Below are 72089 nucleotides of genomic sequence, written 5' to 3'. Positions count from 1 at the left end.
GCTTAAGATCTAAAGATTCACTTCATCGAAATCAAGAACATAGCCCTTTGTAAGTTCTTGAACTTCACCCATGCTTTTGTCCTTTGAAATCATGTTTCTTTACTGTTTCATTTCATAATGTTTGTATGCTTTATTTTCTTTGTGTTTCGGTTTTAATTTATGCATCATAACAATGTAAATATGTAAATAACATAACCATATAATAAATAAATAAAAAAACAAAAAACAAAAATTAAACAAGAATATTTGATCTAAAAAAATATTTTATTCAAAATCGGCTCATGAATTAGCCATTTGAAAGGTCTTAGATCAAAAACCATAGATCCTAATTTAAATTCGAATCTTCTTAAGGAAAAAGCGATTAATAAGTCTTTTGAATGATATATCTCAAGAAGATTAGGATTTAATGTTAGATCTATAACATATGATTGAAACTTTTCCAAAATCTAACAAAAATATATATATATATATATATATATCTAATCTGCCTTAATTTGATATATTTGATTTTAATTTTCTGTTTTTAAACTCAAGATTTTAATTTATAAAAATGTTAATACATGTATGAGTAATCATTCTGGAAAGTTTCATGTTATTTCGGATCCATTTGGATCACCAATAGTTTTTTTAGCCAAGATCACGTAAAAAAAAAGAAGAAAAGCAATTAGTCAGCTTTAGCGACGCTAAGGACCTCCAGTACCTGAAGCTGACCCTGGATTCAGGACCGAGGACCAGGGATGTACACTAGGACTGACAGAAGGGACTTGGACCCCATCATCCGATTTTTTTATGCTCTTAAGAGTTAGGTTTATTTTTGTTGACATTTTTTTATTTGTTTTAGTTAAATTTTTTGGCTTAGTTGATCTTAAGTTAGAAAAAAATTTAAAATCAAATTCTTAACTAAAAATTGAACCTCACACTAACTTAGACTTATGATTTTTGTTTGATAAGTTCTTTTGAATTAACTTGTTTTTTATATAAAACCAAAAAAATGAAAAAAAAAATTAGTAGAGCCTCTATAATATTTGTTAATTCACTTTAATAAAGTTCTAAAAAATTAATCTAGACTTAGGCCCATTAAATGTTGATCAATAATGTGCTTAGTTTTGATTTTTTTATTAAAACTTTATTTGTGGATTATTTGTCTAGGCTTTTAGGATGTGTCTTTGTCTTTTCTTGCATTCGAAAAGTTAAATGTTAAATGGAAATATCTAATTTGTAAAGCGTAAGAAAGTTAAAATACAGCCAAAATTAACTATTAGAGACCTTAGGGTCATTGTGGGACATAGTAAAAAACTCTTTCTCACACGTAACCAAACGCCAAACTCACTCACTCGTGAGGAAATTAAAATTACAAAATTTAAAGTAGGCATGTGCTATAATTCTCATTAAACTCTCAATCTCTTCTAGATTCGACAGAATCGTGAGTTGTTTATAAAGCCTCGTTACAATTTTTTAAACCTTAAAATTAATTTCACTCTCATTTTCAAAATCAACTTTTAAAGAGAGTCCCAAAATTTTCAAACTCGTCGATCAAAAAAAATTAAATCTCTCTATAAATACCCACAAGTGAGATACATGTAACAAACTAAGTGAGTATTTTGTATAATAACTTGTGTGTTTTCAAACTTATGATCAAAAAGAGATGTTCATACTCTAGGATTTATTTATGTGCATATGCATTGCATTTATGCTACAAATGTAAACCATCATCTCTTCTTATTTTGCCTCAGTTTACGACTAGTAACAGTTGTTACGGCCCAAAGGAAAAGAAACCTGAAAACGGGACACTTCATCCGCCGTGAAATAACTGAAGAAACCTAGTACCTAAATCAGTCTCTATGACTGAATTTAAGAGAATAAAGGCAACTCTCCATTATATGACGGAACAACTCGCGCTAATCACGAGTTCTTTAGCTAATCAACACATGTCATTCACTTCCCAGAACATACCTATTTCTTCCCAATTTTTTATCCATCCCATCCTAGTCATGTTCACCCTTATCAATCTCAATCCTACTGATCCTCAAACTCAAGAGGAAATGTCCTAATATGAAGACTCAGAAGAAGATTTATATCTGACCACGCGGCCCAATATGGGACTCACGAGGATGAACTCAACCCCATGGGACCACATGGAAAACCCATTTCGGTGGCCGATCAACCACTCTCCAACAAATATGAGCATCAATGACTCATGTTCAGTCTATGCAAGTAGAGATGCAAGAACGGATAAATAAAATGGATAAGAGAAAAAGCATTGATGAACATTATGAATGGAAAGTCGCCATGAAATGGCTGAAAGAGTAGTCATTCTAATAGGTATTAAATTACCCACCATATCCAAGTATATTGGCAAAAGTGACCTGTCTATCTTCTTTAAAATGTATACATCTGTAATGACTCTATTGCGACTTGGAGAACCAACAGTCCTCCACTTATTTCCCCAATACCTCGATGATGCCTCTATACGTTGGTATCACAAGCAAAAGGTAACATATTTGCAAACCATCAAGGAATTGGTTGCAGTGTTCATAGAACGCTTTAGGATGCACCTTAATCTCAAACGATCAGAAAAGAGGCTTAAGAATATCAAGCAAGGGAAAATGAGAAATTCTCGGTTTTCATAGAAAGGTGGAAAGTCGTAGCTGAAGAAATTGATTCCCTACTAAGTGAACAACGACAAATTGATATGATTCTAGAAAGTGTGTCAATGACCAATATTCTGTAGGATTCGCAGTCGAAACCTTCTAGAACATGAAAAAGCTATTAAAAAGGACAATAATTTCAATGACGCTATCAAAAAAGAAAGAAAAGAGTGGAAATCAGTTAAATCTTATCAACCTCCAAGTCGATTCCCGAAGAAGGAGAAGACTGAAATACACTAGGTAACAACCGCCTGCAAGAATGTCCCCCTCAAAAGACGGGCCCTTGTAGGCCTCCACAGACCAAGGCAAGTATGCCAACCCCTACCAAACCCACATCTCCCAAGATACCAAGACCACCTAGAGTCTTTGTTGATCTAGGTATTCTTTTAAGCCAAATCATGGAACTTCTTCAAAAAAGGACTTAATCAAACCTTTGACCCCAAGAATAGACAAGCCATTTTTGGAAAAATATGAAAGTTCTTGGTGTGATTATCACCAAATAAAGCATGCTACTAATAGTTGTAGGGCCCTCAAGAATATCTTTCAGGACTTGATCGATCAAAATATTATCGTCAAGTCAGAAATAGAAAAGAATACTTTATCGGATCATCAAGTCAACGGGGTCACAACTGATAAAGTAACACTTGACACTGATGCATTATTGGATCTAATCCACGATGCTGAATTGGAAGTCAATATGATTGACCCTTGGCCTAAGAAGAAATCTAATGCTCATTCCGACAAGGCTTCAAAATGTTGGGTAAAGGACGAGTTGAAAATGACTGCTCAGGTCAATGCCCTAATAAATATTGCGGTAACTTGTGGTGAAACCAATTTTAAACCGAGTTTCATGAAAACTATGACGACTAATGCACCAAAAGCTTATAAACAACCTTCATAGAAAGGGAAGGAGAATGATCCCAAAGCTTTAAATCCCAGCGATAATCTCCTAAGTCAACTCGGAAGGACAAATGTTAATATTTCCATTTAGGAAATTCTTATGAATTCCATTGAACACAGGAAAGTTATCCTCAATGAGTTAAGCAAGGCTAATGTCCCTGTCAACAACACCCCATAAGAGCTAGTAGGAATAATCTTCTCTAGCTCACAATACAACATGATCGTCTTAGAAGACAAGGATCTTCCAATGGCCGAGATGGATCATGTCAATGCCCTCTACATTTTTGTCCAAATGGAAGGAAAAACTATTCCAATGGTCCTTATAGACAATGGTTCAGTTCTGAACATATATCATTGGAGGACTCTTGAGAAAATAGGCGTCTCTAGAGAAAGTCCTGCCGTTTGACTTATGTTTCAAAGGTTTTGATAGCTCACGAAGCGAGATAATGGGATGCCTAAAATGCATCGTCTAAGTGGTTGACATACCCTTCTAATTCGACTTTTGTGTTATCAGTATGCAACATTCCTATAATCTTATTCTAGGAAGGCTATGGCTGCATCAAGCTAAGGCTTTAGTCTCCACGCTTCATTAAAAATTGAGATTCATTACCAACGACCAAGTTATCATGATCAATAGTGAAACTAGCGTTGTTGCGGTCATTGGATCCACTCACATTGATGCCCTAGAGGTTTAATTAAGAGGATTGGAGATATGTCCAATCTTCTGAGAAAGTAAAGAGTCATCTAATGATCCCAACTTTAACACAGTTTGTCTCCCCTCTATAAAAATGATTGCAAAATGGGATATTTCCCTAGCATGGGTCTAGGCCCAAACGCCACCAGCATATCTTTATTCCCTCGGTCAGTCTACAATTTAGACCACATTAGTTTAGGATATGTACCAACAGGATTCAAGGAAATCCACAAAAGAAAAATATCCAAATAGCATATACCCATTCCTCCAACCCTAAATGGACAGTTCATCCGTGAAGGGAAAAGCACCTTAAACTTCGACTTCCTTGAACCCTTTACCAACCCAGATTTTCAGAGACAGTTTCTAGGTCTCGAAATCATTTCAGATTATTCTTATAATCCTAAGGCCCATTTATAACTACTTCTACCAAGTATTTGGGATTCTAACCACTTCATAGTCTTTAGGGAGTCAAAAGTCATGACTTTGGTGCATTTGGTTTACACGTCATGATCTCTTTTTTTGCTTTCTTTTGAACTTCAAACGTTGCATCCCTTCCCTCTTCTTCACGACTAGAAGGTTCTAGAAGAATCTTCATGCTCTCTTATAGTTTGAATTTGAAATTTAAAATATTGAGCGAGTGATAAACTTTGCATTTCTTGCTCATGGTTGGAAGGATCTTCTAAGGCCTTCCACCATCTTCAATGGGTTGATTCTTGAAGTCTTCTTGGCAAACCTTGAATTCCACACACTTTATCAATTGTCTAACAATTTTATTAAACAAAAATGAATGATAAAAGAGAAAACACAATTATGATTATTCCTTTTAAAAAGGAAATAATCATATTTATTCATAATCTAAAGGAATAATTATAATTAAACATTAACAAACTAACTTTTTAATAAGGGATAGACCTAGTCTTATATCCCAAAACTTTTTGAAAAACGATAAACTTAGTCTTATATCCCAAAAAGATTTTATTTAATGGAAACAAAAATTAAATAATTTAATTAATCTAATTAAACAAAATAAATAATTTAACAAAAAGATTTGAAAAAAAGTTTAACATGCATGCATGAAGAAAACTTTTTCATGTTAAAGTTTTTATTTTTTGTTTTATCCTATGTCTAAGGTGATTTAATTAAAAACGCTTTTACATAATAATTTATTTAATCAAAACTTAATTAAACAAAAATATCCAAAATCTCGTTATTAGATGAGAAAAACATTTAAGGTGATATTTCATGATCAAACACCTTAAAATTATTAAGTATGATAAAACCCTTGTGTTTCTATAACTTAGGCTAATTATCACCTTAACTTTATTGAAATTCGAAATCAACATAGGCACTGCGTTTTGAAAATTCCCAATTTTATAATTTATTTTTGGATAAAAATAATAAACCTGGCGAGTCTCTCGGGAGACCCGTGTGGACTTGAGTTCTTCAAAGTTGGTCTACCATCCACTCATTGACAGATTCGCCTTTGTTTCGAACATACATCGCTCTTAATTTATCGATCGTGTAGATCGAGCCCGGTTGTTTTGACTATATTTCTACACACCGCACTTAGCTTTTAGATTGTATGTGAGTACACATCTTGACTTAGTTTACTGATTTTGTTTACTTAGTTTGGAATATGTATTGTTCTTGGTCTGTTGATAGCATGGATCGGTACCTAATTGTTTTGACTATATTTCTTCACATCGAGTGATTTTAAGAACATCCTTCCTCTGTTTAGGGAAATGCATGATTTAAGTATCGCTCCTTTGTTTAGCGAAATACTTGGATATAATTTTATGCATCGCTCCTCTATTTAGCGAAATGTTAGGTTTAAGTAGCGCTCCTCGGTTTAGAGAAATACTTGAATATAAATTAAAGAACATCGCTCCCTTGCTTAGAGAAATGTTTGATTTAAAACAGTTTAGCGAAATGTTCGATTTAAGTATTGCACCTCTATTTAGTGAAATAGTTGGACATAATTTTATGAATATCGCTCCTCTATTTAGTGAAATATTCGGTTTAAGTACCGCTCCTTTATTTAGAAAAATCTTTGGTTTAAGTATCGCTCCACAATTTAGGGAAATAATTGAATATAAATTTAAGAACATCACTCCTCTATTTAGTGAAATGTTTGATTTAAGTATCTCTCTTTAATTTAACGAAATGCTCTGTTAGGATCGGGGACGCCCTTGAGGACCGGGGTGTTTCCGGTTTCGGGAAGGGTGGCCTCTTACAACACACAACACTCTTTGGTGATAGTCCTGTTAGAGACTAAAACCTTTCTCAGCACTACACAACTTGTCACAGACTCTTGAACCGGGTTCAAGGGCGGAAATGTCTGTTTCAGGTTGAAGCAACGTTTGCGACTTTAGATGATGTTTTAGGAGGAGTCGGTTTTATGGATATGAGTGACCGGTTTTAGGAGTACGATTTGTTTGAGGTTTAAGTTAAGTAAGCAAGAAATGAAAGCGAAAGACAGAACACGAGACAAGGATTTGTTTATGGATGTTCGGAGCAAATCCTCCTACGTCACCCCTTCTTCTCAGGTTATGAGAAGGATCTCCACTAACTTTTATAGTTAACAACAGTACCTCCGGTCGAGCCTAACTTCGCTACTCACCGGTTACACCAAACTCACACTTTGATGTAATACAACAACTCAACACAACACACACAGAAAGCTTCCGGTTTTGGACACACCGGTTTTGGAATATAACAGTTTATCTCTCTAGAACTTAATGCTTTTTGTAATCCGTGACTTTACAACTGTGTTCGTAACCCTTGCATTTAATGAGGACGTTTGATCTTCCTTTTATAGCTGAAAGTAGCCAACGGTCACTTTCTTCTCTCTCCTCTGGATTGGTTGATCATTATTACGCCGGTGCAGAGAGGTTGCTTGCACGCTTCACCTTCCTCAACATCTGGCCGTCATGCAGGTAACTCTGAGCGGAAGATGACATAATCGGTTTTCAGATTTGGACACGTGCTGGTCATCCACCTTAGGTTGTCAACTTCGGATCAATAAAGCATCATTGCTTTCCTCGCATGCTTCCGATCGGATCCGATCTTCTTTTATTCCTTCAAGACACGTTTCTTTCGTCATGGTACGTCACTCTTGAAGTTTGAATCTTCCGGTTTTTGTGTCTTGTGCTGTATGATCCGGATGGTATGTAAGTTTTTGTCTTGGCTAACCGGTCGCTTGAGAAAGTGAAAATCGGTTCCTCTGATCTTTAACTTGATCACTTGAAACTGGTTTCTTTGAAGTATAGCAGCAACTGATTTTGATACCCCAACCGGTTCATACGGTTTTGATCTGTACCTACACATGAAAGTTAACAACTGTTTAGTTCGTCTGGCCGGTTCCAAAAATTAACTTACTTAATTTTTCTATCAATTTCTCCTTTTTTGATTATTTAGAATAAATATTCAAAAATCGTAATGTGTGGCCAGTTTAAAATTAATCTACTTAATTTTTCTATCAATTTCTCCCTTTTTGATTATTTAGAATAAATATTCAAAACTTGTAATGAGTGGCCGGTTTTGAAAAATTTGCTTACTGGCCGGTTAGAAAAATTAACTTTCTTAATTTTTCTATCAATTTCTCCATTTTTGATTATTTAGAATTAATATTCAAAACTTGTAATGAGTGGCCGGTTTTGATAAGCTTGTTTAGCGTTTTAATTGTTTTCTGTTGAAAGAAAATGTTTTAAAAGCATGTGTTTGATTTTTCAAAAATATATGTTGAAACTACCATAAAAATAACATAACCAAGTTTCGAGTCATAATTAAACATAAATTGTTTTGACGGAAATAGAGAGAGATTAGGGCTTGGATGGTCCCCCCTTGTGAAGCTCTTTTTCCAGTTCTTTCTCACGCTGTCTTCTTTCTTCTTCTCTTGCATTCCACTCCCTGTCGTGTCTTGCAGCGTCAATCAGCATTCCGGCCCATACACTTGAGTGGCTTGGAGTCTTTTTGCTGAACCCAAAATTGGTGCAAACTGGTTTTGGTGGAGGAGGCGGTGGAGCAATAATTGGTCTGAGGTTTGGAGTTGCGGTTAAGCCTTCGGTTGCCCTTCTCTTCCGCTGGTTAAGTTCCTCAGCATCTTCTTCTTCTTCGTCAAGCGGTTGTACGTTTACCACGACTGGTACAACTTCTCTTTGTTCTGCCCGCTTCATTACGTTTTTAACTGCGCTCCGTTTCTTCTTATTCCTTGTGTTCATTGAATGGGACGGTTGAGCCGGTTGAGATTCCTGGATGCCTGCCTGTTCTTCCTCATTGCACTTTTGGGCAAGCTCGTAGTCTTTGTCTTCAATCTCCTTCTACACCCGTTCCCTTTCTATTTCTTCCTCTTGCAACCTCTTTGCGGTTTCAGCATCCGTTTCGATTTGAGTTTGAGTTGTGCTGACTTGGACTTTGGACATCTCCCCAATTTGGATGGCCATTGCCTGCAGCATGTCTAATAATGGAGCGGTTGCGGTTTGGATGGACTCGGCGATCAAAGTTTTGACTGAGGTCTGCATAGCTGTATCTATCATGGACTTTATAGTATTGGACAAATTAACTTCAGCCGTTGCAATCCTCTCATCGGTTGCGGTTTTATAGCTTCCAAGGCATGAATCAATTTTCTCAATTACCGCTTGCTCTACTTGATCGATTTCAGGAGCCTTAGCCGTTTGAGAAAATTCTTGTTCCAGGTTTTATGTTGTTCCGGATGTCTCACCGACCGCATAGAATGACTTACTTTGATAAAAGTCGGCATTATTGAGTTGGCTTTGGCAACCTTTCCTCCACTGCATATCAAAGTGATCGAGATTTTGTACAAGCTGTTCTCGCACCGCGAGAAACCGTTCAGCCATTCTCATTTCAATCGGAGTTAGTGTCGATCATTTAGTTTCTTGAAAGGCATTCTCCACAGCTTGCAACCGAGCGTTTTCAAGAATTAATGCGGTTTTGTTAAATGCAGGTTGGATGAGGTTGGTGTTAGCTAACTGAAGAGCCCTCTCTTCCAGCCTGATGAGCTTGTCCCAATATTTGTTCCCGCTCAAACCTGGAGCCATGTCGGATATCTTTGTTTCACATCGGAGCTTCACCCACAGGATATATGGAGCTATCGCTTCACTGACACCCTTGTTCATGTCCCTGATAAGTTCCTCGAAGACTTCATCTTCTTCCTCTACGGTAAAGGTAACCTCATCCCCGGTTACAACTTCTTGTTGAGGACCGATTTGCAGCATACATTTTCCTGTTACGGTTGAATCTTCGATAAGAACTCCTTTGCCTTTGTTGACCTGAACAGAAGCTTCAGGTATTGTGGCTGATTGGTTTTCTGGAGCTGTCTTGCCTCCTGCGGAACCGGAAGGTTCCTGTTCTTCAAAATTTCCCTCCAGAGCCGGAGGTGTAATCTCTGCTGTATTGGCCGCTTCTTCGACCGGTTGTGCTTCACTCTGATCAGGTATCTCAACCTGATCAACTGGCTTCCGACGACTTGAAACATCGTCCTCTTCGGTTTCCTTTGCAATATCTTGAACTTCGTTCTCAATTGCTTCAGAGGTATTTAAGCCTACGTCGACTAATACCTCTTCAATTCGTTTACTTGGTGACTTGGAGGTTTCAGAGTGAATGCTTACCTCTGCTTCCTCCTTCGAAACTGACTTGTTTTCTTGGCTCCCCGAAGATTCGGTTTGCCTTGGAGAATTGGATGGGACAGGAACGGGAATAACGGTGTTGATGGGAATGGGTTGAAAAATGTCTGCGGTTCTTTCTGGTGGATTATCCGAGGAGAGCGTTTTCTCAGAGTCCGCCGGTTTCCTTGAACTCTTCCTTGCAGCAGCCTTCTTCCTCCTCTTTGGTTCTGGTGGGGCTTCGGTTTCAACCGCTTTTCTTGCCGGTTTCTTCTGTCTGGTTTCTTCTTCAGCCGGAGCTGAGGAGCTTGTCCCTTTGGACGATTTCGTTCTTGAGGACTTGGGTTTGATCGTCTTCTCCGGTTTTTCGATCATTGACTCTGAGTCAAGAATAGTGGAGATTGGAAGCGGTTTACCTTCACCTAGTTCCACATTAAGGAACTCAAGGATTTTGACGATCTGCATTGCAAAGGCCTGCACCCGGCCATCTTTCTTTATCACCATCTGGCAGAATTCTTCGTAAATGACGTATCCCCAATCCACTTTGTCACCGCGGACAATGGCCAACAGCATTCTGAGTTTGAGTTTCGTCAGGTTGTCAAAAATACATCCTCTTCCCTAGATTGATCGGGCGATGACAGTCAACAGCCATCTGTATTCCGGTTTTAGCTTATTCCTCCGGCTAGAGTGGATCACCAGATCCTGACTTGAGAATGAAACCACCAACCGGGCAGCATTTGATTCTGCATCGGTTAGATCGGTCTTTAGGTCCAGACCGGTGTTGGGCAGACCGAGAACTTCAGCGAATAACTCCTCGGTGATAAGAATGGCTTTCCCATTGACTGTGGCTGAGACCTTCCTCTTCGAGAGTGTCGCCGTCGCCAGGAATTCCGTCACCGCCGCCGGATAAATGGTGAACGGACCAGACAGAAACTTTTCAAGCCCAGAATCTCTTAGAAGTTGAAGAACAGCCTTGTTTTTGTCATCAGCATATTCATCAATATCTGCGAAATCCACTTGCAACATCCATTGGAAAGGAGCTTTGCTTAGATCCATGATAATTTTGAGAAGAAGATATGAAGAACGATGAAGATCGGAGAGAAGAAAGCTTTTGAAGATCTGGAAATTTGTAGAGAGAGAAAGCACAAGTGTTGAATGCGAGGTTGTGAACTTATATACATGGCGGTTCCGAGCGGTTGGAAGATGAACCGTCGATTGATGTTTTTGGCGCCAATTTTCCCTCCAAAAGTTACTGCAGTAACTTTAGGCGGTAAATGCGGAAATTCAGTGGGCGGTAAATTTTGGGAGGTAAAACCGTGGGCGGTTAATGTTTTCAAATTTTTCATTTTTGCTCGATGTTCCGGTTTTACTTGAGGACTTGCTTAACCGGAAGTTGTTAGGTTAACTTTAAGTTTTTGTATGAGTTTTAGAAAACCGGAAGGAAGAATATGAATGAAAACCGGAGACTTTGAAGATTAAAATATTTCATAAATAAAGGAAGTGGTGAACATTTGAGCGGTTTTGGTCGTACAACAAAATGACCAGAAACCGGAAAAAAGAAAAAAAAGAATTTAGTCTTCTGTGAACCATCCCCCTTCCATCCTCCTTTCATACCACTTTTCCACGGTGTTTTCAGGTGATCGTTCCTCAATTCTTGTTATCCACCTGTGTATCATGAGTATGGTGATAGTGTTGGATGGTCCAACCGGAACACCGGTTCCAAGGTTGCGACGCTTGGACATCAGGAACCGGGTGATTTGAGGGGCGTAACTGGTCCTTCCCCTTGCAGCGGTCATGAGCTGCTTAAGTTTGTTGTAGAGGTAGGTTGCCCAGTTGATGGAGGAGTTGCGAATAATGGCTATCATAATGTCGAATGCCTCCCGGCTGTAGTTCTGGTTCGGCATTCGGCCTATGATAGACCTTTGGACCAAGTCATGCAGGACTTGGTAGTGAGGAGCGAGGGTCTCTTTCTTTCCAAAGTCCTTGATCGGAGTATCGGAAGAAGAGAAAATCTGGAAGAAGTCTTCCTTAGCCGGTAGGAACGGCGTTGGGAAGTCCGAAAAACCTTCGGTCGGAAGATGAAAGAAGTTGGCGAATTCCTCCTCGGTAAACTGGAGGAATTGGCCGTCGACGATGGTGCGGATGCTGCCATCATCTAGAATATGACCATTGTTGAAGAATTCACACACTTCCTCCACGAGGATGGTGTCTGAACCTTTAAGAAAGCCCTGGAGTCCTGAATCTATGATATGCTGAAAAATACATTCATAGAATGCACTATCTTTGATATCCTCAAAATCGATGATAAGGGTATTTCTGAGTTCGGCAGACATGATGATGAAGAGAGTGTTGGAAGGATTTTTCTTAACTTTCAAGTTTTAGAGAGACGGAGAACAAAGGGCGTGTTTTGAAAGTGAAGGAGTGAGCCTCCTTTTATAGCTTGGAACGATTGAGAGCATTTAATGGGAATATTTGAAAAATCTAGCCGTTTATGTCTAGTCATTAATGACTTTGTGATTTTTCCAAGAGAATACAAGCATGTCTTGTCTAATCACGTCAGGCATGCTTTTTGATAATGAGACTTTCTGTTTCCAAGAGATTTGATTTTTGATACGGCACATTGAATATTTGATCATTTATGATTTTTAAGTTTTAACTTAAAAGAGGAAAGAAATCTGATTCATTGATTGATGTACAAAACCGGTAGTACAGCAAAATTACCGGTTTTGGAAAGAAAATAAAGTTTGGACAAAGGAAAGTGTAGGCTAGACGTTGGATGATTCAGCCGCTTGATTTCTTCTAGCTTTCACCGCTTCCCACTGGTCGATCATCTCTTGTACTCTTTCCTTGGTGAGCACATGCCTTGGATGAAGAGTTACGAATGGTCCAGAGTGGATGTCCAGACTTGCACAGAAACTGCTCAGCTGAGGAGCGTAGCCGGTTTTGTTGGAGAGGAGCATCTTCTTCAGGTTACTGAAGATGATCCAGGACCAGTTAACTGGTGTCCCAACCGTTACAGCGATCATCATCTCGAAGATCCTTTGGGTGTAATAGTAACTTTTCTCTCTGCCCAAAACGGACTTTCCCAGAATCTCGCAGAGAAGCTGGTACTTATGAGAAAGTTGGCTTTTAGCACCCCCAGGGTTTAACCGGGATGTCAGATCCTGAGAACCGGCGACACATCTCTTCCATGGTCACCGGGGAGTATGTTAAGTCGGTTACCCCTTCATTGGGCAAACCGCAGTATACAGCGAAATCTGTCTCGTTGAATAAGAACTTTTGACCGTAGACTTGTGCAACGATGATATCTCGATGCACTTCCTTTTCGGTTTGGAAGAATTCTTCGACTACTAGGTAGTCAAGAATAAATCTGTTCTCTAGGAAACTTCTTAGCCCGCTTCTTTCTACGGCTAAGAACATTTCTTTGACTTCATGATCTTCATATTGGTAGATTGAATCAAACTCTGCCAATAGAATTTTCTTTGCTAAGGAGTTGGTGTTCATGTTCTTGAGAGAGAGGATTTATCTCAAGAATGATATTTATGAATAGTGATCTTGTGAAGTTTTGTGAAGGATTATAGTTGGTTTATATAGCCCGGGGTTCGGCTGGTTTTAATGAGTTTAAGCATGCTTGATGATGTCATCAGCTACTTAATAGACTTTAACTTGTTGAAGTAACTAAAGTTTATTTCCAAGGTAAAATCTAATTATTACCAAGATAATAATGATGACAAATATCTATTGACAGGATGTGAGTCTCCCTCTCTTGATGATGGACACATGTCGTCATCTTGATTGTGGTAGACTATTTTTATTGATTATAGGCTGCATTTTTCAAAATATGCATGAAAACTCAGTCAGTCATCCCAGGTTAACCGGAGAAGTTAAATCTATCAAACCAGAATGCATTTGTACTCAGCGGTTTTCCACGACCGGTTTTAGTAGGATATTTTATTCCGATTGTGAAGAAATGTTGATTTATGTCAACATTTGTTCAACTTTGGATTTATTATGTCCACTTTAACCTGGTTATTTCAACCGTATAGTAAATATACATGTGATTTGAAATTATGAAGTAATCGGGCATAACCGGAGACTTCCTCCCGGTTAGCATTTTTGATTTATCAATGGCCTATTTGAATATGGTTTGAGAAGCGATAGCTTCTCCCTGAACACATATCCCGCTTTCTTACATGCATGCATAATCATGATATCAATTGATTAAGATTAGTAAGTCCCAAAATATTTCGAAAGTGAGAAAACTTAGCTTCCTGTAGCGGCTTTGTGAATATATCCGCTACTTGTTGCTCGGTCGAGACATATTCCAGCCGGATGTGTTTCTCCTGAACATACTCCCGGATGAAATAGTGTCGAATGTCGATATGCTTTGTTCTTGAGTGCAACACCGGATTGTATGTAATCGCTATGGCGCTGGTGTTGTCACAGAAGATTGGAGATTCATTGGCTTCTATTCCAAAATCCCTTAGTTGCTGTTGGATCCAGAGAAGTTGTGCACAGCAGCTTCCAGCCGCTATGTACTCTGCCTCTGCGGTTGATGTTGCAACGGATGTTTGTTTCTTGCTGCTCCAAGTGACTAACCGGTCACCTAGGAACTGACAGGTTCCACTTGTGCTTTTTCTGTCGATTTTGCATCCTGCGTAATCGGCATCTGAGTAGCTTATAAGATTGAAACTTGAGTCTTTTGGGTACCAAAGTCCCACTTCTTGAGTTCCCTTTAGATATTTTAGAATTCTTTTGGCCGCCGTATAATGAGATTGCTTTGGATTTGCTTGGAACCTTCCGCACACTCCAACCGCAAACAAGATGTCAGGTCGACTGGCTGTTAGATATAGCAGTGATCCGATCATTCCTCGATAGGCTGTGATGTCAACGGCTTGACCATCATCATCTTTGTCCAGCTTTACTGAAGGACTCATTGGCGTAGCCGCTTCGGCACATGTATCCATTCCAATCTTTTTCAACAGTTCGGCTGTGTACTTCGTTTGACTTATGAAGGTTCCGGCTTCAATCTGCTTAACCTGAAGTCCTAGAAAGAAACTCAATTCTCCCATCATACTCATTTGAAATCTATCAGTCATCATTTTCGAAAACTTGTCACATAATTTTGGATCGGTTGATCCGAATATGATATCATCAACATAAATCTGAACACGTAAGATTTGTTCCTTCCTTTCAAACTTGAAAAGTGTTTTGTCTACCGATCCTATTGTAAATTTGTGATCAAATTGGAATTGTGTCAAAGTGTCATACCAAGCTCTTGGAGCTTGTTTCAAACCGTAAAGGGCTTTATTCAGCCGGTAAACATGGTTTTCGTGTTCTGGATTTTTAAAACCTAGAGGTTGGTTAACGTACACCTCTTCATTTACTTTGCCGTTTAGAAAAGCACTCTTAACATCCATTTGAAAAACTTTGAAATTTTTAAAAGCTGCATATGCTAAGAATATTCTGATGGCCTCAAGTCTAGCTACAGGGGCAAATGATTCTTCAAAATCAACGCCTTCTTCCTGTTTATAGCCTTGAGCCACTAACCGGGCTTTGTTCCTCGTAACTAAACCGTCTTCATTGAGTTTATTTCTGAATACCCATCGTGTTCCTATAACCGGTTTGTTTTTCGGTTTGGGAACTAAGTACCAGACTTTATTTCTCTCAAACTCGTTTAATTCCTCTTGCATTGCTAAGATCCAATCTGGATCTGACAATGTTTCATCCACCTTTTTCGGCTCAATTTGTGATATGAAAGCAGAGTTTTCATAGTGATCCAAATTTTGTTGCCTAGTTCGGACGGGTGAGGATATGTTACCTATTACTAGTTCAAGAGGATGATTCTTGTTCCTTATAAGGTTAATCCGAGACGTGTCTATCAAACTTTCGGTTGGCTGATCAAGGTTAGACTGATCGGTAGGTTGAACAGAGTCAGACCGACCGATTTCTTCAGTAGAAACCGAAGCGTCAACTTTCTGCGGTAAAGCAGCTTGATCAGGCTGAATTTCAGCATCAACCGCTTGGTCCTTCACAAAGCGTCTAAAAACCGAACCTCGTCTTCATCATCAGAATAGATATTAAAATTTTCCATTCTGTTGTGAAGGTCGAAGGGTAATGCAGTATTTCGTTCAACCGATTCATCGAAAACAACGTGTGCGGTTTCTTCAACTGTTAAAGTCCTAGTATTGTATATTCTGTAGGCTTTACTCACAGCTGAATATCCCAACATTATTCCCTCATCGGATTTAGCATCAAAAGCGGTCAAGTAATTCTTGCCGTTATTGTGAACAAAACATTTGCTACCAAAAATTCGAAAATACCGTACGCTTGGAATTTGATCAAAGTAAATTTCAAAAGGAGTTTTAGAAAACCGTTTAGTTACTAAAGATCGATTTTGTGTATAACACGCGGTGTTGATAGCTTCAGCCCAGAACTTCTGAGCGATACCCGAATCAGCTATCATTGACCTTGCGGCTTCCTTGAGAGTTCGGTTTCTTCTCTCAGCCAGGCCATTTTGTTGAGGAGTTCTGGCACTAGACAACTCGTGTCTAATACCGGAATCATCAAGAAAAGTAGTTAAGTTACTGTTTATAAACTCAGTTCCTCTATCACTTCTGATTTTATTCACTCGAATGGATTTTTCATTTTGTATTCTCAAAATCAATTTAATCAGGTTTGGTGTTGCTTGGTTCTTAGAATCTAGAAAAGTAACCCAAGTAAATTTGGAATAATCATCAATAACTACCATAGTATAATGCATGCCTCCTAAACTAGTTACTTTAACCAGACCAAACAGATCCATATGCAAGAGTTCTAAGCATCGTTCAGATTGATAATTTCCTTTACTTTTGAAAGATGATTTTACTTGTTTTCCCATTTGACATGCAGCACATATTTTATCTTTTGAAAACTTAACGTTTGGAAAACCGTGAACTAGTTCCTTGGAACAGATGAAGTTAATCGTTTTGAAATTCAAGTGGTTTAACCGTTTATGCCAAAGCCAGTTTGGATCATTTCCGGCTATCATACACACAGGTTTTTCAAAATCAATTTTGCAATCAACTTTGTAAATGTTTCCTATTCGGTTACCGGTTAACAAAATGTCATTATCCTGGTTTTTAACTAAACATGAGTTTTTATGAAATTTAACTTTATAGCCCACATCACACATTTGGCTTATGCTTAACAGGTTAAAACGCAATTCTTCTACTAAGAGTACATTACTTATAGACAGATTACCATGGACAATCTTACCCTTGCCCACGGTTTTACCTTTCGAGTTGTCTCCGAATGTGATGATTGCTCCGGTTTCATACTTGATATCGGTTAGTAGTTCTTTGTTTCCGGTCATATGCCTTGAGCATCCGCTGTCCAGGTACCATTCTGAATTCTTTAGCCGGTTGCTCCTTCTGACCTGCAACAAACAATTATTTACACCTTTTTGGTACCCACATTCAGTTGGGTCCATGGTTGATTAGTCACTTTGGGATCCAGACTTGAATGAGTCGGATCACTTTCCCGGTATCTGTTTTTATAGTCTTTGGCTTAACTTCTTGGTTGTTGCTCAAGAATGCCTTATGTTGTGATGAGTTTTTTTGATGTCGAGTTTTATTCGGTTTACTTGGTTTCCGGTTGACTTTCCTTCTCTCATGATGAAGCCATTTTTCAGATTCGTTAGGACTAACATACTTAAGCGTTTCTTCCGGTTTTAGGTCATTTTCGGTTTGTGAACTCTTGACAAATTTTATAAACGGAAGATTATTTTTCGTGAGTTTTATTCCGTTAGGTTGTTTTGATTCGTTTTGTTTATTTGGTTCATACCGATACCATACCTACACTTAGGGTGTCTTTTATAGTTACACATTTGTTTCACTGCTTGACGTGATCTCTCCCACGCAGCCGTGACGTACATTGCTCGTTCATCGGTTTCGGTTACCGGTTGAACTGTCTTCTCATTATCGGAGAATAGTTCATCCGGTTCATACATTTCGATTTCACATGTTTTATCATATACATTATTTATCTGTTCGGTTTGAGTTTCTACAGGGATCGGTATGTACGCAGATATGTTTCTGAACTCAGCAACCATTTGGTTGAGTGCAGAAACTAGATCTTCTTTGGTAAACTCGTCAGAGGAGAAATCAAATACCTCTTCGTCATTTGCCATGAAGCAGGTTACTTTCTCTTCACCATCTTCATTATCGGAGTATGCCCACTCGCTTCCGCCGTCGGATGCAATGAGTGCCTTTTGAATCTCCTTTCCTTCGTCAGCATGTTGATCATTGTTTCTCCGGTAGTCGTTTCGTTGGTTGTTGTTTCCCCGGTAGTTGTTCCCTTGGTAGTTGTTTCCCTGGTACCGGTTGCTTTGATAGTTGTTTCCCTGATAGTTGTTTCCTTGATAGTTTCCTTCCAGTTTTCTATCGTCTCTCCTTGGTTTTCTACACTCTGACCTGAAATGTCCAAAACTGTTACAGTTATAACATCTCTTGTTTGATTTATCTACATAGTTATAATTAAAATCATTATTAGATGGTGGCTGGCTCTTCTTCATGAATTTCCCGAATTTCTGAGCTAGCATCGCCATCACATCTTCAGTAATTTGATCGGGGTTTTTGACTGGAGCCGAAACGGTTGATACTTGGACCGCCGGTTCCACCGATGTAACCAAAGCTCTGGTTGCGGATGATGTGGATGCTTCGTCTTCGATCCGAGACTTGATCTCGAATTCGTAGGCTTTTAGATCCTCGAACACATCATGCAACTTCATCTGCCCAAGGGTGCTCGACTCCCTCATCACCATGGTCTTGATATCCCACGTGCTTGGCAAAGATCTTAGGGCTTTAATGATTACTTCTCGGTTGTCATACTTCTTTCCGAGTGTTTGAAGTTCGTTGATTACACTGGTGAACCGGTTGCTAAATTCTTTCATGTTTTCCCCCGGTTTCATCCTGATATTTTCATACTTCTGTGTAGCCACCAAGATTTAGTTCTCCTTAGTTCTTTCGTTTCCCTCGTGGATCTGAATGATCGTTTTCCAGGCTTCCTTTACATTTTCACACTCTGATATTTTGTTCAAAGTGTTATCATCTATAGCCTTGTAGATGTGCCTCATGCAATGGTTGTCCAGGTTACTCCGTCTTTGATCTTCACTCGTCCATAGTTCTGCCTCCTTGTTGATCTTGATCGGTCCCTCTTTCAGGACTCGGCTCATCTCATCATCTAACGTTATCAGATGTAGATACATCTGCTTCTTCCAACTGCTAAACGCTTCGCTGTTTAGCATTGGCGGCTTGTCGCTGTGGGTCATGCTTCCCATCTTCTTTGGTTGCTTGAATGCTGAGAACCTCGCTCTGATACCACTTGTTAGGATCGGGGACGCCCTTGGAGGACCGGGGTGTTTCCGGTTTCGGGAAGGGTGGCCTCTTACAACACACAACACTCTTTGGTGATAGTCCGATTAGAGACTAAAACCTTTCTCAGCACTACACAACCTGTCACAGACTCTTGAACCGGGTTCAAGGGCGGAAATGTCTGTTTCAGGTTGAAGCAACGTTTGCGACTTTAGATGATGTTTTAGGAGGAGTCGGTTTTATGGATATGAGTGACCGGTTTTAGGAGTACGATTTGTTTGAGGTTTAAGTTAAGTAAGCAAGAAATGAAAGCGAAAGATAGAACACGAGACAAGGATTTGTTTATGGATGTTCGGAGCAAACCCTCCTACGTCACCCCTTCTTCTCAGGTTATGAGAAGGATCTCCACTAACTTTTATAGTTAACAACAGTACCTCCGGTCGAGCCCAACTTCGCTACTCGCCGATTACACCAAACTCACACTTTGATGTAATACAACAACTCAACACAATACACACAGAAAGCTTCCAGTTTTGGACACACCGGTTTTGGAATATAATAGTTTATCTCTCTAGAACTTAATGCTTTTCGTAATCCGTGACTTTACAACTGTGTTCGTAACCCTTGCATTTAATGAGGACGTTTGATCTTCCTTTTATAGCTGAAAGTAGCCAACGGTCACTTTCTTCTCTCTCTTCTGGATTGGTTGATCATTATCACGCCGGTGCAGAGAGGTTGCTTGCACGCTTCACCTTCCTCAACACCTGGCCGTCATGCAGGTAACTCTGAGCGGAAGATGACATAATCGGTTTTCAGATTTGGACACGTGCTGGTCATCCACCTTAGGTTGTCAACTTCGGATCAATAAAGCATCATTGCTTTCCTCGCATGCTTCCGATCGGATCCGATCTTCTTTTATTCCTTCAAGACACGTTTCTTTCGTCATGGTACGTCACTCTTGAAGTTTGAATCTTCCGGTTTTTGTGTCTTGTGCTGTATGATCCGGCTGGTATGTAAGTTTTTGTCTTGGCTAACCGGTCGCTTGAGAAAGTGAAAACTGGTTCCTCTGATCTTTAACTTGATCACTTGAAACTGGTTTCTTTGAAGTATAGCAGCAACCGGTTTTGATACCCCAACCGGTTCATACGGTTTTGATCTGTACCTGCACATGAAAGTTAACAACTGTTTAGTTCGTCTGGCCGGTTCCAAAAATTAACTTACTTAATTTTTCTATCAATTTCTCCCTTTTTGATTATTTAGAATAAATATTCAAAAATCGTAATGTGTGGCCAGTTTAAAATTAATCTACTTAATTTTTCTATCAATTTCTCCCTTTTTGATTATTTAGAATAAATATTCAAAACTTGTAATGAGTGGCCGGTTTTGAAAAATTTGCTTACTGGCCGGTTAGAAAAATTAACTTTCTTAATTTTTCTATCATGCTCCATTTAAGTATCCCTCCTCAGTTTAACGAAATACGTGGATATAAATTTAAGAACATCGCTCATCTATTTAGCGAAATACTCGATTTAAGTATTGATCCTCAGTTTAGCAAAATACTTGGATATTAATTTAAGAAAATCCCTCCTCTATTTAGTAAAATATTCGATTTAAATATCGCTCCTTAGTTTAGCAAAATACTTTTGATTTGAATAATAAATTATTTTTAATTCCAGAGTTTAAACCATTTTAACCATTATAGTGTGACTACTTTTCATCTCTTTTCCGACGTTTCGTCACATTGAAGCATCTTTAGAAATTAGTTTCGTACATTCTTCCTTAGGGTATGTTGAGAGGAGACTGCATGCAACTGGCGTTCTTTAAGGTTGACGACATCGCTTGAGAGACTTGTCTTTCATCGAGACGTTTTACCTAAAGTTTTTCGAGGGATTTACTGGCTCAAACTTCATTAGACGTTTATTTTATGCTTAATCTTTCAACCATGCACCAAGAGGTGTAGTCTCGCTTCTCAGACCTAGAGGTCATGTGTTTTAGATTCTAAGGCCTTTGGGCTCTTTTCTATACTCAAGGTATATCTGATGAAATCGAAACTTTCTTGTTCTTTCTTAGCAATTTAGACGAGAGTCTAGATGAACAACAAATGGTGATTTCAAAATCTCAACCTTTGTGAGTATTCCCTCTTTTGATGATGACCTAGGTGTATCCAATAGATTCAAATACTTTGTTCTTGATTGGAAAGTTAGAAAAGAGTCTAGATGAACAATAATATTATGTTTTGTAACTCACCCAACATAGTGTCGTTTGATCGTTTTTTTCTGAGGTCATAGACTTTTGTGCTTGACCTTTTTTGAGGCGAAACATCACATCCGTTGACAACATGGTTCTAAGTTTAGAAATTCGTCTTTTACGAGCTCCCTCTTAAAAGTCTGGATTTTAAGATTTTATCTTAGTTCGAGGTAGATCTGTTTGCGAAGCTGTTGGTCAAATTATTTTGACTAAAGGTCAAACTATTTTGACTAACGATATTTTGATGATGAACTTGTGTAAAACTTAAATAATAATGAAACTAAGTCGTCTAATTGTTTTTGTGCAGGTGCATCAAAACGTGCTAAGTTAGACTTAGCTTGAATCAGGTTCATTAGACGTGTGTTGGTTATTAGACGTACGTTGTTAGACATGTAGTCTAACAGACGTAGTTAGACGTGCAGTCTAACAGATACGTAGTTAGACGTGCAGTCTAACAGATACGTAGTTAGACGTGCAGTCTAACAGATACGTAGTTAGACGTGCAGTCTAACAGATACGTAGTTAGACGTGCAGTCTAACAGATACATAGTTAGACGTGTAGTCTAACAGATACGTAGTTAGACGTGTAGTCTAACAGATACGTAGTTAGACGTGCAGTCTAATAGATGAAAGTTAGATACAGGGAGTGTAACTCCTTCAGATTAGTCTGAAGGGACACATAGTTAAACGTGTCAGCTAACTACATTAGACTTGGTGGTCTAATAGATCCTAATATTAAACGGGGGCGTCTAACTTCATTAGACTTGGCAGTCTAATGGAGAACGTCTAATGCCTCGCTTCAACAGTTGCTTTAGGTTAGCATCCGTCTACCCACGATCAACTAGTTGTACGCTACTCCTGCTCCACTAATCCATGTAGATAAGTACGACAGCCAGTTGAATCCAATGAATGAATGTCACGTAAGCAAATATTCTTCCCACTACTTGTTTCTTGCAGGACAATCCTAAAAGAATATTCGGCGCACTACCAGATTGGTGCGGCCACGATCTTTGTACACAGTGTCTGCTATACCTGTGTACTTTGGAGGCTTTCCAATGAGTGCTTGCTACGTGTCAATATAGAATATTCGATCGTTGGTACATGTTCTCTATTTATAGATCCTCAAAGACAACGGACGACGAAGGAATCAACAAGCCAGCCTGCCGAACTTACAATCGATCTCACGAATTGCTCACTTGTTTACTTACTGTATTTTGTACATCAAGAGAGAGTTAGAATCAAAGTATTGTCTAGCTGAGTGTTATTCTTCAACATTCTGTAAGTTGAACAGAGTCTGTTCTGTTCAACAGTGAGCTAGCTTTGAAACTGTATTTGATTTTAAGAAAAGTATAGTGAATCCTTCCGGTGGTTGGAAGAAGGGCGACGTAGGAGAGTTTTTCTCCAAACATCCATAAACAACTCTCTGCATCTTTTAAATTTTGTCCTTCATTCTTTCATTCGTACTTAGCTTCAAACCCAATAAAACGTTTCCGCACTTGAATCCTTTCAAGAGTTTGCAAAAGTATGTGAAGAATAGAAAGTGATATTAATCCTAACAGGATTTCTATCAAATCGTTTTCCAAAAGTTGTCATCAATAGTTAGACCCCTGTCTCTATTGGTGCCACCGATCCATTCAATTGGTATCAGAGCCCTATTTCTATTCTCAAGTTTTAAAGAACCTGAATCATGTCTATCATCAATGAGATCCCTCTTCTTTCGAAAGAAAACTACGATTATTGGATGATGAGAATGCAAGTGCACTTGGTTGCTCTCGATTGCAATATGTAGAGTGTCATTACTGATGGTCCCATAAAGATTGCGAAGCCAAGATGTGATTGGATAAATGAAGATAAGATGACCAACAATCTAGACAACGTTGCCAAAGATATCTTGTATCAATCGATCAACATGAACATATTTTACGAGATCAAATCATGCTCCTCTACTAAAGATATTTAGGAGAAGCTGATTCAGATCTATGGCCGTAACGTTCAAACTAAGAAGAACCAAAAAGATCAGAAAGTTTTTATGTGTGCTGAAAATAAGTCCAAATGGGTCGATAACGATTCAGAGGACTCTCCTATTGAAAAGGATACACAAGTCGTCACAAGCTTGATGGAAGATGATCAATCCAAGGTAAATGATCATGATCTTTCCCCACCAGAATTTACCAACGAGGAGTTAATTACTACACTCAATGATATGGTCATTGAGTACAAGAAGTTTTCAGATTCCTTTTATGAAATGAAAGCAAAGTATGAAACCAATATTCCTTCTTCACATAAAATTTCTAAATCAAATGTTTTTGAAAAGAAAGTGGTCGAGATCTCATCTGAGAATGAGATACTCAAGGAACAGATTCAAATTCTTTCTTCTGAAAACAAGAGATTAAACTATGTGGTTAGTGCGTGGACAAGGTCTGGAGAAGCTGTTAAATATTAGATTAGTCTGTTGAAGACTGCTGGATCTAAATATTGTTTAGGATTTGATAGCGATGACCCAAACCAATCCCGCAAAAAGTTAAAATCAGTAATTGACAAGTTGAAGCCAATAAGTTTTGTCAAAGGAAGTTTAACTGACAATGAACCTGATCCAATTCATGCAGAGTTATCTTTGAAGAATAAAATAACTTATGTTTCTCCAACTATTAGCTAGCTGAAAAATAAGTTAGATGCAGCCAGTAAGTCTGGAAATCTAAAACTTGACAAGAAGTCAAGTATTTTTAAAAGAAAATCATCTTCAAACGCTAAGGGATCAGAGGCTAGCAGGAAGGCGTCTGCTATGTCAAAATCATACGCATTAATCACAACTCAAAATGATAAATCCATCAAAATAACTCAAATATGGATTCCTAAGGGACTGATTGACCGATGACCCAAGTGAATGTGGGTACCAAACGATTGTAAATATTATTTTGTGTAGGTACATGAAAGTGATTGCTTGGAGGATTGTGTCTGGTATCTGGACAGTGGTTGTTCCAGACATATGACAGGAAACATACGACTTCTTACTGATATAGCAGATTGCTCAGGTCCTAAGATCACATTTGGTGACAACAAAAAGGGTAAGACCATGGGTAAGTGTAAGATTATCCATGGTAATCTAACCATTAATGACGTGTTACTTGTTGACAATCTGTGCTACAACTTGATTAGTATTAGTCAACTATGTGATAACGTTTTGTCTGTTGATTTTCAAACTCATACATGCCTAGTTAAGGATCAACATGGTAATACTTTATTAACTGGAAGCAGAGTACCTTGCTACAGGTAGTTGTTGTTCTCAGCTTTTGTGGGTTCAACAACAGCTAAGGGACTATGGGATTGAGGCAGAAGAATCTCCAATTTTCTGCGACAACACAAGTGTTATCGCAATCACCTACAATCCAGTTTTGCACTCTCGGACAAAGCACATCAAAATCAGACATCATTTCATCCGAGAGCATGTCAATCTAGAGCAAATCCACCTTGAATACATCCTAACTGATCAACAAACTGCAGACATCTTCACGAAGCCTCTACCCGAAACTAAGTTTTCTCACTTTAAAAATATTTTAGGACTTGTTGATCTTGACTAATTTTATTATATGCATGAACTGAGGGGAAACCTATTATTCAAATGTAGTCGGACAGACAAGTAGACAGAGGTCTTAATACGTCCAATGGATCAGTAATTTAAGAACCATAACTACTTGGACGCATGTCTGCTCAAGCGGTTTTTATCTTCTCTTGGATATATATCTTGGTTAATAACCTGTGCGGTTAGACGTTGATGTCTAATAGACGGTTAGACATGTATAAGACGAGCAATTGGAAACTCACGTCTAACCGAACACACGTCTAGCACGTGGTGTTTATGCGTAATTAGACGTTCTAAGTCTAATAGACTTGTGACCGTCTACAAGACAAGCGTGATTAGACGTTGACGTCTAATAAACGCATTTCCAAATTAAAAGTAAAGAATGTGGAAAGTAAATTAGACGTCTAACTACTTGTGTACTTAGACTTTTCATCTTTTAGCTATTGGGACAGCTGTCCTCTGTCACTATATCTGTCCATGTACTTTTCCGCCAAAAATAAACTAGTCACTTCTCAAATAGATTGAAGACAAGTGTCTTTCAATGTTTAAAAGAGTTACTAAAATTTTTGATAACTTTCAACTTTACATCTAATATTAATTGTACTCTTTCATGATTAATATTAAATGATAGTTGTGTCTCTTGGGAATAAGTTTATGAAATTTTTAACGGTTCATATAATCATGAAGTTAATAGTCACACGTTAGCTTTCCTATATTTAGTAAACGGTCATACTCAATGGGTTGAGTATCTCCTAATCCTCGTTTCTCTCTCTAGAATTCGAATCGCCAAGATCATGTGCTCATCTTGCTAAAATGTCTTTTCTCTCTCCAAAATCTCTGCAAATAGACTTTAAGACTGTTTCCACTTTAGTGATTCCAAAAATGGTTTCAATGTTTGAATCTCTAAAAGCCTCTGGGCTCAAGAAATTTTTGCGTACCCACTGCATTTTTCACGAACAGGCGGTTCGTGAATTCTTCAAAACTGTTGGTTTTCATCACAACAAGTATATTCGTGCGAATGTACTTAGCAAGAATATATGCTTCTCTAAAGAAACGTTTGGCATGTTCTTCAGACTTCCAACTGAAGGGATTTATGAGTTTTCCGCTTCCTCCAATGAAGTCCTGTCTGAATGATGTTCATTTTCTTAGATCAATACTTTGAAGGGCAACTGCTTTTGGTCGAATCTCACGGAAAGAGTATATATATATGAAGGTTGAGTATACCCTACTCAACGACATCATCTCCAAATCCATTCTTGCGAAGAACTCTTCCTACATCTACTATACGAAAGTCTTTGAAATAATGGTGGCAATCACAAGAGGTGTAGCCATCAACTGGTCAAAATTCCTCTTCAATAATCTGGTAAAAATGATTTTCTCTCGAAAGAAGATCTTCGGATACGATGCTCCCCTTAGCGCACTCCTTTGTTGTCTCTTTGTTGAACCTGGTCATGGGTTTCAGTTCAATCCATCTAAAGTCTTGAACAGCCCGAAGGTTCTCGACTATGTTCTTAGGGTGGGTAGGCTCAGGTCAAAGAAACGAAACAGGGATGCCTCTAATTCGGCTTTAAGTTTAGCCTTAGACATGGCCGTAGACTCCATTTCCGAATGATGTTAAAAAGGGGGAAAGAAAGGGAAAAGATTAGCCTTAGATTTAGGAGGAAGGAAATCTTTTGATGTTTTTGAAGGTTCTTGAATGTATAGCCTTAGACTTGGCTTTATGTTGTCCTTGTTTATCATTCTTTTGATGATGCTTATTTTTGAAAAATAATCCTGTTATTTCGAATCAAACTATCATTTTCTATGAAATATGAACAGTTTGTTGCTATTTACTACATTGTTGAATAATCTTATTCTATTCTAATCTTTTATTTAAGTTTTAACATCATCAAAAAGGGGGAAATTGTTGGGTTAAATTATTTTAACTAAAGGTCAAACTATTTTGACTAACGATATTTTGATGATGAACTTGTGTAAAACTTAAATAATAATGAAACTAAGTCGTCTAATTATTTTTGTGCAGGTGCATCAAAACGTGCTAAGTTAGACTTAGCTTGAATCAGGTTCATTAGACGTGTTAGTTATTAGACATACGTTGTTAGACATGCAGTCTAATAGATACGCAGTTAGATGTGCAGTCTAATAGACGTAGTTAGACGTGCAGTCTAACAGATACGTAGTTAGACGTGCAGTCTAAGAGATACGTAGTTATATGTGTAGTTTAACAGACATAGTTAGACGTGCAGTCTAACAGATACGTAATTATACGTACAGTCTAACTGATACGTAGTTAGACGTGTAGTCTTACAGATACGTAGTTAAACGTGCAGTCTAACAAATACATAGATAGACGTGTAGTCTAACAGATACGTTGTTAGATGTGTAGTCTAACAAATATGTAGTTAGACGTGCAGTCTAACAAATACGTAGTTAGACGTGCAGTCTAACAGATACGTAGTTAGACGTGCAGTCTAACAGATACGTAGTTAGACGTGCAGTCTAACAGATACGTAGTTAGACGTGCAGTCTAACAGATACATAGTTAGACGTGTAGTCTAATAGCTACGTAGTTAGACGTGTAGTCTAACAAACGTAGTTAGACGTGCAGTCTAACAGGCGTAGTTAGACGTGCAGTCTAACAGATACGTAGTTAGACGTGTAGTCTAACAAATGAAAGTTAGACACAAGGAGTCTAACTCCTTCAGATTAATCTAAAGGGATACGTAGTTAGACGACGTCTAACTCCATTAGACTTGGTGGTCTAATGGATCGTGATATTAGACGGGGGCGTCTAACTTCATTATAATTGGAAGTCTAAGGGAGCATGTCTAATGCCTCGCTTCAGCAGTTGCTTGAAGTTAGCATCCGTCTACCCACGATCAACTAGTTGTACGTTACTCCTGCTCCACTAATCCGTGCAGATCAGTACGACAGCCAGTTGCATCCAATGAATGAATGTCACGTAAGTAAATATTCTTCTCACTACTTGTTTCTTGTAGGACAATCCTAGAAGAATATTCGGCGCACTACCAGATTGGTATGGCCACGATCTTTGTACACAGTGTCTGATGTACCTTTGTACTATGAAGGTTGTCCAATGAGTGCTTGCTACGTGTTAATATAGAAGATTTGACAGTTGGTACCTGTTCTCTATTTATAGATCCTCAAGGACAACAGACGACGAAGAAATCAACAAGTCAGCCTGCCGAACTTACAATCGATCTCACGAATTGCTCACTTGTTTACTTACTGTGTTTTGTACATCAAGAGAGATATAGAATCAAAGTATTGTCTAGCTGAGTGATATTCTTCAACATTCTATAAGTTGAATAGAGTCTGTTTTGTTCAACAGTGAGCTAGATTTGAAACTGTATTTGATTCTAAAAAAAGTATAGTGAATCCTTCCGGTGATTGGAAGAAGGGGTGATGTATGAGAGTTTTGCTTCGAACATCCATAAACAACTCTCTATATCTTTTACATTCTGTCCTTCATTCTTTCATTCGTTCTTAGCTTTAAACTCAAACAAACGTTTCCGCACTTGAATCCCTTTAAGAGTTTGCAAAAGTTTGTGAAGAATAGAAAGTGATATTAATCCTTAACAGGATTTCTATCAAACCGTTTTCTAGAAGTTGTCATCAATAGTTAGACCCATGTCTCTATTTGTGCCACCGATCCTTTCAGAAGCGCCTTACTCGAATTCCACCATTCACATCGGCTCGACAAGAGACATTCTTTGGGGGAATGTCATTTCCCGCATCCCTACTTATTTCTTATGCTTGTTCATCTCTTTGCATGGCACTCGAAAGGTTCAAAGGTCCGAATCATTTTATCTTCCAAAAATTCCTCTAGTATCGATATAGAGGTTTAATTGTTTTGGATATATTTGTAATTCCATGTTCTAGTTGGCTTGAAGTCTGTGGGGATGTCTTTTATCCCAGCCCAAGAATTGACTTGCTAGGGATTGTACTTTGTTTTTTTTAATCATTTTTATTTTAATAAAAATACCCCTAGTACTGACATAAGGGTTTTGTATTTTTATTTGGACTGGGCTCGTGACAAGCTGCCTACGTATTCTCATAAAAGGAGAAATCAGGTCTGAACGTAGTTCGAAATTGTATCAAAGATAGATTGTGATTCTAAGTTTTTATGTGGATTGTCTCTTAAGTTTCTACTGGAATGACAATTGACTTAAGTTATGAAAATTTCTTAAGTTTCTACTAGAATGACAATTGACTTAAGGCTAGGTATGTGATGATTTATTTTTCATCTTTTAAAATACCCCCAGTGTTAACATAGGAGTTTGGTTATTTTGAATTAATTAGGATCGAGCTCATGATAAGATGCCTACGTATTCTCATAAAAGGATAAATCAAGTTCGAACGTAGTTTCAAAATTGTACACAGATAGATCGTGATTCCATGTTGGATGCTGTACGATTTGGACTCTCGTATTGTGGAGTCACGTTTATTATTGTGTTAGGGACTAGCAAGTGTGTTTGTTGGGGTTTACTAGATGTTCAGTCCCTTTTGTGAACCGCTAGGGAATGTTTATTTTTATTTATTTGTCAAATTTTGGATTATATTGTTATTGGGACTGCACCTATGACAGTCTGCCTACGTACTCTTATCACAAGAAGAGATCAAGTCTGAACGTGGTTCAGTTCATGTTAGTCTAAACTAAAGTTTGAGGATGTGTTTTAAATTAAGTTTTAAGTTTGAATTTTATTGGGACCAAATTCGTGACAGGCTGCCTACGTACTCTCATAACAAGGAGAGATCAAATCTGAACGTATTTTAGTCCACGTTAGTTTGAACTAAAATTTTGAGGATGAGTTTTAAATTGAGTTTTAAATGGAATTTTATTGGGACTGAACCCGTGACATGGTGCCTACGTACTCTCATAACAAGGAGAGATTATGTCCAAACGTAGTTCAGTCCACGTTAGTCTGAACTGATTGGGGGTTTCATGAATGGATTTCATCATGCATGCTCTAGACAAAGTATCTTTTGAGCATATCAACGTTGAAGGGTGTTGCTAATTCTTCTTCATCTATAGTGGTCAATCGGGTGGTGCCATCTAAGATTACCTTCTTGACAATGTAGGGTCCTTCCCATGGGGTTTAGAATTTACTTCTAGGGTCTGGTATCTGTATATTCTTCTTTAAGACTAGATCGTCGTCTTGGATGTTCTAAGGCTTGACCTTTTTGTTGAATGCTCTGGACATTCATCTTTGATGTGCTTGCGTGTGGCATAACATGTCTAGCCTCTTATCTTCCATAAGGGCTAGTTCATTGTACCATGACTTACATCAATCTTCCACCACTTGTGTCTCGAGGATAACTCTTAAAGTAGGGGTATCGATTTTGATTTGTTGCATTGTGTTGGGTCAAATTATTTTGACTAAGTGTCAAAATATTTTGACTATTGAAATTTTATAATGAGTGTGTATAAAACATAATTTAAGCCGTCTAATCGCTTTTGGTGCAGGTGTATCGAAAACGGGTTATATTAGACTAAGTCTTAATGAGGTTCACTAGACTGATTGGCCATTAGATGTTTTGAGTTAGACGTGCAGTCTAACAGACGTAGTTAGACGTGCAGTTTAACAGATACGTAGTTAGACGTGCAGTCTAACGGATACGTAGTTAGACGTGCAGTCTAACAGACGTAGTTAGACGTGCAGTCTAACAGATACGTAGTTACACGTGCAGTCTAATAGACGTAGTTAGACGTGTAGTCTAACAGATACGTAATTAGACGTGCAGTCTAACGGATACGTAGTTAGACGTGTAGTCTAATAGACGTAGTTAGACGTGCAGTCTAACAGACGTAGTTAGACGTGTAGTCTAACGGATACATAGTTAGACGTGCATTATAACGGAGATAGACGTGCAGTCTAACGGAGATAGACGTGTAGTCTAACGGATACGTAGATAGACGTGCATTCTAACGGATATGTAGTTAGACGTGCAATCTAACGGATACGTAGTTAGACGTGCAGTCTAACGTATAAGAGTTATACGTGCTGTCTAACTCCTTCAGATTAGTCTGAAGAGATACGTAGTTAGACGTGCAGTCTAACGGATACGTAGTTAGACGTGCAGTCTAACAGATACGTAGTTAGACGTGCAGTCTAATAGATACGTAGTTAGACGTGCAGTCTAATAGACGTAGTTAGACGTATAGTCTAACAGATACGTAGTTAGACGTGTAGTCTAACGAATACGTAGTTAGACGTGTAGTCTAATGGATACGTCTAACAAACGTAGTTAGATGTGCAGTCTAACGGATACGTAGTTAGACGTGCAGTCTAACAGACGTAGTTAGACGTGTAGTCTAACGGATACGTAGTTAGACGTGCAGTCTAACGGATATGTAGTTAGACATGCAGTCTAATGTATGAGAGTTAGACGTGCAGTCTAACTCCTTCAGATTAGTCTGAAGGGATGCATAGTTAGAAGAGCTATCTAACAAATGAGAGTTAGACGTGCAGTCTAACTCCTTCAGATTAGTTTGTAGAGAACTATAATTAGACGTGTCGTCTAATCCCATTAGACCAGGTGGTCTAATGGATCCTGCTATTAGACGTGGGCATCTAATTTCATTAGACGAGCTCGTCTAAGTGAAATACGTCTAATTCCATGTTTAAAGAAGTTGCTTGCAGCTAGCATACGTCTACCCACGATCAACTAGTTGTACGCTACTCCTGCTACACTTTCCAGTGAAGATCAGTACGACAGCGAGTTACAACCAATTGATTAATGACACGTAAGCAAATATTCTTCCCACTACTTGTCTTTGTAGGAATATCCTAGAAAAATATTTCGCGCACTACCAGATTGGTACGGCCAAGATCCTGGTGCTCAGAGTCTACTATGTACAATGGAGGCATTCCAATGGAAGCTCGTCACGTGTCATTATATAAGATTCGACTGTTGGTACCTGCTCCTTATTTAAAGATCTTCAAGGACAATGGCAGAATTTCCACAACCATTGACGAAATACTACTACTGAACATTGAGAAATACGCATATGAGAGATCTATTGTATTTACAATCTTAAGAGTTTCTTTCTTGCTTTACTGTGTGTTTTATGAAGAGAGAGTTAGAATCAAAGCTCTATTTTAGCTGAGTGATATACTTCATCATATTGTAAGTTGAACAGAGTCTGTTTTGTTCAACAGTGAGCTAATCGTGCTACTGAATTTGATTCTAAGAATCTTATAGTGAATACTTCCGGTGGTTGGAAGAAGGGGTGACGTAGGAGAGTTTGCTCTGAACATCCATGAACAAACTATTGTGTTATTCTAATTCTGTCATCTTCTCAATCTTAGTTCTTAGCTTCAAACTTGAGCAAACGTTTCCGCACTTGAATCGTTCAAGAGTTTGCAAAGGTTTGTGCAGAATAGAAAGTGATTTAAATCCTTAACAGTATTTATATCAAACTGTTTTTCTTAAGTCGTCATCAATAGTCAGACCCCAGTATCTATTGATTACGCTGATCCTATCAATTGGTATCAGAGCTCTGTTTCTATTCTCAAGCATCATGAACGTGAATTATGTCTATCATCAACGAGATCCCCATTCTGTCAAGGGAAAACTGCGAATATTGGATGATGAGAATGCAAGCTCACTTGATTGCTCTTGATTGTGATATGTGGAGCGTCATTACCGATGGCCCCATAAAGATTGCAAAGCCAAGATGTGAGTGGACTACTGAAGATAAGATTACCAACAATCTGGACAATGTGGTCAAGAATATTATATATCAATCAATCAACATGAACATATTCTACGAGATCAAGTCATGTTCCTCTGCTAAAGAAATATGGGAGAAGTTGACTCAAATTTATGGTCGAAATGTTCAAGCAAAGAAGAATCGGAAGGATTAGAAAGTTTTCATGTGTGTTGAAAACAAATCCAAATGGGCCGACAGCGATTTAGAGGATTCTCCTGCAGAAAAAGAGACTGAAACTGTAGCATGTTTGATGGCAGACGATCAATCCAAGGTAAATGATGTTTCTACACCAGAATTTACCAACGAAGAGTTAACTAAATGGCCATTGAGTACAAGAAGTTATCAGATTCATTTTATGAAATGAAAGTAAAATATGAGGCCAACATTTCTTCTTCACATAAAACTTCTGAAACAAATGTTTTTGAAAAGAAAGTAGTAGAGATTTCATTTGAGAATGAGATGCTCAAAGAACAGATTCAACCTCTTTCTTCTGAAAACAAAAGACTAAACTATGTTGTTAGTGCTTGGACAAGGTTTGGAGAAGTTGTCAAACATTATATTAATCTATTGAAACCTTCTGGATCTAGATCCAGTTTAGGATTTGATGGCAATAATCCAAACCAGTCCTGCAAAGAGTCAAACTTAGCAAATGACAAGCTTAAGCCTATAAACTTTGTCAAAGGGAGTTTAACTGATAGTGAATCTGATCCAGCTCATGAAGAAGTTGCTTTGAAGAATGAAATAACTTATGTTCCGCCGACTGTTAGCTGACTGAAAAATAAGTTAGAAGCAGCTAGCAAGTCTGGCAATCTAAAACTTGGCAAGAAGTAAATAATTTCTAAAAGAAAATCATCTTCAAAGATTAAGGGATCAGTGGCTAGCAGGAAGGCATCTATGTCGATAATCATACGCATTAATTACTGCACAAAATGAAAAATCTATCAGAATAACTCAAATATGGATTCTTAAGGGACTAATTGAACGAGGACCCAATTAAATGTGGGTACCAAAAGATTGTATATATTGTTTTGTGTAGGTACAAGTGAATGATGGTCTCGAGGAATCTGTGTGGTATCTAGATAGCGGCTGTTCCAGGCATATGATAGGAAACAGACGGCTTCTCACTGATATAGCAGATTGTTCTGGACCTAAGATTACTTTTGGTGACAACAAGAAGGGTAAGACCATGGGTAAGGGTAATATTATCTATGGTAATCTAACCATTAATGATATGCTACTTGTTGACAATCTGTACTATAACCTGATTAGTATTAGTCAGTTATGTGATAATGGTCTATCAGTTGATTTTCAAACTCATGCATGCCTAGTTAAGGATCAACATGGTAATACGTTATTAACCGGTAGTAGATTAGGAAACTCATATAAAATGAATTGGCAAAAAGAATCTTCTGATCCTATGTGCATGATAGCCAAGAACGACCAGAAATAGTTATGGCATAAAAGGTTAAACCATCTGAATTTTAAAACTAACTTCAACATTTGTTCAAACAATTTAGTTATTGGTTTACCTAAACTTCAGTTTTCTAAGGACAATGTATGTTCTGCTTGCCAGTTAGGGAAACATGGCAGATCATCGTTCAAAAGTAAAAGGAAATCTCAATTTAGAATTGTTACATATAGATCTGTTTCCAATTCCTGTAAAGAGCCTAGGAGGAATGAGATTTTCCCTAACTGTTATTGATGATTTTTCGCGATTTACATGGGTATCATTTTTACCATCAAAGGATAAAACTACTGAAAACTTGATTAGAATATTTAAAAGAATTCAGAATTAGAAATATTTGAATATTGCTTGCATTAGAAGTGACCAGGGAACTGAGTTCACTAACAGATATCTCACATCTTATCTCGAGGAGTCTGGGATTGGGCACGAGTTGTCTAGTGTCAGAACTCCACAGCAGAATGCATTGCTGATAGAAGAGTGAGGACTCTGAAGGAAGCAGCGATATCCATGCTAGCTGAATCAGATGTACCTTAGAGGTTCTAGGAAGAAGCCATAAACACAGCTTGTTATACACAAAATCGATCAATAATTAACAAACGTTTTGATAAAACTCCCTATGAACTGTATTACGGGAGAATTCTCACAGTTTCATACTTCAAAGTATTTGGGTGTAAATATTTTATTCATAATAATGGAAAGGTTTATTTGACCGGTTTTGATGTTAAAGCAGATGCTGAATTCATGCTAGGATATTCCTCAGTAAGCAAGGCTTATAGAGTATACAACAATAGAACACAAACTGTTGAGGAATCCCTCCATATAGTCTTTGATGAGCCTGTTGACAGCAAATCCATTAATCCTATTGACCTTGCTAACAGACTAGAAGCAACGAGTCTTGAGTCTGTCAATGAGGAAGAAGCTCTGGATAAACGGATTTCGTTGACTGACCCTGTGGCTGATCCAGTTGAAATTCAACTAGACGTACAAACTCCTGTTCAACAAACTGTTGAGAGTTCGGACGTTGCGAAGTCACCTATTTAGATGACCAATCCCTTTGGATCCAACTTTAGATGGAACAAGATTCATCCACCAGAATTGATCATCGGAAATCCTTTCTCTCCTCGAGGGACAAGACGTCATTTGATGGATGAAATGGTCAATTCTGCCTTTATTTCTCAAATTGAACCTAAAAAAATTGGTGAAGCCGAGGTTGATCTAGATTGGATCAATGCCATGCAGGATGAGTTAAACCAATTTGTGAGAAATAAAGTGTGGCATCTAACTCCTAGACCGACTGACCAGTCAGTCATAGGAATAAGATGGGTCTTTAGAAACAAGCTTAGTGAAGATGGCTTAGTTATTAGAAATAAAGCTCGTTTAGTCGCTCAAGGATTAAGACAGGAGGAAGGTATCGATTTTGATGAGTCTTTTGCACCTGTAGAAAGACTTGAGACAATTAGAATCTTCCTGGCGTAGGCATCATTTAAGAGTTTTAAAGTCTTTCAAATGGATGTGAAAAGTGCATTTTTAAATGGTAAATTAAACGAAGATGTCTATGTTAAGCAACCCCCTGGTTTTGTAGATCATACTTTACTAAATCATGTTTATAAACTTGACAAAGCTTTGTATGGTCTGAAACAAGCTCTTAGTGCTTGGTATGACACTTTGACTGAATTTCTGTTTGATCATGACTTTGTTATTGGAACTGTGGATAAAACATTGTTTAGATTCACTAAAGACTCTCACATTCTGCTTGTTCAAATATATGTTAATGATATTATATTTGGATCAACTAACCCCAAGTTATGTGAGAAATTTGCCAAGCTGATGCAGGACAGATTTGAAATGAGCATGTTGAGTTTGAGGGGAGAAATGATTGTGTCTTTAAAAATGATTTAGATCAATAATTCCTATTGTGGAAGATTTGATTTATATCTCAAGTGTTTTTGACATTGATAAGGATTTTATTGATATTAAGGATAATGTTCAAAAATCAAGAGTAATAAGACAATATAATCAAACTCATCAAGTACAAACTCAACAACCTCAAAATCAAGTGTCTTTATGACAATCCAATTTCATTGAATTACTCTTTAAGAACAATTTATGGTACCCGTTATATATTTTGATATGGAGCTTCACCATAGTAGATGTTAAGGGGTTTTTTCAATAGAGACATTAAAAAATAATTTGGTGCAATGAGAATACTTTATGTCGAGAGACCAAATTAATATGGTTTGCAAATTAAAGAAATTCATCTATAGACTTAAGAAGCGTCTCGTTAGTGATGCCATAAATTTCACAAAGTAACAATTCTATCTTTTGGTTTTAGGTGAATTTAATTGATTATTTATGTATCACAAGTTTAGTGGGAGTAAACGTCTATTTATGGTTTTATATATGGGTGACATTTTGTTGGTCACTAATTTTGTTTGACATTAAGTAGCCAATACTTACGAGATATTTGAAAAGAACTAAGAATTAAATGCTCACATATAAAAAGTCGGAAAGTCTTGAGATCATTGAGTATTCTAACTCCAATCTTATGGGATGCCAAAACAGTATGAAATCTACTTTGGGTTATATTTTCGCTAGATGTTTTTGTCGTTTCTTGAAGAAGTGTCAAATAAACACTTAAGGCATCATCCACTATTGTAGCGGAGTTTGTGACATGTTACTAGGCATCAAATTAAGTAATATTGATATCAAGTTTCTTGTTATGAAAGAAATGATACAAAGTTGATAGATTTTTATAAATTATATATGTACAAACTCTATGGTTATAAACCTACTAGTAATAGGTTTATCATCTAATGTTTTTCATGAGGATATTGCTCGTATGAGTATTGTAGAGATCAACGATCTCTAACTTCAGTGGGAGTTTGTAATTTTGACATCTTCCAGTTTAATTATTTTATAGATATTTATAAAGTTTTTAAGTATTATTCAGTTCATTACACTTTGTATAATTATGTTTAAAGTTTGATCTCACTAAAGTCAAGTAGGACCAGTTGAAAATTGACATGAAAAGATCACCTTGCATGAAATTTTCATTCCTCGCATTCATGATATGACTTGTCAATTAATTGTATTGATTTATGTGATCATTGTTGGGTCTAGTTGTGCTTAAATATAACGACGAGCTCTTTGGTCCTATATTGATATAATTAATTGATAAAATTGTTTATACAACATATGATTTAGATGACATAAAACTTCTGGCGCATTATGGTTGATACATTTATTCTTTGTACATACGTGACCCAGTGGGAGATTGTTGGAATTTATAGGGTCACTAGTATAATAAATAATTGTACAAATGTCATATTTAATATAAACCAAAATAATGTGATCTAATGTGAAATTAAGTTTATGATTTGAAAATTGACATGAAAAGATCACCTTGCATGAAATTTTCATTCCTCGCATTCATGATATGATTTGTCAATTAATTGTATTGATTTATGTAATCATTGTTGGGTTTAGTTGTGCTTAAATACAACGACGAGCTCTTTGGTCCTATATTGATATAATTAATTGATAAAATTGTTTATACAACATATGATTGAGATGACATAAAACTTCTGGCGCATTATGGTTGATACATTTTATTCTTTGTACATGCGTGACCCAGTGGGAGATTGTTGGAATTTATAGGGTCACTAGTATAATAAATAATTGTACAAATGTCATATTTAATATAAACCAAAATAATGTGATCTAATGTGAAATTAAGTTTATGACTTATGGTTGTATTTGTCATGAATATAGAGTGAGGATACCTAAGTGGGATTTCTAATTTTATAAAGGGGTTAAATTATAAATTACCTAAATATAATAACTAACTTAATGTTGGTTATATGTAACGGTAATGGTCCCCATTTGAAGTATGTCAATTCTCTTTTGTGTCCCCATCTACAGAGAGAGAAACCTATTGACTTACTCATCAAATGGAAGAACCATTCTATAAAGAAAGTCTAAAGAAAGAGAGATTAAAGACTTTTTCTATTACAAAGAAAGAGAAGATTCATGTGATTAATTAAGGTACGCTTCCGCCGCATTCAGATTTTAATTTCTCACACATGAAATTAAGATCTAATTAGGATAATTCTAACACTTCAACACCCAACGAGATAGGACAATTAGAGTTTGACTCGACAATCTACGAATTACACAACTTCAACACCCAAAGAGAGAGGACGTTTGAAGATTGAGTCGATAATATACAGATTACACAACTTTAACAACCAAAGAGAAATCACGTTTGGAGTTTGAGTCGATAATCTACTCATTACGTATCTTCAACACCCAAATAGAGGACGTTTAGAGTTTGAGTCGACAATCTACAGATTATACAAATTCAACACCCAAAGATAAATAACGTATGGAATTTGAGAGACAATCTACATATTACGCAACTTTAACATTCAATGAGAGATGTTGTTTGGAGTTCAAGAAGACAATCTATGGATTCCGCAATTTCAACACCCAAACAGAGAGAACGTTGTGAGTTTGAGTCTACAATCTACAAATTATGCAACTACAATACCAAAAGGGAGAGGACATTTGGAGTTTGAGTCACAATCTACGAAAAATGAAATATTTTTTACGTCCAACTATCTCTTTAAAGATGACTAGTTACTTCCTAGAGGACTTAAATGATTGGTTTTGTACTTAAGACAAGGCCTCTATCAAACGTGCTACATCCCTTTCAGTTGGTCAACGGTCTCAAGCTTTCAGTTGGTCAACGGTCTCAAGAATCTCTACCCAGTTTTTCACATGGTTATTAACTCTAACGATATAAAAAGGTTCTTTCCATTTTTTATTTAAATTGTATTAGTAAAGCGCTCGCGCCTCTATAGAGTTAGACTCTTTCGCTATCAATAAAACCGAAAGAAAGACAAAAAAAACTAGTGTGTTTTTATAGATTGATACTTATAGCTCTTTACGCATTACACACTAGGAATAATTGCAAGAAATTTTTTGTTCTTCCTATTTATCAATGATATCTGACAATCAAGGCAATTCTTTACTCAAAGAGTGGGCGTTTGGAGTTTCAGTCAACAATCTATATAATCTATATATTACGTAACTTCAACACCCAAAGTGAGAGGATGTTTGGAGCTTAAGTCGATAATCTACGGATTACGCAACCTCAACACCCAAAAAGAGAGGACATTTAGAGTTTGAGTAGAAAATCTAAGGATTACGCAACTTCAATACCTAAAGAGAAGGATGTTTGGAGTTTGACTCGATAATCTACATATTACGCAACTTTAACACCCAAATAGAGAAAACGTTTTGAATTTACTTGACAATCTATGGACTAGGTAACTTCAATACCCAAAGAGAAAGAACGTTTTAGAGTATGAGTCGACTATCTTCGGATTACACAACTCCAGATAATAGTATCGCATAAAGTGAAAGGAATATCTTGTACAATATATTTGACACCTCTAACAATTGCAACGTAAGGGTCTAAAAAGAAACGTCGTTGATTATAGAAATCATTAGATTTTATATCTATATCTTTTTACCGTTTTTATAAATAAATAATAATATGTCTCATTAAAATTATAATTGGGGATTAAAATGAAGTGTTTATTTATCAAGTTTGAAATACAATTTTCAAAACTCAAATGTTATTTCAAACTTGTCTATAATGAACATTTTGTATATACTCATTTTTACACCCTACACGTAATTAAACTAAGTAATTAGTTTTGAAACAATGTCATATCAATCAAATTTCAAAATAATTAATTTCCCGACTATTTCAAATAAAATTTAAAATATAAGATAAATAGATAAATAAATTAATGGGTTGAACAAGAATTAGATCTATGATTAACCTTGTTAGGTTTATTTTGTAGGAATTTAAAAAAATATTGATGAAAAGTGGTCAACGACAACGAATGCGACCACCGTAGAGAACCCCTTCCTGTTCTACCCAACTTCCATGTTCATTTTCCCAATATACCCCCACTTTCATTCAATCTTCCCACAATACCCCAATTCTCTCTTTAACTTATTAAAATATTAATTTTATAATATATTATATATATATATATATAATTATAATTATAATTATAATTTCTAAAATAAATAATAAAAATTAAATATATATATATTTATATAATTAAAATTATATATTCTAAATTAAATAATAAAAATTAACTTAAATATTATATATTAAAATAAAATACATTATATAGATATTAAAATAATATATATTACATAAACATTAAAAAAATACATTTAATAGAAAATAAAATAAATAAGTAGACATTAAATATTAATGACGACCATGTTCAGGGCATCGCGAACTGCGTCTGGTATGTCATTCTTGTCTGTATCGTCCACAAACTATCACTTTTCTAGGATTATCTATTTCAGTTTGAATACGACGCGAGCTTTGACCTTTCTCACCACGTTTTTTTGTTTTCTCATGTTTTCACCAGCAATGAGAACACTACATGTCTCACAATTATTTGCTAGTGAAAATGTCCAACATGCTTGATTAGGAATTGGGTTAAGCTTAAACTTCCACATTTCACAAAGCGTTGATAAATTGTGACATGATTCAGTATATTGCTTCCAATCTAGATTGCATGTCAAACAACCTGCCACAATATGTGAACATGGAAAATGATATCAATTCTATTTTCTATAAGAGCAAAACCTCTACATAAATCCACATTTTGTTTGTTATCACCTTTCCAGTACTCTCTTTTGGTTCGGTATTGTGCGGTAATGACTTTGAAGACTCTCCTATGTTCATTATATGGAATAACATTGTGTGACCGGTAGAAATTGAGCCGAACGTAAGATTCTGTTGAAACTTTTAACCATGTTTGTTGTCGCTTGGCCATAACGATAACCTCCGTCATGAGAATCTTTCACAACCATTTTTCTGCATCATAATTAAACTCCTAAACTTGCGTCATTGTTGCTTCAAATTTTCGTAGCTGAGAAGTATTTTTCGGCCACCTTACAAAGCATCTTCAAATGTGTGCCTGGAAAAGCTGAACAAAAATTATATTGTAAATGCAACAAACAAATCGATGTTTACCCCACTCACCGCTGAAGCCACTTTCTATCATTTTCATGGTTTCAATAATTCCAGCATGTCGGTCATAAATAATGCACACACTTTTCTATCTTGACAAATGTATAGTCAAAGATGGTATAAAAACCAAGACCAATTGATAGTTCTTTCTTCATGAACTAAGGCGTATGCAATAGGATACTGTTAATTATTTGAATCAAAACCCATTGCAATCAATACTTTTCCATTGTATTTTCCTTTCAAAATTGTATCGTCGATGTTAATAACAGGTCGGAATGCTTCCATCCATCAATCATTGGCTTAAACGCCCACCAAATACGTTTGCACACAATTGTGTTAGGTTTTATACCATGAACTTCAGCATCAATGAAAGCAATTGTACATGGATTAAAATGCATCAAAGCGCTGAGAAATGTAGGAAGTTTAGTATAAGAAATCATCCAATCGCCATAAACATCTGAAATTGAATTTTTGCTTTCCGATCCATGCTTTCTTATAACTAACATGATAGTTGTACATAGTAGTAACATGAGTCTGGATGCTATTCACTTTCAAATAAGTACTCTCTTTAACCTGATTGATATAAACATAGAAAAATAATTAATAATACCACATCAAATGAACACGAATATAAGTAATATAAATTATTTACTATACTTATTTGTTGTTGTATTACGTTTGCAATCATTCTAGATGTGAGTTTCTTGTGATCTCGTTGTAATGTCCTAAAAAACAATTATGTTCATTAGGTAGTTTATTTGTTACAAATAACCCAGTTTTCTTTTATTTCATAACCCGCACTCTCCATGGACAATCTTTCACAACACATGTTGGCACGTATCGTGTTGTATCACTTTTCATAACATGAAAATTTCTACAACTTTTTATGTGATATGCTTTATAGCGCTTAATACAGATTGCTTATCTACAAAAGATTGACCTTCAAATAATTTATGATCAAGTGGCCGATGTTTGAACAATTACCTGAATAATATCAATCTCTTCAGTTTCAAACCAAGGGATGGTTGGAATATGTTTATCATCGTTGTCGGTGTTATGATCTGAGTCATCTTGCTCGACATTGTATTTAGATTCTTCAGTTTTAACTCATGGTCAAAATTTGGATCATCATCGACACCACTTAAGTTATATATTGCATTTAATCTTGCAATTTCGTTGAGAATAAAAGAATTATCCGCCATCTGTTACATATAAAAATAATTATTAATGATATATTGTAAAATACATAAAACTCATACCAACAAAACATAAAAAAAAAAATCTAACTTGATGAGTTTGTTTGAACTCTCAATTCTATAGGAAATTATTTATTGAAAAATTATTTGATTTGACAATACACTAACAAGATGATATTAAAGATTGAATTGACAATAAACTATAAATTTAATATTAAAGATTTGAAATGACAATAATTGTAAGAAAAAAATAATATCAAAGATTTGAATTTATAATACACTGAAAAGTTGATATTAAGTATTTGACTTTAGAATACACTGAAAAAGTTGATATATAGTTTAACCAATGGTCATTTTCTATATATTTTATTATATTTTTTTTATTAAATGTATATATTTTAATATTTATATAATATATAATATTTAAGTTAAATTTTATTTTATTTTAATTATTTAATTTAGAATGTTTAATTTTAATTATATAATATATTAATTTTAATTATATAAATATATATATATATATATTTAATTTTAATTATATATATATATATAAGGAAAAAAGCTCACTTTGACGTATGTACTTTTACAACTAGCTCACTTAGATGTATGTACTAATAAGAGATCATTTAAACGTATGTACTATCAAAAATTGGCTCAGATAGTCTCTTTTAGTAAATCATGATTAATTTTTATTGTTTAATTTATATATTTAATAATTAAATATTAATATATTTTCTCTCTCATTCTTTTTCATTTATTACTAATGAATGAACCTTCTATTTTTTTTTTTTTTTATTATTTTTATATGAGCATTTATTATTGATTATTTTAATTTTATTATATATATATAAGTATTCATTATTACTTATTTTAATTTTATATTTTTTCTTCTTTCTTATATTTTTTTCTTATATTCACATAAATTATTAATTATTTTAAAATTGTTTGGTCTTAATGATTGAATATAACAATGAAAATCCTTTCAATAATGAAAATTCTTTCAATAATAAAAATTTTTTAACACAAAAATAAATTAATTAAGAATTAAAAATTGAATAATAATAAAAACTCATTCATCAAACCCAAAAGAATAATAATCAAATATTAGACAAAACAATGCACTTACTACTATAAGTCGTGAATAAAATTAAACAAAAAATTATTAATTTCATTTTTGTTTATATTAAATTAAATAAGAAAAAATTATTCAATAAAATATTACAGTAAAATATAAAATTTATAAATAAGTTGTTAAATATTTTTCAAAAATGAGAATTTAAGCGAGATGAGAAATAAAAACTAATAAAAAATGGAAGATAACATATAAAAGAGAAATAATATTAAAATAAAAAAAAAATTAAGAATAAAATAAATTACCTGGTTTAATTAATAAAAAAGAAGGAGAGAGAAAATATATTAATATTTAATTAATAAATATATAAATTTAAAAATAAAAGTTAACCATGGTTAGTAAAAGAGACTAATTGAGCTAATTTTTCATAGTACATATATTTAAATAATTTTTTATTAGTACATACGTCTAAATCTAAATGAGCTAGTTGTATAAGTACATACGTGAGCTTTTTTTTCCTATATATAATATATTATAATATATATATATATATAATATAATATATTTTAATAAGTTAGAGAAGGTAGAGTACTGTGGGAAGATTAAATGAAAGTGAGGTATATTGGAGAAATGAACATGGGGTAGAACCGGAAGGGTTCCCACTGTAGATGGGTTCGGTAAGTCACTAAAACCCAGCCCAAGCAGACACCGAACCGAAGGTCCAACCCCATGCGGAAGGCTGAGCCAAAGGCCCATCCCAAAGTCTAGGCCAGAATGTTGAGATTTATCGCCTACATCCACTGCACGTTTGTGACCTAGCGAACGCCCTACAACCTAACTTCCTACCATCATTTCATATTTATTTTTTACTAATTCACTCATTTCTTATTGTGTACATGTATAATCATTACTCATTCATATAAATTTTAATAAATTATAAAATTCAAACAATTAAATAACTTAAAAGGATTAATGTATATTTATAAATTTGTTATATATATATATATATATATATATATATATATATATATATATATATATATATATATATATATATAATGATGCTTAATTTTTAAAGTGTCCGGATTGCCGGGTCGAGAGCTGTGGTTAGTTTGGATATATATGAGAGTAAATGGATACTTGTGTCGGATTGTGGGTTGACCCGCCCATAAACTTAAAACGATTAAAAATAAAATTAAAAATGCTATAGGTATGGTTCAAACTTGCAACCTAACAAAATAAATACAACCTTTTAACCAACTAGGCTAATAACACTTTATATTTTAAATTAAACCCAAATTTTGATAAACGCGTGATATTTTAACAATATAAGTTCAACTTTTTAACTAACTAATCTATATATATATAATGATGCTTAATTTTTAAAGTGTCCGGATTGTCGGGTCGAGAACTGTGGTTTATTTGGATATATGTGAGAGTAAATGGATACTTGGGTCGGATTGTGAGTTGACCCACCCATAAAAATTTTACCGTAATATTTTTTTCACGATTTTTTATATTATTACTCGTGCAAATGCATAAGATACATGCTACTATTAACTAATATGATTAGTAAACTGACCCTTAATATTATTAACTAATATGATTAGTAAACTGACCCTTAATATTATTAACTAATATGATTAGTAAACTGACCCTTTATATTAAGTGAAGTTATTCACATACATTTATACTCACATAAAACATCAAAATTAATAAGAATGTGCACAACTAATAGCTAACAATATATAATAAATACATCAAAATTAATAAGAATGTGCACAACTAATAGCTAACAATATATAATAAATTAGAACATAAAATCAAATATGTATAAATAATTAAAAAAAAAAATTTACAAAAATAGGTACACAATTCCTAAATTTTCTAAAATGATCCAAAATGTGGGATGTCATAATATATATTTAGAATTTCTTCATAGCTCTCTCAGTCACATCTGAGATCCAGATCCAACTATTATATATATCTTCAAATGGACCCATTAACAAATAATTAGCTTTTTCTGTCAAAAACTTAAGGGATTACAATTGTATTAAGTAAGCCATTAACAGGAACACTACTTTCTCTAACCACTGGAGGTTGTAGGCTTGTAGCGGAGGCAAGCGCAGAGACAGAGAAAATGGGGAAGGAAGTTTCAGAGTCTTGTGTAGAGAGTCTTCTGACAGAGATCGTCTCTTCGTATTGCAATTGCTTATATGTTAATAAGCCTGATCTTGCCGCTCGAAGGATCGAGGCAATTGGTTATCAGGTCGGCCACCAGCTCTCCGAGAGGTAAAGTCAAATAAATATCCGTATAGGTAATTACGAATCTTCCCGTTTTTTTATATCAGAAAATGTAACTAGTTTTCCCTAGCTGTTTTGATCAGAAAATGTGTAATTTGGTGAACTCTAGCAGATTCTCTTTCTCGGTCAGTCAATCACTTCAATTCATGTTGTGGAATTTTGTCATTTTAGACAAAATCGTTTTAGGAATGAGAATATCTTGTATGATTAGTTCTCATAGTAGGGCCATAGTTCTGGCACTTTGTGTTGTTTTCCATATCTAGGGTTGCAGTTTTAAGAATTAATCAAGATGAGTTTCATGAATCAACTCCTATAAAAAGAACCTGTTACACTTCCTTAGGTTTAGGATAGTTGTTTAATAGAGAACAGATAGATTCAATGAATGAGATGAGAGATGAATGGCCTAATACCTTATATGAGAGAACCATGAAGAACCTCCTTAGCTAAGAAGAGTTTACTCTCTATTCATGATGATAATAAAGATATCATCCTTCAGCTAGATCACCCTGTTTGTAATCATAGGGTGCCACCTATTCATACAAACTAACAACCCTCTAACGAAATCGGATCAAATTAATTAACATTTCTAAGAGCTTCTTTACTATTTATTGCCCTAACTAATAACCCTAACCTTTCTAATATGTTACATAAACCTGCTAGATGAGTTCCATGAATCAGAAAAACGCACAAAATGGACATGTACGATAATTCATTTTCTTATTTTATGATTCTTGGCTGTGTTATCTAGTTTGCTTGAACGATCTAAGTGTCAATAATAATCCAAGTTCTAAATGGATACACTACCTTAATTCTACTGTCATGAATTTGTATCTCAGATTGTTACCATATATTGTTATTGAATTTAGTTGTTCTTTGTGATCTGGAGTTGTTATTTTTTTCTTAGATACACAATGGAACGTCCACGATTCAATGACCATCTAGAAGCTATAAAGTTTATTTGCAAGGATTTCTGGCCTGAGATCTTTAAGAAGCAGATAGATAATTTAAAGACAAATCACAGGGTATCTCTGGCTCCTTACTGTTTAAAAAAATTGCTGGAATAATATGCTGGGAATTAAGTTTTGCAGTTTTTCTTATTTCCATAATAGGGTACCTTTGTTTTACAAGACAATAAGTTTAGAATGCTTACACGTATGTCCATCAATCAACCGACTGGAATTGTTGGTTCAGCTCAAGATCCTTCTACAATGGCTGAGAATAAGTCAACTCAGATGACCGGAATGTTTCTTTACTTTCCATGTGGAATCATTCGGGGCGCGCTTTCAAATTTGGGAATCCAATGTGCGGTTTCTACAGATATTTCCAATCTTCCTGCATGTAAGTTCCCTCTCTTTTTTTTCCTACCTTTAGATTCTCTATCATGGAAGATTCTTAGACCTTGTTTGATGAAGGGTTGTTTGGATAACGGTTAATCTAAATAACCTCTTATTCTAGCATCAGTCACTTCATCATTGAAATCCTTGACTAAACACAATCTTATTTATTCATAATATTAAATGCAAAGGATATTTTAGTCATTTATTCCATTTTCTCATCAAACAATTTTTATTCTTCCAAAAAATCGGATTATTTTAACACCAAACAAGCTCTTAGTGTGTTTGTGTGAACAAAACAAAATTGAAAGAGAAAGAAAATTGGAAAAAGAAGAAGAAATTACATTTCATATATTTGTGTGCATTGTACATCTACCTCATTATGCTTTTATAGTGAAGCAAGGATCATTATAGAATGTAAATGTAATTGCATAATATAAAATAAAATTATTCCATATTGCTAGCATATTCTAATAATCTAACAAACTCTTGGGACCACATGTAGAAGCTTCCATGTCATGTGTCACATCATTTAACAAGTAATCTGCTATATATTTCTACAAAGAAAAAAAGCAACTTATTTTAATTCACGAGTAAAAATGTGCTATAAAATTTCCTGAGAACATAAAATAGCTAGGTTCACATCCATTAATATTTGGTTGAAACATTCTTCTGTTAGTGAACTTGTCAAATATTTGAATCACTCCCCATTCTTGTGATACAAGGAAGAGAATCTTAGGGTTGAGAAGATAAAAGGATCCTTGAGATGAGAGAGAGGAATCCACTTACCCAAATCAATCAGTTATACTAATCTTCAACTAGATATACTAATGTTATCTAACTAATCTTCTTATTATTCTATTAGGCTTGGATCAATTATATTGTACTTGTACCCACAATTATAGCTCATTTATTATTAAAGAAACCCTACATGTACTTTATACAAAATTTCATCTGTTTTTCTCATATGGGTGTGGATCGGTATGATATTCCCTTTGGAAACATATGTGTTTGAACTTAGTTCGGCCCAGATTCAAATTCATTTCTAGATACGCCTAAGATAGGTGTTGGCAGTAGAATTCTCTTCCAGTCGGAGGCAGTGTTCAATGGTGAGGACTCAAAAATATTGTTTTGGGAGATCTACAAACTGTACAAAATTTCATGGTAGTCAATGATTAGATCACGGAAAGCGTTTGAAAGGTTGTGCGATTTCTAGTGTATCCCAACAAGTTACACCTTTTATACTAAATCTATCTGCATCTATATATAAATATTTTATGAGCGAGATTCCAATATGGATTTTTATTCAGAAATTAATTGTTGATTTCTTAGCGAGATTCTTCGGATACAAAAGTGTTTTCTATGAAGACATTGCTCATGGGGGTCAACTCCTAGGAGAGTTTGAAATAATATTTTTCATTAATGGTCTTGGTCTTGGGTGCCCTCTTTACTAGGTGGCACATATTAACATTTCTCTTTGTTATAATTAAAACTAGTAACACAAACCAAGAAGGTGATGGGATAAAAGAGTAATAGAAGGAGACAGGATAATAACATATTTAGGTAAGAATATATTGAAAAGGCTCGAAAACATAGATTTTGTCTTGTGGCTACAATCATCATTCATCGTAACATGCTCAAATTTCCTAAGGGTATCGACTCTTTCCCGAGAGCAACATTGTGTCGATCTTTTCAAGTGGAGGTTCGACTAAAGGTCTAGTGTCCTTGTCTTCTTCAATTTTGGATTTTAAATTCCGATTCACATAAGGCACCAACAATGAATCTATCGGGCTCATTTTTTCATGGAATTTGCTACTTCTTCTATCAAAACTCTGTGTCCTTCTTATTGATTGATTCTGCTCTTCTTCTTGATTCTGGCTACCTTCCGATATAAATATAACAAAACTTTGTAGACTTTTTCATAGGAGTTTGGTTGAAATATTTCATCAATGCGGATGTAAATTCCTCCCATGTCAACCCCAAGTCTATATTCCGGCAAGAAATGAACGATGTAAACCACTCATTTGCATATCTAACCATTTCTTGATAACTTGAATTTACATTTAAGTGGTGTCTTATTCTTTCGAAATATCCGCTCAACAGAACAAATCCAACCTCAACATCCTTACCATCAAATGTTGAAATTCTTGTAAATGTATCCAAATAGATATAGGGAAACATGGTAGCTCTATTTCAATCAAGCCTATCCGACAAATAAACCCAACCACTCAACAATCAAGCCTCTGTCAATTTTCCAATGAAATCCCTTTCAGCAAGCTCAACAAACAACGTAATTAGTTTTTCACTGTTAATCGATTTCAAACAATCCCAATCCACTAAGCCTTCTACAGTATATGTAAAGCAACTATCCCTGTCAATTTCTTAATTAATAGTAAGTACGAGTGAAATACAAAGCAGATTTAAGAGTGAAATACGAAAAGAGTGATAGAAGGAGATGTGATATAGCAGATTTAGGTGAGAATAGATTGAAATGGGTGGGAAACATGAGTGTGCTTTGCAACTACAAATCATCAATTCATCTAACATAACCTATCCCTAATTACCTTTTATATACTATTCTCAGTGGGCCAAAACCATTACATAAAATGACTCATAAGCTTTAAGGAAAAATAACACATTACACTCCTCAATATGAATCATCCTTCTTATCTGCCATTACCATTAATACGAAACTCATAGGAAATGTGCATGGAATCCTCTGAAATGGAAGTTTACAATCTTCTTTCATCTCTCAGAATCCTCTATTAGTTCAACATAATCCCTAATTCAATGATTCTAACTATTTATATCTAGTCTCTATATTATTTACAAGAACATCATTTTAGTATATGTACAAGAAACTCCAACCCTACTATTTGCAACTGTTATTGCTGATATGATGTCATGTTTTAGCTTCCCCACGTATTTTTCATATGAATCTATGAGTTGTGAAAAGTCAGTGCATTATTAATGAATCATGACCATGTTGCTAAAAGTTTGCTATCGAATAATTCAAACAGGTTCGTTTGTTATACGTATTAAGGCCTGAAAAAGGTTCAACTGAAGAAGCCAGAACGAATTACAGATATACAGAATTTGTTCTACTGCTACTAATTACTGCTTTCTATGTATTGTAATGGACAACACAATATATACCTTTAGCTTTACTCCTTTCGTTAGGCTATATTGAGCATTTTATAAAAGCTATATTATTAAAAAATGTCAAATAAAATGTGAGTAATTTTATTTGTATTTAGTGTGAATATTGTGATAAAAAAAATTCAGTAAAAAGTTGTAAAACAAAATTGAATTAGATTTTGACATCAAGTGTGTAACAAAAAGTTGGTATGATAGCAGGGACATCGGCAGTTTGGTACTCGAAGGAACTGATAGGTTTGGATATTTATTTTGCATTTTGATTCTGGGTTATTTCGCTTCGGAACTAATCGGTTCCGGGTATCGAAAGAAGATTCGAGACCCAAACCGTGACTCGGTCAATAGATAATAAGAGAGGTTTATATAGAAAGATGAGATTCAATCTTTGGAAACACAAATTAAAGTTTAAGTTTCTCCAAATATAATTAAGATGTACTCAAAATTTTAAATTTTATAATTAAGTGAAATCATATTAATTTTTTTAAATATTTTTCTTAATTCTAGACATAAGTTAGTTACTAATTATTTTTTATTATGTTATAAAAAATAATAAAATTTTAATATTCTAAACATAACTCTTTCTATTTTAAATATTTTTATAATTTTAATTTAATTTTTTTAATAATAATAAATAATTGTCATTTATTAAAAATAACTATTTATCCAATCATTATTAAACTGATAAAAAAGATTAATAAATACAAAAATTATATATATATATATATATATATATATATATAACATGTTCTTTATATAAATTAGTTTCAAATTTATAAAATGAGAATTAATTTTTTGTAAGCACACGATCTTCTTATTATAATATATTGATTCAGGTTACTAAATACCCAAATCTGTCGTGCCTAAAAAAATAAATAAAAATGTTTAATATCACTTTGTATGTTTTGTTTTTATTCTTTAAGTGTGTAAATAACTTCGGTCCCGGTCAAAACCACGGGCCGAGGCAAGTCTGTGTCCATGTCGAGGCAAATTTGTGTTCGGGCCGAGGCAAGTCTGTGTTTGGACCGAGGCAAATCTGGGTCGGGGCCGAGGGAAAATCTATGTCACGACCGAGAAGGTCTGACCGAGGGGGTTCGACCGAGGGAGTTCGACCGAGGGAGTCCGACCGTGGGGGTCCGACTGAATATAGTTTCCAACCCATATTTATTCCACCTCATTCTTAGCCACCTCATTCTTAGTCACCTCATGCTTTAAACTCATACTTATTATACTTATTTAACAAGCGGGTTGGCACCCTTCTATCAATATATTTATCAAAGAATTGGAGTTGAAAATGGATAGATTTGAGATTTGTATAACAAATTAACAACTACAGTAAACATGTAAACAAATTTAAATTATATGTACAAACAAATGTCCACTAAATTGATTAGTATTATATTATCAGTTTTATTGTAAATAGTAATGCATTCAAATACTTTTAGTTAATGTTAATATCTGAAAATGACTAGCTTTTATTATCATGTAATTTTGATATGAGTATTTGTAAATATATTTGTTTTGTTACGAAGTAACAAAAAGAATAACACATTTTGTATATTTAAAAAAAATAATTTTTAAATAATTAACATTGTAATATATTTACCCTACAACTTAAAATTTAAACTCCATTTTATATAAATTACCTGAGTATAAATTTTAGATAACTATGCTGCATAGTTATTATAAGGAAATTCGATAAAAGACCCTCAAGATCAGTTTAGTTGATTTTTTGGTGTCCATAAAATAAATGCGCTAGTGACACTTTTTTTTTACAAAAATAATCCCGTTGCGAGACGCAACCGGATGCCGTGTGATTTTTTTTTGTCTCACGAATGCCGGTTGCGTCTTGCGATTGAGTACGTCTCGCGGCAGGGGTAAAAAAATAAAAAAAAAAAAAGTCTTGAAAGTCATTTTTTCAAATTTCCCATTATTATATGTGTTTCAAAATTTGGCAATTTTGGAAAATAATTGTGGTTGAGAAGGAGGCAGCCATGAAAAGAGAGAGAGAGGCTACATGTTGTCTATTTTGCTTCACGCTCTCAATAATAATTTGACTACATTTGAATGGCCTTTGCTGCCAACTATACCGTAGTGACATCTCCGTCGTTGGTTCGCCCCACTCCGGCCAGTTTCCGTGTGGTGTGTGGATTGCGGCGGCAAGTCTTAGAACAAGTCGATGCGGAGCTTGTGAAGGGGGATGACAGAGCCGCACTCTCTCTCATCAGGGATTTACTGGGGAAGCCCGACGGTCTCCGTTGCTTCGGCGCCGCTAGGCAGGTTCATTCATTGCCGCCTTTTCTTTTCCTTTCCTTTTAAATCTTATCAATATCTAAGATAAAAGCTTCTTTCTTTGTTTTGAAAAGCTTTAGATGTTTACTGTGCCATAATCCTCACAAGGGATTTCTGAAATTAACTTTGCATAATCAATATTTCATTAGAGTTTGCTTGCCAATATTGGACCAGTAATTCATGCTCACACCAAACATATTGAATTCATTTTCATTTATGATACATACAATTAGATCATATTTCGAAATAGTGTATCTAGAAAAGATAGTGTTGACTATAGAATTACTCTTCCGGTTGGAGCGATGCCTGATGGAGCTCGGCGAAGGAGGAAAAGGAAAACCGTCTTGAAGAGATATACAAAATGTCCAAATTTCATGATAATCGAAATTATGCCATTGAGGGAAGTCATTTGAAGGTGGGGTGAGAGTGAGATCCAACTAGCTACACCTTTTCATACCAAACTTATCTAGATCTGTATCCATAAATTCATTGGTAATTTATTAACTAGATCTGGATTAGATCAAAGTTCTTAAGCAAAAGTGTTTTCAAATAAGGCCAATAAATATCTACACACGACCCAATTGTTGATATCCTCACTAGTGTCATCTCAGTGGTTTGCACTTCTAATTGAGCTTATTGTGTGCGTGCCTTACTGTTTCGTTTGCGAAAAAATAATATAGGACTACAAGTTATCTAGATGTAATCTTGAGGTTACAATAAATAATTGTATTGTCAAATGAATCAAATTTAGGTTTGTTCACTTTCTGTCATTCAATTCGAAATGAAATTGAAGATAAAAAAAATAGTCTTCAATAATAATTCGGAGCTTCATAAACAGGTACCCCAGAGGCTTTACACATTGGACGAGTTGAAACTGAATGGTATTGAGACATCCTCTCTTCTTTCACCAGTGGATACAACCTTGGGCTCCATTCAGAGAAACCTGCAACTTGCAGCTCTTTTAGGAGGAATTTCCACCTGGAATCTCATTGGATTTAGTCCGCAACAACTCTTCTACTTGTCCGTATGCCTACTATTTCTGTTGACATTGGACGCGGTAAGGATGATAATAACTACTTTCAATTGAAACAATTTTTTTAACACACTCATTTCATCCAATCTAATGCTTTTTTTAGAGAGATCTAGCTCATTTTGCTTACTGAACTTGCATATAAACTCGTTTTGCTTGAACTTTCAAGAACTCAAATTACATCTCACCACCATTTCTTAGTTAACTCCATTGTATTCTTTCTATGCACGTTAGAAAGAGAATAATATCTTAGTAAGGATGGGGGTTAAGGAGCTTCAATAATTGTGTAGGGCTAGGGAGGGTTTAATAACTTAGCAGAGTTAACAAAAAATGGCGGCATAAAGTAATTTTAGACTTATTAATGTCTAGGATGCAAAACGAGCCCTTGATGCAAGTTCAGGAAACAAAAGGAGTTTCTTCTTCTTTTTTTATTTCCGTGCATTCCAAACATGAAGTGCATTCCAAACATGAAGCTAAGAGATGGATGCAATCAAATTACATTTCTTCTTCTTTATTGATTGCTTCTCAACAATACATATGGTGCTGTTGTGTACAAATGAATTTGCACTAATTGTGTTCATGTTTTTCTTGCTAGATCTCTTTCAATGGAGGATTCAGCAACTTGTTTCTTGATACAATTGGCCACACCTTCAGTCAGAAGTACCACAATAGGGTTACTCAAGTAAGACACCTCTTCTTCATTATCATAATGCAAACAATGTGTATACCATGTCTTAAACACTTGAACCTCGTTTATTGAACAATTAAATCATCAAGTCACGTTCAATTGATATAAACGAGCTTAAACATTTTCTATTGTACACATGATTCATTCTAGCTTAGGTGTCTTTCTGTTAGATACTTTGAAGTTAAAACTGATGGTTGAAGAGTATCATTGTATGCATGTGGACTCTAAGTTATAAGCATAATCGTTGACCTTCCAAATTCTACGCCTAGTCTAAACATGTGTGCACTAGGGCAGAGAAGGAACAATGAGGCTCCACTGGCCTTTGCATGTTTTCTACCCTCTCAGGTAAATAAAAAGTATAGTCCAATGTTTAAGCCTCAAATAAGAACTTTGGTTACCCTAAAAATGCACGTGTCTAAAGGATATTTATTTGTTTAGAATTCGTAGAAAATTAAATTTGTCCACAACTTCATTTTGAGTTGGGAAGAATAAATAAAATGTTTATTACAGCATGAAGCCGGCCATTTCTTGATAGCCTACTTGATGGGAATACTTCCAAAGGGGTATACACTTACGAGCTTAGATGCTTTTCAAAAGGAAGGATCACTCAATGTCCAGGCTGGAACTGCTTTTGTGGACTTTGAGTTTCTTGAAGAGGTATGTTCAAATTTCATAGGTAGCTTGTGATCTTTACTTTCCTTGTCTATATTTTCTCATCAATACTATATTATCATTATCTTCTAGTTTTAGTTCAAGGTTGATAACATAATAATTTTAAATTATTAATAATTAAATATATATCACAATAATTATGTTATTTCTAATAAAAAATATATATATAATAAATTAATGCATATTTTTCTCTTTTAAATTCTGATTTTATTCTTGAACAATAAATCTTAAAATTTAAAAATACCATGTCAAATATAGTTAGGTTTGAGGGTTAATTTGTGAGAAGTGTGAATTTAAGTATTGACTTGTGTGACTGTGTCAATTAATTAATGGGTTCAGGCATTGTCTGTATTGGTAGGATCAAACGAACTGTTTATCAAAAAGGTCAAGAATGTTGCACACTGAGTGAATATGTCAATTAATGTGAAACATTAATGAATGAGCTTTTCAATCTTCTAATTGGCCTTTCCTTATCATTGAAAGATCTTTTGACAATAAGTTGAATAACTTTCAAGTGAAACTGATACTTTTCCGAATCTCAATAACGCAATGAGAATGATTAACTGCCTTTGTGACCATCCATATTTATCAATCCAATATCTTTAATGCATATGAATGAAATAATGTTCTTATTCCAATATTATTTCTCATTCTTCTAAGAGGAACCTCCCTCGGCAACTAATGGCCACCCAGGTTCTTCCTTTTCCACCAATAGCTCATCCTTGGATTATTCTCCCATCACGTTTTCAGCCAGCAACATTTATTCACAAATATTTGCAACTTGCTTAAGCATCAAAACAATGTAAGACATTGAGTGCAAGCAAGGAGAATCAATTCCAAAGAGGAGATAGATGATTTTACACTCCCTTTCAAGTTGAGTAGTAGATATTGAGAGTGCTCAATTTGCTATAGTTCTTTTAAATTTTATTTGAGAAATATTTTGTTAAATATGTCAGCCAACTGATTGAGCGGCACAACGTTGAGTGAAATAAACCATTTATTGACATTCTCATAAATGAAGTGACAATCAATTTTGATGTGTTTAGTTCTATCATGGTGAATCATACTGATTGATGCATTATTGTCACATATCATTGAATGAGTCCATCATGGGGCAATCTTAACTCTTCAAGGATGCGGCGTATCCACATTTCTTCACAAATTTCGAATGCAAGATAATGATACTCGACTTCTGCACTACTTTGAGCAACAACAAATTGTTTCTTGCTTCTCCATGCGACGAGGTTGCCCCATACAAACGCTCAATATCCGGAGGTAGATTTTTTGTTGTTTTTGTCCCTAGCCCGATCGGTATTGATGAATTTGTGTATTTACTTGTGAATATAAAACCTTTTCCCGGAGAACTTTTTGGATTCCTCATAATCCTAAAAATGGCGTTCGTATGATCTTTTGAGGGACAATTTTATGAATTGGTTATTGCAAAGCCAATGTTCGGATGAGTATGAGACAAGTAGAGTCGCCCCACCAGTCATTGGTATCTACCTTTGTCAGTTGAAGTATTGTCTTTATCGTTCACAATGTTCCATGGTGTGTCGGCGGACTTACATCGAAGCATGTTGGTTTCGTTTATAAGGTCCGTCTTACATCGAAGCATATTGGTTTCCTTTATAAGGTCCATAGTGTATTTTCTTTGGGAGAAAGAGAACCCCTTCTTTGATGGAGCAAGTTCAATTCTTAGAAATTCTTATAAATAACTTGATGGGTCCGAGTTCTTTGGTGTCAAACCGGCTTATAATGAATTCTTTCAAATTTTCGAATCTTTTCTTGATCGTAAATGGTTAGCCAATTCATGAATTATCTCTTAGAGCCGTTTTCAGGATCTTGAAATATTTAAAATGTTCTCCAGGAAAAAATCTCCTATTCACAAGTGAAGACGACAAATCCATCATTGTGTTAACCCATGCTGATTGGGCCGAGGATCGACAAAAAATCTACCTTTAGATATTTTATGTTTTTATGAAATGGCAAGTTAGGCACTTTCAATATCCACCTAACTTGAGGGAGAGTGTAAAATTATCTCTCTATTCTTTTTGGAATTGATGCACCTTGTTTGCACCCATTGTCTTACATTGTTTACACTCAACATATTGAGTGTTGTCATTGCATTACTTTCATTACACTTAATGTACTTTATATATTACACATTTCTCGTATAAATCACAAATTTATTTGTTATAATATTATAATCTAAAAAACTCAAGTTTTACACTTAGAATATGAATCCAGATGATATCACCTTTAAAAACTGAAATTAAGTTTAAACCCAGATACACAAGTTTATTGGCGATTTCACTGTCAGATCCGAATTCATAGAATAAGTCCAATATGTTCGTTAGGAGATGCAAGAACTAGCTTAGGTGAAAATGAATTGAAAGAGAGATGAAAGACGAATATGAACACCAATTTACAGAATTTGCGCCCATTTGATACTTTACACTAGAGTGCAATCTAAAAGAACTCTTAAGATACTTTTCAATCTTGAAGGAAAAATTTGATCTCCACATTCAATCTTGAGGAGCAATTTGATATTTTCCTACAAACAAAATGTCAGCTTCAATGTTGTTCAGAAAGTTTCTTTAGCATTGGCTGATTGTATTGTTGTACTTTCAGGTAAATGCTGGTAAAGTTTCAGCAACGGTATGTATACTTTTCCTCCCATTATGTTTTTGACCTTGATTTCTTCCAATTAGAACAAATTAACCCTTATAATAATTAAAAATCAACATTGCCATCGAACTATCTCAAGAATGGGCAATTTTCATTTCAATGCTCGTTTTGTTTCTTGAACTTGCGTTGAGCTCGTTTTTCTTCAAGCACTTTTAAAATGGCTAATATTACATCTTGTCATCAATTTTTTGTTTTGTTAACTTCGTTACGTACTTCTTCACTTTAGAAAGAGAATAATATGGCAAGCATAAAGAGTTATAACAATTGAATAGAAATGATTTATGAACTTAATGGAGTTATAGAAAAATGATAGCAGGAAGTAATTTGAGCCAATTTTAATAGTTCTGCAAACAAAATGAGTCCAATGGAATTTCAGAAAACAAAATAAACCTTTGATGCAAGTTGAATGACTCAAAACGAGCTTCTTTCCTATATACTATGCAGAACTTGTGCAAATCGCTAACTAAAAAATTACTTTCCCACTAGATGCTCAACAGGTTCTCATGCATAGCACTTGCAGGCGTTGTAACAGAATATCTTCTCTATGGATATGCTGAAGGCGGTCTTACTGATATTAACCAGGTTTTTATCATTCTTCTAAACAATCGCAACTTATTGAAAAATCGTCAAAGTTAAATTGAAAGTGATTTTTGTTGACTTGGTATATTTTTTGGATAATGATCCGGATTATAATGTATTTTGTTGCTTCATTTATTATACAAATCATTTTCCGGATCATCATTTAAACTATGTGTAATTGTTTTGCTTCATTTGGTATAAAGATTATTTTTGTTATGATCATATTAGTTTTTAGATCATGATCCAAATTATTTTCTTAACAAAAAAACAGGGGATGCCAATGATTTGTAACTCAAAGTATCAACTGTAGGCTTGTTTGAGTCTGTGTGGTCATATTTAACATATTATCTTGACTGATAAAAACAGTTGGATTTCTTGCTGAAAAGCTTGGGGTTCACTCAGAAGAAAGTTGATTCTCAAGTAAGGTGGTCTGTTCTTAATACAGTCTTTGTATTACGTCGGCATGAAGCAGCACGTTCGAAACTTGCAGAGGCAATGTCGGATGGAAGATCAGTCGGTTTCTGCATCGATGTGATTGAAAACAACATAAATGATGCAGATTTGCAGATTCAGCAAACCTCAACTCAAACAACAGGCCAAGATATCATCACTGATTCTTGATACCCACAACAGAACTCAATTTGGTAAATATTTCTTCCCCCACTCTTTCCTTTCATACATATGCATTATCATCTAACTAGGGCTTATTTAAAAACACTCTTGTATCTGAATATGTGTGAGAACATTAATGAATTTTTTGATATAAGAGATTTGGCAGATTGGGACCGAAAATTGCGTCTTGTTCAACGTGTTGTTAGTCAACTGTTGTATTACCATGAAATTTGGACTGTCTGCGAAGACTAGTCTTGTAAAATATGGCATGTTTGAACTCTAGTATTTTGTCGCAGTTACGGTTACGATCTAATTGAAAATTCGTATAAAGCTATAATGGATAATGTTTTTTTCTTTGTCGTGATAGAGATTATAGTGATTTGTTTTATCGATCGGGCTATCTTTCTTAACTATGTCAATTAATCTCCTCACAATAAAGATTTCAGGTGAAACAATTTGAGTGCAGAATTGATGTTACTTTGGAGATACACAATTTTATTCAATTTGATTGCACTCTCATGATCGTATATGTGTATTCAGGCCCGGCACTGGGTGAGTCCATGCAGCCGACTAGACCCACCCCTGAAATAGGTTGTAAATCATCCAAACCTTCCACCTTCATTAGGCATGGCATTTTAGCCCCGACGACCAGGTATCCGAAGGAACCGATCGGTTCGGGTAATTTGTTTGCTTTTCGGATCCGGGTAATTTCGGGTCGGAACCGATCGGTTCGGGTCCGGTTCCTGGTACCCGAAAAATATTTTAAAACATTTTTTTTTTCTTATGGTCGATTTGTGCTATCCGTTTCCATTCCTACATGCAGTCTAATTCCAATATAGAATACCCCATTTAGCTAAGCACGGGAAAATTAAAGGAATGATGAATAGTATTACGAGGTGAGCCCTTCTTAACTTATGCATAGTTCTCTTTGGGTTTTTTAAAAAACCCATCCAAAATCAAATTTTCAATCAATTACTTTTTAACAATCACATCACTCATTTCATTAACTAAAATACTAAAATATCATCTTTTTTAAATTATTATTTTTTATTTTATTCATATATATCAATACCTTTTAAATCTTTTTACCAAAAATAACACCAATCATTATTTTTTTCTTTTTTTAAGTTTTTTCAAAAATCCTAATCCGAACAAGGACTTAGAAAAAATGGCAGTCAAAAATCGAGAATGCAAGAGAATAAGAGAAGAGGATGGATGATAGGGTGGAGAAAATGCTATTTATATATATATATATATTTTAAAATATTATTTATATATATATATATTATATAATATATCCTCTGCTTGTTTTATTTTATTTAATGTAATATTTATAAATGTTTTTATTAAATAATTTAAAATTTTATTCAATTTCATCCCAATTAGGTTTAAAACATATATAAAATTTAAAAATATATTAACGGGTTAAAATTAGTTAAATAAGTAAAGGATAAACTGTTTTAAAAAATTGGGTCCGGTTCGGATCAGGTACCCATCAGTTCTGAACCGATATTTCGGGTAATTTAAATACCTGTTTTTTGGGGGGTAAAATCGGGTTCAGTTCGATTCGGGTCCGGTTCGGATCCCGAAACCCGGAAATTTGTCATGCTTAGCCTTCCTTCGTAGTGACGTTTGAAATCCATTGGAAGTCAGAAAACTCATAGTGAATGGATGGTTTCATAAACCTTCATTGGAAGCATTCTAAATATAAGATCCCAACCACTTGCACATGTTCAATTTAAATTACAGACTCTGTTTCACCTTTTGATTGATTGCCTTGATGTTCCCATTGCTTTAATGAAAAGGATCATATTGACCGTGCACAAAACACTAAATTTCGAACTTTACCTTGTATGATTATAATGCTCATTACATTCTTCTACAACATCTAAATACCATTAATAAAGAAAGCACTTAATCTCATGAAAATAATAAAAGACAATAAATGAGGAGATAAACACATCATAAAAGTGAAAAAATGTAAAAATAAAATTGGATGTATATTTAAATTGAAACATATAAACATGGGAGATGGTTTAAGGGCTAAAAGCATCTATCTGCATATTGTCATACCTTGTCAACATGATATGCATTGTCACAAGTTGTCAACATGGTATGCATACTAAAACAAATCTTTGTACGGTATCAAAGATTATCACTTTGTTTGTAAATATCTCAACTGAAAATAAAATCACCACAATGTATATGTTACAGATATTATCATTACAAGAACTAGCCAACTAGGGTCCAATTAGTGAGCACTGAAGATCTATCTCATTAGTCTTCTCCTCAATCACAAATAGCGGCTCAAACTCGTCAATCTTGATGGCTCAAACTCGTCAATCTTGATGCATCATCGCCTACTACGAATGACTTTTAGAAACTTTAGAGGACAACATTAAAATGGTCGACCCTCCAGAGGCGAACGAAGAAAATCTAATGTTGGAGGACCGATCCTTTATGGATCTGCTCTGGGTAGGCTTACGTCAGCACCATATGAACTTAGATCTTATGGAGGACACATGTCTATGTTTGGTGGGCTGTTATAACCTAAAAAATAATAGCTCTAGAAATAATTTATGTGACAGCCAAAATAATTTTAGCAAACGAAATGGTGGAAGTCAACATCCAAAATGCTAAAAAGTGCTTAAAATTCAATCGTCCTGGACAAATATCTCCAAATTGTCGATTAATCAACAATGTCAACTTTGTAATGGAACTATTCATCTTGTCATTAACTTTCAACCAGGTTCAACAATAATTTTTTTATCTATCACTCCCTCTATATTAAATGCATTTTCTTCTTTTATATCATACCCAGCATGATACCCAGACTTTGGTGCCACTAATCACACTTTACTAATTTCTAATATTGATAACTCCACTATTTCGGACTTATCTAAACCTCTAAAACAATGAAATATTATATATTACTCAAATTACAAATAACTTATTAATTGTGGCTTGTTTTACCATAGATAATAATATTTTCTTTGAATTTCATTCATCACATTAGGCGATAAATGATTGTGTTATGAAGATAGAGTTTTTTTTGGGGAATGCTTAAAAATGCCTTGTACCATCTAACCCCACCAAAACAAACGTTCAACGACTCTTAGTTCTCAACATCAACATGGCATCATCAGTTGTAGGGCCGGCCCTGAGGTAAGGCAACCTATGCAGTTGCATAGAGCCCCCACTTTTATAGGCCCCCATTTTTTAATATTTAATAGTATTTTATTATTAATTTTATTTTTTTCTTTTTTTCCTCTTTAATATTAAATATATATATATATATATATATATATTATACAATATATATAAATAACTTTTTTTATCTCCTTTTAAATATCTTATTTCCTTATTATAATATATAAATCATTTATATCTAATTTTATATTATTAAAATTTAATATTTTTTTTACTATTTTAGGGGCCTCAAAATTTGAATTTACATTGGGCTTCAAATTCTTGAATGGATTTTGCCACTTCAATACCTTGAATGGACCTAGCAAGGGAATCAGCATGCTCCATTCTTTCTGCTTCTGCTATACTCATTGATTTGGTCACTTCCACCATTTGAGCTTGAAGAAGATCTATTGAAGATACGAGGACCTGATAAAGTTCCAAGGAGAAAGCCTTTGTCTCGGCATGTTACAATGTTTGACGATTAATGACACTTTTCTCAAACTTGTTGTACTTGGAATTTGCAATGTTGACTTCGTACGTGTTTCTGTGCATAGTCTTCTCCAATTCTTTTTGAATAGCGAGGAACGAAGACATCTCTTTCTGGCTAGACATCGTGCCCTTTTCAAGATTAACCAACTTGGACTACATATCTACCATATTCTCTTTGATGGAATTTATTGCATCCAACATTGTAGTACAAAAGTTTGCATCTCCGGGAAACATCTCTTCGGAAGAGTGAGCAGCTGAGGACACAACTTGAGAGTGAGCCGGAGCAGTCCGAATTGTACTTATATGCGTATTCACTTGTAAAGAACACTCATGTTCTTTATCTTGAGAATGAGAAGAGAGGGCCTTGGACACATCCTTAGATTTGTCTTCTTCATTAAGAATATAAGCACATACTTGTTGAATTACTCCTGAATTATCTTCAAAATGCAGAGGTAATTCATTAACGTGGTCAGCAATGTTTGTCGTTGTCCTGATAGGGGATGATCAAAGAACAGGAGATCCTGGAATGAGGCATTCTTCCAAAGGAATACCTTCTGAAGAATCCTCTCTGTCATCTTGTTCACCCTCAGAAGAGGGAATCTTCTCTGAATCTATCTTCTTCAATGGTTCCCCCTCAACATCTGATCCAGGAGACTTATCAGCAATCTTTGTTGATTCGTCTTCTCCCACCGGAGATTCTTCTTCAATAATAGTATTAGGAGCCACCTCAGATGTCTCCTTCGGTTGAATATTGGATAGAAGAGCTTCAACAACAACCTCTTCTTCTTCTAGAATTATTTCAGCTTGACCTAAGACAGGAGCCTGTATAGCAGTCTTTAGGGCCGATAGACACGCTATTCAAAAGAGATGTTTTCCATTTCAATAAGATGGGCAGCAGCCTGCTCATCTTCTTCTAACCCGGATTGATCAGCATAAAAAATTTTCATTGGCTCGTCTTCATCAAAAGAATCATTAAATAAGCTTAATATAGAAGACTCTGTACCGTGAGCCTGTTGGAGAATGATTGTGCAATGACTATGCATAATGAGATCCAACCTCTTCAAAGCATTCTGCTCTATACGAGCATCTCTGTCAAGCGGGTTGAAGTTTTCTTTTCTCATTTCGATCATGGGAAGAAGGATATGTCCCATGATATCGGCCACCACCAGTTCCTTTCGATTAAGGGCTTCAGAAACCACGTCTGTCCTAGCCCATCTTAATATTCTTTTCTCGTTCTTTATTACATTCTTCTTTTCTTTCACGATCTCCTTCTCTGAGAATATCTCATCGAATTGAGTTTCAAGTCTATAGTTAACCCAAGTGTCAAAGATGTTTATTTTCTCAGCGACCTTCATTTCAACTTGCTCCATCACAAGGTTGACAATGCAGCTAGATTCAGACACCTTCTCAATAGATTCAACGGCAATCCCCTTTCCTTTTCCAAGAACCTCAACGGGTTTAGGTTTAAGAGTAGGAAGAGGTTCGCAGATAGTTATGCTGGCACCTCCCCTTGTTGATCTCATAATTTCGAAAGGGGTTTGAGGCTTCGAAAATACCCTTTCTGGAAGAACGGACAGAACACCCTTCCCGATAAAAGCAGATTGTTTTTCAACAATCTTGGCAGTAAGAGGCTCGACAACCGGTAGAGTAGGACCCTACTTAGATAAGACAACAACGGCAGGTGTTGGAGCAATAACCTGCTTTGTTTCAGTGGGGGTTTCAATAATACTAGATGTCTCAACAACTACTGGCACTTCGGGGCGGACAAGCGAAGAAACCCTGTCAATATTTTCAATAATTGGACCTACTGGCTCAATAATCGGCCCTACAACTTGTTCCATCAAGAGAACATCATAAATGGGCACATATGCCAAAGGAGAGGAGGATGTTACCTTATTAGACTTCTTAGACGCCTTAGACACACCAGATGCCTTAGGCGCTTTGGACGCCTTCTTCTGATCTACAGCAGGACCAGATGACTTAGCCGGTTTCTTTAACGGGCTGGGGGATGGAGAGAGATGAAATAGGAACGACGACAATAGGAAGAAGATTTCTTCTTGCCCTGGAGTCAACTACTCCAGAATCCTTCTTCAGGGAGCTCTTTTGCTATTCATGCTCGTCGCGGACTATATTACATATTTAGTTCGTTTTGCTCCCATAGACAGCACGAAAGCAGCCTGTCTTTTAGAACGAGTGACCGACTGGCCACCTGTCTGTTGACTGGAAGATCCAAAACCCATCTCCTTTGAGAGCTTCATTCTTGCAAGAGCTCTCTTCACAGTGAAATTAATGTATATGCAACTCAGATTAATAACCTCACCCTCGCCCATAGGAACACCCAAATGTTTCAGAAATCGACTGAGTTGGGCTGCGAAGCCCACACTCTCCTTGTTCTTGGAGTAAATCGACTCACAAAGATTAGAAAAGAGTGTAGAAGCCTAGTTTACTTGAATACCTTTTGAAATGGCCGTGATGTAGTCGAAGAGATCCTGGCTATATGAATCGAACGAGCCTTCTTTGTCTTGGAGAGCCTTCGCTACGATATCGTTCAAGAGAACGAAATGTGGCATTAGAGCCTTTTTCTTTCCCTTCAGCCTTATTTCAGAACCCTCTTTTGAGAAGACCGTCTTCATCTCCGTGATAGTTTCTGCTGGAAATGCAAGATTAAAGGTATGGTCCTCCGTTGGAAGTTCAAAGAACTCCTCATAGGCAGATTCGTTAAAGGATATAGGCGATTCGTTCATAATCGTCGTAATGGATTCTCTGACCAAGACCGCCGACTTGAAAAACTCTCGAACTTCCTTCCCGTAGAGTATAAACGGATCGCCGAGATTCTTTCCAAGACTGGAATACTCCAAGGAACAAAACATATCAACCACGTCATGTTGATCAAAAGTGTAAACCGAGGTGAAATCCACCTATAGAGTGTAGTGACCAGGAGTAATTTACTTGTTAGCCATTTGAGAAAAGATGAAGAAGATGAAATGATTTCTTAGATAGAAGTTAGAGAAAACTATGGTTCTTAAGAAATTAGTGAGCGTAAAAGTTTCAGACGCGCATGCACGATGTCCTTAAATAGAATCCCAATAGTCGCATGGCCTAATCGTCATATTTAACACAAGGGGGCCCACCAATTTAATGTTAGACACATTTTCCCAAATGTAGTCATCATTAATTTTAAGGGTATATCAGTCATTTTCCTTAACCTTGAGAGACACGCATCTTCAAGTTACTAGGAAATGACTGTTCAATATTTTGAGCGGGAAAGTTAGATGACAGCGCATAAAGGACAATTGTCCTCAATTAGTTTTGAAGATGAAGCGTCTAATATCACACGTAGTTAGACGTTTCACTTACTTCTACAATCTGTGTGGACTGAGCGTGTACTAGACGCATGAGTCTATTAGACGCAGACGTCTAATCACATGTCTTATAGATGTTTATCCGTCCATTAGACGTAGACATCTAATTACGCATGAACAACGTGTATTAGACGTGTGTTTGGTTAGACGTGAGCGTCCAACTACTCTTATATTATAAATGTATGAACATCTATTAGACTTCGACGTCTAACCGCATAGGTGTTTCACCAAGACATTTCACATTAGATTGTGTAAGTATGTGTACGTCTAAGTACTTGCTTTTCTTTTAGACGTCCTCGTCTAATAGACCGATTAAAGCTTTCGTCTGCATGCACCTTTACTTACACAATAAAATTCCGTTCAATTTATGCATGAATAAAAAGAATAAAAAAATGTTTTGAGGTCCTCAAGACCAAAAATATTTTTAAGGAAGAAAACACTTAGTCCTTTGAAATGGCGTGAGCCACTGTTGATCCTCTAGATCAAATCTTCAGAAGATTATGCTCCACTCTTTCTTCCTACATCTTTCCTGTATCACCTCAGATTCCTCATAATCTTCCTCTTCTCTTGCCATGAAGCAAACAACCTCTTCATCATCACTATTGCTGGATGATGAATAATCCGAGTCACTTTGAATCCACTTGGCCTTGCTATCTGCTACCATGAGGGTCTTCAGCTCGCCTTCTTTGCCTTTCCTCTTCTCATCACGTTTCGTCTTTCTGCACTCCGACTTGTAATGACCTAGAATACCATAGTTAAAACACTTAACATTAGTTTTCGATTTAGCTTTATTATCATTAGTGTTATTTGAAGAGCTTGAGTTATGAATGCTCTTCTTCATGTATTTCCCGAATTTGTTCACGAGAAAAGCCATTGCGTCGTTGCTGAGCTGCTAGGCAGTTGCCTTTTCTTCGTTGGCAACTAGTGACTCCTCGGAAGACACCAAAGCCTTGGTAATGATAGCGGATGTAGGGTGCTCCTCTTCATTCCTTGAGTTCAACTAAAACTCATAGGCCTTCAGATCGGCAAGCAAGTCGAAGAGCTCCATCTAATTGAGGTCTTTGGACTCCTTCATCGCCATAGTCTTGATGTCCCACTCCATAGGCAAAGCTCGCATGAACTTTATAGCAATCTCTCTGTTATTATAGGTCTTGCCTAGAATGGATAGAGTGGTGACAATATGACTGAATCTTGCATTAAACTCAGTCATCGTCTCTCCTGAATGCATCTTGAAGTTGTCAAACTGCTGGGTGACAACCATAATCTTGTTCTCTTTGGTTTGCGCATTGCCTTCCAGAGTTGATTGAGTTTGTCCCAAATTTCTTTAGCAGACTCGCAAGATATGATGTAATTAAACATGCTGTCGTCAAGAGATCTGTACATGATGTCCATGGCCAAGTTATCGAGGTTGTTCTTCCTCTTATCTTCACTTGTCCATTCAGATTTTTCTTTGTCGATCTTGATGGGTTCTTCAGTGAAAACACTCCATATGTCATCGTGCAAGGAAGCAAGATGGACGCGAATTCTCTTCTTCCACACCATGTAGTTTTCTTTCGAAAACATAGGAATCTTGGATGAACTAGCATCTTTCGAAATGATTCAGGTTCTTGTTGCTTGAGAATAGAAAACAGAGCTCTGATACCAATTGATAGGATTAGTGCAATCAATAGAGACGGGGGTCTGACTATTGTTAGCAACTTCAGATAAACGAATTGATAGAAATTCTATTAGGGATTAATATCACTTTCTATTCTTCTCAAATATTCACAAACTCTTGAAAACGATTCAAGTGCGGAACTGTTTGTTTGGGTTTGAAGCTTTGAACTAGTGATTGATGAAAGACAGAAGGTAAGAACACAACAAGTTGTTTATGGATGTTCGAAGCTAACTCTCTTACGTCACCGCTTCTTCCAACAACCGAAAGGATTTCACTAAACTTCTTTGAATCAAATACAACCTACTAAATAACTAACACTCTGTTGAACAGAAAAACTATGTTCAACTTACAATATGATCAATAATATCTCTCAACTAAACAGTGTTTTTGATTCTCTCTTGAACTTGGAAAAGATGTACAATCAGTAAGTGCAAGAGTGATGAGTAAGAAGAATTTAGTTTGATAACCGGTAGACCGAGAGATTCGACCGTTGTCCTTGAGCATCTATTTGTAGTAGAAGGACACCAACGGTCGAATCTTCTACATGGACACGTGGCACGCATCCATAGGATGGCCGCTTAAAGGACATAGCAACTAACTCTGTGCTTATGGAACGTGGTTGTACTGAACTGTAGTATCTGTTTGCACGTCTAACTACGTATCTGTTTGCACGTTTAACTACGTATCTGTTAGACTTGCACGTTTAACTACGTATCTGTTAGACTTACACGTCTAACTACGTATCTGTTAGACTTGCACGTCTAACTACGTATCTGTTAGACTTGCACGTCTAACTAGCAACGCGTCTAAATAGCCTGCTTATACCATGTCTAAGTTACCCAAATCTGATGCACATGCATATATACAATTAGACGACTTAGCTTCTTTCATATCTAAACATCATCAAAACTCAATTGATTAATATTTAGTATTTTTATGTTAATTAACTCTTCACTTAGTTTTTCCAAACAATTTCTTCTAAGTTAATTAACTCTTAATTTTTTCCAACAGAAACCAAATAAAACTTAGTAAAAGATGCGTATTTGGTTGTTTTGATATTTGCCACCTAATTTTCTTACGTGAGAAATTAGAAGAATTTTTTTTTAAAATTATTTTTTGTTCGGTGTTTGGTTACGTGTGGAGAAGAGAATCTACATTATTCTCCACACACCTGATCAAATGAGCGACCTTTACTCCGAAACTATTGGCCTTTAAGAAAACAAGACATTTTACACATTTTCAAATAAAAAAAATTACAACCTAACCACATGTGTCTAAGTGTTTCTACCTATGCACTATCCTTTATCTAAAGATTATTCCCACTCTATTCCTTTTGCATTGTAATCATGTTGATAGTGTTGAAATTTTAAACTAATTCATAAATTCTATTAATGAATGGAAATGAGAATTTGAGTAGATAAAATATAATGATATTTAAACGAAATTCACACAAAATTCAAACGTGAGTTAATGTGAAATTTGATCCAAATAATTAAATTATTATAATTAATTGTTAATTGTTTAATTAACATTTAATGATTTGAGAAAAAAATTAACAAATTGAATTAATTCAATGTTGTTAATTGTCATTATAACATTCATGAGATTATTGTTATCAATTTATTAGTAATTTAGAAAATAATGTAACGTGTATTTCTAAAGAAGAGAATATTCAAAGGGAAATAAAGAGGTAATCAAGGTCAGCCGTTGGATCAAAGATTAATTATTGATTTATTTTTTTATGAAAGTATATATTTTCAACAATATAAAATCCCTCATCTCTAATCTCAAATAAACTCATCATCTTATTGTTTCTCACTCTAAAATTTTTTAAGTCATCTCCTTATAATTTTGTGAGTAATCTTTGAGTTCTTCGCTCTACATTTTCTGTTGCAACCCGATGATAGTTCAGGTACACTGGTCAAATTCGATTCATAGTGATTTAAAATCAGAATCACTACTAGATTCATTGTATCCTGAGAGATAGCCATCTACAATAAGTTTTAGCACAAACAAGAGACGATTGAACTATATTAAGGGAAATATGCTAAGCACATGTCTCGAATAAACCACTAATTTAGTGATATCGTTCTTCATATATATTGTATTAAATTATTTTCTTTCTAACATCATATGTATATATATTTTTTGTAACTTAAAGACAAGATATCTAACAATGATTTCAAAATTATCTATTAAAACTGTTTTAAGAGAAATGTGTCTAACACATACCTCGAATTAACATCTCAAATAGGTGATTTTTCGTTTTTTATTTTTAATAATTTTCTTTAATTTATTTGTAATATCGTTCTCTTATATATTTTTTGTAATTTAAAGACAATAATATCTAACAATCTTAAGAAAATTTAATGTATACTAAGCTATATACTAGCTTGCGTAATCGAAAATCTATCTTTGATGTTTCAGAAATACGAGTTGATGTTACAAAATAGATGAAAATAATATATCTAAATGAATAGAAAAATCAACCAATAAAGATAAGTATTTATTGTATATAGATATATATTCATAAGAAAAATGGAATATATTAGTTATACAAACTTTATTTTAATAAATAAATTAGAAAAAAATAAATTATTTTCTTTTTAATTGAAGGTTTGTGGTTACTAAAATTATTATTAATAATAATAAAATAACTAAAAAGTTAGCATCCAATGTTAAAAAAATAATAGTTATAATTTATTAATAGTAATTATAATTAATTATAATTAAAACATATGATTTCAATTTTAAAATAATTCATTATAATATATATATATATATATATATATATATATATATATATATATATAAATTCTTAAATTAATTAAGCGTGATAATTAATAAGAATATTATAAGGTAATTGTTAACTAAGGAAATATAGTCTATTTATATTTGTACATATAAATTTTCTTATATTTACCTTTTGATTAGGATACTAAGTTATTATTTTTATTGACAGAGTTAAGACAAAGAAAGAGAAGAATAAGTGCAAGCACTCAAAATCTACATACCCAAATTATAAAATTAAAATAATTATTTTGATTTATTTTTAAATAAATGAAATTAAAATAATTAACCTCAAGACCAAAACCTAATTAAAACAATCAATTATAATAATTATTGTAATAATTAAAGCTAATTAATTAAGGAAAATAGTTAAATAAAATAAATAAAATTATTTGGGATAAATGTTGTACTCGTTTTATCTTAAAATAATTTTAGGGGATTAAAATAAATAATATAGGATAAAATGTGGTACCCATTTCATCCCGAAAAATTATTTATTTAACCCAAATATAAAAATAAATTGGCAAAATATTTTTCATATTTGTTTTTAATATTTTGTATATTTAAAAGAAAAAAAGTTAAATCCAAAAGGGTGAAAGAAAAATCAATTTCAAATAAACCCTTAATGATTTGAAATTAAAATTAAATCTGCAATCGGGTGTAGCCGAAATTCGGAAGAATGATTACACTTCACTTCAAAATAACTTTAAAACTAAAAACCCGATTTGAACGAATTGATAATCACTCAGGTTGATTGATACCTTGAGATGATGTTCTAAATGTTCCTAGGAACTTTGTGAAGCTACACATGCCCTTGGATCTAAGAATCTATGTCTCCATCAAAATTGAAAAAACTACAATTTTGATGTTCTTGAGGACCGACATGTCCGGCGGATTAAACTTAGCCAAGACTGAGAGGTCCGACCCATGTTCTTCATCAAGGACCGAGAGGTCCGATCGATGTTATTCATCTATGACCGATGATTTTTACATCCGACCGAGAACTCAGGCTTAGGACCGAGGATTCTTGCACCCGACCGAGAACTCTTGAACCCAAAATATATGACTTCCACCTAGGACTGAGAGGTCTGACTGAGAAGTGAAACCCAGAACCAATGACTTCCACCTAGGACTGATGCGTACGACCAAGAATATTGTCTCCCGATCGAGAATTCTATCTGAGGACCAAGAGGCCTAAGCACCCCAACTAAGGGATTCCCGCACCCCGATCGGGGATCCCGAACTTAGACCGAGAGGTCTCTGACCTAGGACCGAGGGCTTTTAACCCTCGACCAATAAAATGAACCCATGACCTAGGACACCGGTCCTAAGGCCTATTTGGTTTCCATTTTCAAACTCTAAAATTATTTTTATAATTTTGGAAGCTCAAACTATTTTTTAAAAATCCCGAAAATTTTTAAAAATGATTTCAAAATATTTTTGGGATATTTCCACAAAAATATTTTGATAAAGGCTCGTTTATAATTTATTTTTCAACCTTAATGTCTTCTAATCTGATTTTCTTCAGGTATTTTTCTCCATAGTCGTCATCGGCAACATGTATCAACATTTAAATAATTGTCATAACACTTCTTTAAATAACGCACAAACTTATGCATGCATAGGACTAGAAGAATAATCTGTTAAAATAAAACGTTATACAACCG

At 35.2% G+C, this 72089-nt stretch overlaps 2 protein-coding genes across 3 annotated transcripts; both read left to right on the top strand.

Annotated features, from left to right (window-relative positions):
• The first annotated feature begins 45701 nt into the window (after window positions 1-45701).
• LOC124919614 (trafficking protein particle complex subunit 6b-like) lies at window positions 45702-50473 on the top strand. Its single transcript, XM_047459889.1, has 4 exons — window positions 45702-45875; window positions 46792-46909; window positions 46997-47225; window positions 50242-50473. Exons 1-4 carry the CDS (start codon window positions 45724-45726, stop codon window positions 50268-50270), a joined length of 528 nt encoding a protein of 175 aa, XP_047315845.1. The 5' UTR covers window positions 45702-45723; the 3' UTR covers window positions 50271-50473.
• A 1882-nt stretch (window positions 50474-52355) lies between these two features.
• Window positions 52356-59295, top strand: LOC124919613. 2 transcript variants are annotated; one of them, XM_047459887.1, is made up of 7 exons: window positions 52359-52654; window positions 53505-53723; window positions 54292-54378; window positions 54895-55041; window positions 57688-57714; window positions 58231-58326; window positions 58690-59295. In XM_047459887.1, the coding sequence occupies exons 1-7, from the start codon at window positions 52442-52444 to the stop codon at window positions 58942-58944; spliced, it is 1044 nt and encodes a 347-aa protein (XP_047315843.1). In that variant the 5' UTR covers window positions 52359-52441; the 3' UTR covers window positions 58945-59295. The 2 variants fall into 2 exon arrangements, with proteins under 2 accessions (XP_047315844.1, XP_047315843.1); XM_047459888.1 differs by lacking the exon at window positions 57688-57714 and having other exon boundaries at window positions 52356-52654.
• The last annotated feature ends 12794 nt before the right edge of the window (window positions 59296-72089 follow it).

This window comes from Impatiens glandulifera, chromosome 1 (assembly GCF_907164915.1).
Source record: "Impatiens glandulifera chromosome 1, dImpGla2.1, whole genome shotgun sequence".
In the NCBI taxonomy this organism is placed as follows: Eukaryota; Viridiplantae; Streptophyta; class Magnoliopsida; order Ericales; family Balsaminaceae; genus Impatiens; species Impatiens glandulifera.
The sequence above is the reverse complement of the archived record's forward strand: the minus strand, read 5'-3'. Positions and strand labels throughout refer to the sequence as shown.

Coding starts and splice junctions, on each gene's coding strand:
- LOC124919614 (XM_047459889.1), top strand. CDS start 45,724: ATGGGGAAGGAAGTTTCAGAGTCTTGTGTAGAGAGTCTTCTGACAGAG. Junction 45,876..46,791: donor GGCCACCAGCTCTCCGAGAG/GTAAAGTCAAAT, acceptor TTTTTTTCTTAG/ATACACAATGGAACGTCCAC. Junction 46,910..46,996: donor ATTTAAAGACAAATCACAGG/GTATCTCTGGCT, acceptor TTTCCATAATAG/GGTACCTTTGTTTTACAAGA.
- LOC124919613 (XM_047459887.1), top strand. CDS start 52,442: ATGGCCTTTGCTGCCAACTATACCGTAGTGACATCTCCGTCGTTGGTT. Junction 52,655..53,504: donor GCTTCGGCGCCGCTAGGCAG/GTTCATTCATTG, acceptor CTTCATAAACAG/GTACCCCAGAGGCTTTACAC. Junction 55,042..57,687: donor ACTTTGAGTTTCTTGAAGAG/GTATGTTCAAAT, acceptor TTGTACTTTCAG/GTAAATGCTGGTAAAGTTTC.